The sequence below is a fragment of the Bufo bufo genome, chromosome 1 (assembly GCF_905171765.1).
Source record: "Bufo bufo chromosome 1, aBufBuf1.1, whole genome shotgun sequence".
NCBI classification, from domain to species: domain Eukaryota; kingdom Metazoa; phylum Chordata; class Amphibia; order Anura; family Bufonidae; genus Bufo; species Bufo bufo.
In genome coordinates this window covers 745527240-745599328 of record NC_053389.1, presented here as the reverse complement: position 1 = coordinate 745599328, position 72089 = coordinate 745527240, and positions in this window count along the sequence as shown.

Genomic DNA, 72089 nt, shown 5'->3' with positions numbered 1-72089 from the left:
AATAGTAGTAATGCCCACTGTGCTAGTAATGACCTCTGTGCCCCCTCCATACTAGAAATCCCCATTGTGCTCCCTTCACAGTAATAATGCCCTCTGTGCCCCCTTCATTGTAGAAATGCCCTCTAGCTCTTTGCCCCCTCTATAGTATAAATGCCCATTGTGCCCCTTTCACATTAGTAAAGCCCTCTGTGTCCCCCTCCATAGTTGTAATGCTCTCTGTGCCCCATCCATAGTTATAAAGTCCTCTGTGCCACCTTCATAGTAATAAAGACCTCTGTGCCCCCTCCATAGTAATAAAGTCCTCTGTGCCCCCTCCATAGTAATAAAGTTCTCTTTGCCCCCTCCATAGAAATAAAGCCCTCTTTACCTCCTCTGTATTAAAAAAAACACAGCAACTACTCACCTTGTCCCGTCCCTAAAGCTCACATAGCTCTCTTCCCTGCAGTCACAGATCGCTCTGCAGCACAGTGTGGGTGGAGCTTATGCATATTTCCAGGCTGCAGGCTCCACCCACACAGGCCGGCAGCGCAATCTGTGCCTGCAGGCAGAATGGTGAAGCGGGGAGAAGTATTCCTGCTTCACCATTCAGAGTGCCGCCGGCCCGAAGGAGGGGAGGAGCGCGGGAGCTGAGCGGTGAGTGTCAGGACCGCAGCTCCTAGCGCTCCAGCAATGAGCACTTCCATCTGTATTGATGGAAGCGCTCATTGCTTCTGGCACCCCCCTGAGAGCCGACACACGGGGCGGACTGGCCCCCACGCCCCCCCCCCCCCCCTTAGTACGCCACTGGCTGTACTTGACTTGTTCTGACAGACAGGGGGCAGAGGCCAATGCCATTCATCAGCAGAGCCAAGGAGGAGGGGAGGAATCAGAAGGAGGACACAGAAATGGGGCCGGAATTTATCTCTCTAATGTTACTGGTATGCAGCATGTATTCAGGTTGGAAAGGGGGCGGAGCCATGCAGCCTGGCCAGGCCCCCTAACTTCGCGGGCCCCATAGCCAGTGCGTTGTCTGCCTATATTGACGGTACGCCACTGGCTGCAGTCCCTCCCTTTCCAAGTGGTGGACTCCGCACCTTTCAGAGAACTGATGGCTTGTTATCATGACTGGCGTGCCGATCACATACGTGACGCAAAGGGAGGGAAATGGGAAGGCCCTCTCCAAGGGAGAGGGAAAGGTGGTGACCCCTAACTCACCTTGAGGCTTGCCCCTGACGTCCCTAGACGGATTCCTCACCCGTACGCCGATCACGTGCCTAAACCCTGGCTTTCCCTAAGATGAGCCCTACGTAGTGAATAGGGCGGTGGGAACACTAGTCCGCACCACTAACACTAAGGAAAACACCAAGAAGAGGACAGACAACACAGACAAAACATATAATCCCAGGTGAGCGACAACAGCAGACAACAAAAGCCCAACAGGGATCTGGAGGGTAACGCTCTGGAACAACAACCAGGAATCACAGCTACACAGCTCCAGTGGGTCAGTATAAAAGTCCAGGCAGGAAGCTCTATATCTGGCAACCAGAGAAGTGGGAGAGGGGAATATAAGGAGGTTGGGAGTGCTGGACAAGAAACAGCTGAGGAGAAGAAGCTACGGATCCCTGAGTGAGCCAAAAAGGATTGCAAGGCAAACCCAGAAAGCTACCATTAAGAAACAGCACTATCTGTATACATAGAGCGCGCAGCCACCCGCTGCGACTTCCTGACCCCGGGTTTAACAGAGTCAGACGTGGCTCTTGACACCCTCGTGACAGTACCCCCCTCTCCACGAGGGGCCTCTGGACACTCAGGACTAGGTCTCTCAGGATGAGAGGCATGAAAAGCCCGAACTAACCTGTCTGCGTTTACCTCAGACGCTGGAACCCACATTATTTCCTTTGGACTGTAACCCCTCCAATGCACCAGATATTGAAGAGAGCGGCGGACCCGACGAGAATCAACAATTTTGGATATTTGAAACTGTAGATTACCATGCACAACAACAGGAGGGGGTGGCAGCGGTGACGGTTCTAGAGGTGGAACATACTTTTTGAGTAACGACTTATGGAAGACGTTATGGATTTTAAAAGTCTGAGGTAGCTCCAGGCGAAAAGCCACGGGGTTAATGATGGCTACTATTTTGTAAGGACCAATGAACCTAGGACCCAGTTTCCAAGAGGGAACCTTTAATTTAATATTCCTAGTAGATAACCACACATAGTCATTCACTCCTAGGTCCGGACCTGGCGACCGTTTCTTATCAGCCATGCATTTATATTTACCTCCCATATTTTTCAAGTTAGCTTGCACCTTCTGCCATACGGATGAAAGAGATGACGAAAACCGTTCCTCTTCGGGAACCCCAGAAGACCCCCCCTCTTTGAAAGTACAGAATTGGGGATGAAAACCATATGCACCAAGAAATGGTGATTTGCCAGTAGATTCCTGACGGCGATTATTTATAGCAAACTCGGCTAATGGTAAATATGATGACCACACCTCTTGGTTTTCAGACACAAAACACCTTAGATATGTCTCAAAGTTTTGGTTGGTACGCTCAGTCTGTCCATTCGACTGAGGATGGAAAGCTGAGGAAAAGGACAAGTGTACCCCCAAACGGGAACAAAAAGCTTTCCAAAACGTAGAAATAAACTGGGTTCCCCGATCCGAAACAACATCGGAAGGGACCCCGTGAAGCTTCACGATTTCACTGATGAATACCTGAGCAAGAGTCTTAGCATTAGGTAGTGCGGGTAACGCAATGAAGTGTACCATTTTGCTAAACCTGTCTACTACTACCAAGATAACTGTTTTACCCGCAGACAAAGGTAATTCAGTGATGAAATCCATTGACAGATGTGTCCATGGCCTATTGGGAATGACAAGTGGCAATGAAGACCCTGCAGGACGTGTATGAGAGACTTTCGCGCGTGCACAAGTAGAACAAGTAGACACAAAATCCATTACATCCTGACGCAACCTTGGCCACCAAAAACGACGAGACAATAGCTCCAAGGTTGCTTTACTACCCGGGTGCCCAGCAAGTGCCGAATTATGATGTTCCTTTAATAATTCGAGACGCAGGTTTAGGCTCCTTTCACACTACCGTTCAGAGCGGGTCCATCTGATGTCTGCTCAGACGGATCCGCTCCTATAATGCAGACGTTTGTATCCGTTCAGAACGGATCCGTCTGCATTATAGTTTGAAAAAAATTCTAAGTGTGAAAGTAGCCTGAACGGAGCCATATTGTGTCATCTTCAAACGGATCCGTCCCCATTGACTTACATTGTAAGTCTGGACGGATCCGCTTGCCCCTGCACGGCCAGGCGGACACCCGAACGCTGCAAGCAGCGTTCAGGTGTCCGCTTGCTGAGCGGAGCGGAGGCTGAACGCTGCCAGACTGATGCATTCTGAGCAGATCCGCGTCCACTCAGAATGCATTAGGGCTGGACGGATGCGTTCGGGGCCGCTTGTGAGCCCCTTCAAACGGAGCTCACAAGCGGACACCCGAACGCTAGTGTGAAAGTAGCCTTAACGGTACAAACAATTTCTCTGAGGGGCAAGAGACCGGGGTGTCCCCCTGGGCCTCTAACACCTTCCCCTCCAGAACAGAGTGTACAGCGGAGACAACCACTCCTCTTTGTAGAGAGGGTACCGGATCACCCACATTACCCCCTCCAGGGAAACTACGAGATAATGCATCTGCCTTGGTATTTTTTGCCCCAGGACGATAGGTAATAAAAAAGTTAAACCTGGTAAAAAATAGCGACCACCTAGCTTGTCTAGGGGTGAGACGCTTAGCTGATTCGAGGTACAGAAGGTTTTTGTGGTCTGTAATCACCGTGACGGGGTGGATTGCCCCCTCTAAAAAGTGACGCCATTCTTCAAACGCTAGTTTAATAGCTAATAGTTCCCTATTGCCAATATCATAGTTCTTCTCCGCTGCAGATAGTTTTTTAGAAAAGAAAGCGCAAGGACGCCATTTGCCAGGAGACGGACCCTGAGACAGTACAGCCCCCACTCCCACCTCTGACGCATCTACTTCAACAATAAAAGGCTGGGAGACATCAGGTTGGATTAGTACAGGTGCCGAGGTAAACCTCTCTTTTAGAGAGGAAAATGCAATTTTAGCGGCGTCAGGCCATTTAGAAAAATCAGTCCCCTTCCTAGTCATGTCAGTAAGGGGTTTGACAATCACCGAATAATTTTTAATGAACTTTCTATAGAAATTTGCGAAGCCCAAGAACCGTTGCAGTGCTTTAAGGTTCTGAGGAAGATCCCAATCTAAAATTGCCTGGACCTTCCTAGGATCCATACGGAAACCTGAAGCAGATAACAGATATCCCAGGAACTGTATTTCCTGAACTGCGAAGACACACTTTTCAATTTTGCATATAATTTATTCGTCCATAGGACCTGCAGTACCTGTCTGACATGTACCTCATGTGTTTTCAGATCAGACGAATAAATTAAAATATCATCTAGGTATATCACCACAAACCTGCCGATAAGATGACTAAAAATGTCATTAACGAAATGTTGGAAGACAGTAGGAGCATTGGTCAGACCGAAAGGCATGACTAGATTTTCATAATGCCCCTCAGGGGTGTTAAAAGCTGTCTTCCACTCATCCCCTTCCTTGATACGAATCAGATTGTAGGCCCCCCTAAGATCAAGTTTGGAGAACCACCTAGCACCCGCAATCTGATTAAACAGGTCAGGAATGAGAGGAAGAGGGTATGGGTCTCGGATGGTTATCCGGTTTAGTTCGCGAAAATCTAGGCAAGGATGCAGGCCCCCATCTTTCTTTTTAACAAAGAAAAACCCTGCAGCCACGGGTGATGAAGAGGGTCTGATGTGTCCCTTAGCCAAGCTCTCGGAGATATAATCTTTCATGGCTTGTCTCTCGGGACCCAAAAGATTATATAACCTGGTCTTGGGTAATTTTGCACCGGGAATCAAGTTAACCGGGCAATCATAAGGACGGTGAGGTGGTAACTTCTGACAACCCTTTTCAGAAAAAACGTCCTCAAAGTCCGAAACAAATGTAGGTAGAGTAGCTATGGAGGCGACTAAGCAATTGCTATTTAAGCAATTTTCTCTGCAATGCTCACTCCACTCCAATATCTCCCTGGCCTGCCAATCCACCACTGGATTGTGCGCTACCAACCAGGGAAGACCCAATACCACAGGAGTGGGAAGCCCCTCCAGAACATAACATGATAGACACTCGTTATGGTGGTCCCCTACCCGAAGGTGTAAGTTATGGACAATGTGAGTGAGGTTTCTCTGAGACAGAGGAGCAGAATCAATAGCGAATATGGGAATAGGTCTCTGTAGCGGACAGAGAAACAAACCCATAGTGCGGGCAAAATGGGCATCTATCAAATTTACCCCTGCTCCACTGTCTAGAAAGAATGAAATAGACTCCTTCTTAACACCAAAAACAACAACTGCTGGCAACACAAATTAAGATGTTCGAATGGAGGAAACGTATACCCCCCCGGCTGACATCCTCCACACAGCCTGGGGTTAGTAGTTCCGACGGTCTTTTGTTTTTGAGAAAGGAAGGACAGACATTAATGAAATGACCCCTCCCCCCACAGAAAAAACAAACCCCACGCCTACGGCGAGCCTCAGGAGGACGGACCTGACGAGTAGTTCCTCCTAGCTGCATAGGCTCTTCTAGGTCCGTACAGACTAACTGCTGCTTCGGAGGGGTTACCAATTGCTCAGGATTTTTCAATCTGTCCCTAAGACGTCTATCTATTCTGATAGAAAGAGACATAACTGCATCAAGGGAAAAGGGGGTCTCCTTAACCCTTTCGGATAACCCAGAGCAGAACTGACTCCTGAGAGCCGGGTCGTTCCATTGGGTATCCGTAGCCCACCTACGAAACTCAGAGCAATACTCCTCTGCTGGCCGCTCTCCCTGTAGTAATCTCCGTAATTTCGACTCAGCCAGGGCGACTCGGTCAGGGTCATCATATATGAGACCCAAGGCCCCAAAAAATTCATCCACTGACCGGAGAGCCTGGGAATCAGTGGGTAAAGAGAACGCCCAGGATTGCGGGTCCCCCTCAAGCAGGGAAGTAACAATCCCCACCCGCTGTTCTTCATTACCAGAGGAGTAAGGGCGCAGCTTAAAATATAACTTACAGGCCTCACGGAACGTCACAAATTTGTCCCTTCCCCCAGAAAATCTGTCAGGAAGAACAACCTTGGGTTCCGCAGCAACCTGGTTACCCATAGCAACCGCTGGGCTTGCGGTCTGCTGCAATTGCTGCTGTTGCTGGAGGACCGACGCCCTCAATCCTGCCACCTTTAAAGACAGGCCTTGAAGTTGCTTTTTCAAAGCAGCAATAGGATCCATGCTGGATTCTAAATAGGCAGAAAGAAAAAGTAATTATTATTATTTTTTTCTACCTACACAAAATAAGGAAGATAAAAGAGAGATAGGAGGCAGCGCCTCATGTGTGGTGTAGTCTAATAATAGGTAAAAAAGGTAAAGTGGAAACTCTTACCAGAAGATGTTGTGAGGAGTCACAACATCTATATGAAGCTTGTGCTGATTTTCCCGATCAGCGTGCGGGGTGCCTGCGCTGCTGCCTAGGTTCCAGCCCCGTGCCTTGGAAGCATTCGTCGGGGAGAAGTAAGTTGCAGAGGAAGAAAGAAGATGAACCTTTGGATGGCGCTGTCAGCAGGAGTCAGAAGCCGGTAGGTATTGATAACACAATACTTTTTTATTATTATTTTTATTATTTTTTTATTATTATTTATAATAATAATAAAAAAATATATAAATAAATAAATAAAAAAATAAAAAAGTATTGTGTTATCAATACCTACCGGCTTCTGACTCCTGCTGACAGCGCCATCCAAAGGTTCATCTTCTTTCTTCTTCTGCAACTTACACAAAATAAGGGCCAGATATAATATCATGACCGGCGTGCCGATCACATACGTGACGCAAAGGGAGGGAAATGGGAAGGCCCTGTCCAAGGGAGAGGGAAAGGTGGTGACCCCTAACTCACCTTGAGGCTGGCCCCCTGACTGCCCTGATGTCCCTAGACGGGTTCCTCACCCGTACGCCAATCACGTGCCTAAACCCTGGCTTTCCCTAAGATGAGCCCTACGTAGTGAATAGGGCGGTGGGAACACTAGTCCGCACCACTAACACTAAAGGAAAACACCAAGGAGAGGACAGACAATACAGACAAAACATATAATCCCAGGTGGGCGACAACAGCAGACAACAAAAGCCCAACAGGGATCCGGAGGGTAACGCTCTGGAACAACAACCAGGAATCACAGCTACACAGCTCCAGTGGGTCAGTATAGAAGTCAAGGCAGGAAGCTCTATATCTGGCAACCAGAGAAGTGGGAGAGGGGAATATAAGGAGGTTGGGAGTGCTGGACAAGAAACAGCTGAGGAGAAGAAGCTACGGATCCCTGAGTGAGCCAAAAAGGATTGCAAGGCAAACCCAGAGAGCTACCATTAAGAAACAGCACTATCTTTATACATAGAGCGCGCAGCCACCCACTGCGACTTCCTGACCCCGGGTATAACAGAGTCAGACGTGGCTCTTGACACCCTCGTGACACTTGTGGCGAGCCGAGGTGGAGAGACCCAAGCTGTCATTTCTTTGCCAAAAAGGCAGTACCAGCCCTGCACACACATGTAGAACAGAAGGTTGGTCAGTCCTTGAGCCTGTCAGTGTCTGCCAAAGTGCACAGCAGCACCGACGTGTGGAGCTGTAACTACATTCAGAGACAATACTTGTCCTTTATGGCCCACTGGGTGAATGTGGTTTTTGCACAGTCACACCAGCAACTTGGCCAGGTGACACCGCTCCTGCCTCCACGTTGCCACGCCATTGGTCCTGCAACAATGTCCGCCTCTACCTCCTCATCCTCCACCATGTCCTCAGCCTCCACTGCAGGGACAATTCACAGTGCCCCTCCAGCATACCACATGTGCAGAGCACGGCAGTGTAACGCTTTTCTACACCTCGTTTCCCTGGGTGAACGGAGTCACACAGAGGAGGAACTGCTCCGTGTCCTTCAACAAGAAATCAAATCCTGGCTTTCTCTGCAACAACTCAAATTCGGAACCATGGTGACCGACAACAAAAAGAACATGGTTTCAGCGCTGCATTGAGGCTGAGCCATGCGCACACGTGTTCAATCTGGTTATCAAGCAGTTCCTGAAGTCTTCCACCCATATGCAAGACACCTGCCGTTTGCTCAGGCCCTTTGAGGAGGCCATGTTATTTGTCAGTCGCCAGGACTACGGAATGAACAATGTCATTCCACTGCTTCATATCCTGTAACAGATGCTGGTAAATCTGGCTGGTCAGGGGACTGGAGATGTGGTGCCTAGATCTCATTTCCACATAAGCCCTGTGGGGGCTGAACTGGAGGAGGAGGAGGAGGAGGAGGAGGACAACATTGGAGCACAAGCAATGTGTAGCAAAATAGGTGGTTTTTACACACACAGGTGACAGGAGAGGAGGAGCAGTACCAGCCAGAGGAGCAACAGGGCGATAAGGAAGACGAGGCAGAGGACCCAGAAACACTGTGGCAGTATGGAGCGGAGATGGAGGCAGGGAGTCCCTCCGAGTCACTTGCACAAATGGCCCGATGCATGCTCACTTGCTTGCGTAGTGACAGATGAATTGTCACCATTCGCCAGAGGGATGACTTCTGGCTCTCCACCTTGTTGGACCCTCGCTACTGGTCCAAAATGGGGGCCTTTTTTACACCCGCTGAGAGGGAGGACAAAGTGAACTACTATATAGACATCCAATGTAGTCAGTTGGCCGCTGCCTATCTGCTCCATCATCCATCCTCTCGCAGGTCTGACAGGGGGGCCCTCTGCGCTCACGTTCCTCTGCCATGGCTGCTGTTGCAGGGTGGGGGGGGGGAGCAATTCCAGCTCCATCAGCAGAAACTTGAGTCTAGAGTCGCTGATGAGCAGCTTTCTTCACCCGCCTAGTGAAGAAACTACTCACCAGCAGCAGCAGGTAGACCTGGAGCAGAACCTGAACCAGCAGGTGGTGGCATACTTGGACAGCACCCTGCCATGCCAGATTGAATATCCGCTAGACTACTGGGCAGATAAACTGGATTTGTGGCCCACAACTGACAGAGTTTGCCCTGGAAAAGCTGTCCTGCCTGTCCAGTAATGCGGAATCAGAGCGGATGTTTAGTGTGGCGGGGGCCATAGTTACGCCAAGAAGAACTCGCCTGTCCATCCAAAATGTGGAGAGACTGACCTTTGTCAAGATGAGTCAGGCGTGGATCAGCCAGGATTTCCACCCACCAATGCCTGATGCATCAGACTAGATCATCCATGGTGCCAAACCAACACTTTGACAAAAGAGACAGGTTTCTTCTGGCTACCTGCCTCAGCTACTACTCTGATGCTGCCACCCGCCTGATGCCACACATCTGATGTCTAGTGCTCCTTCTTACACCCACCATCGTTAGCGGGGACTGTTAGTGCCGGCCACCCCCCCAGTCTGTCACTCTGTGGTCTCATTATGCTGCTGCCACCTCCAGACTATGTCACCTTGCCACTCTGTGGCCTCCTCATGCTACTGCCACCTCCACACTGTCATTGTTCCAATCTGTGGCCTCCTCCTGATGCTGCTGCTGCTGACGTCACCTCCACACTATGTCATTGTGCCACTCTGTGGCCTCCTGATGCTGCTACTGCCACCTCCATACTGTCATTGTGCCACTTTGTGGCCTCCTGATGCTGCCGCCCCCTCCACACTTTGTCACCTTGCCACTTTGTGGTCTCCTCATGCTGCTGCCACCTCCACACTATGTCACCTTGCCAATCTGATGTCTCCTGATGCTTCCACCACCTCCACACTGTCATTGTGCCACTCTGTGGCCTCCTCCTGATGATGCCGGCACCTCCACACTCTGTCCTTGTTCCACTCTGTGGCATCCTGATGCAACTGCTGCCATCTCCACACTGTCATTGTGCCACTCTGTGGCCTCATAATGCTGCTTCCACCTCACCACTATCTCATAGGGCCACGCTGTGGTCTCCTCATTCTGCTGCCACCTCCACACTATGTCATAGGGCCACTCTGTGGTCTCCTCATGCTGCTGCCACCCTCCCCACTTCATGACTGGGCCACTATTTTGCTTTTCGGCGTGGCTGACATAATCAATTATTTGACCCTTCTTCTGATCTGTCAGAAGGAAGGAAAAATGAGATGCACAACGGATCATGTCTGTTTAGCAGCTGTAAGGCCTGTATGGTCCCATCAAAATTGGCTTGTGATTTGGTAGCCAAAAGCAGGAGTGGGTACAACACACAGAAGACATGCAAATTTTCCATTCGAGTGTCATCTCTGTTTTGGATCCACTCATGTTTTTTTGGGCATTAGCAACACTGATGGATTACTGACCAAATGCTGACCGAGTGAAGGCGGATGCTCAACAGACAGGATCCGTTTTTCGTGGGTTATTGTTCTGACGGATCAGAGGAAGAGCAAAATAATAAGTGACATCAACACAAACTTACTGCTGACACAATCTTCACTCTTGTCGGGGGGCTCTACTTGTATAAGTGTTTAATAGAACATGTTCTGTAGACATCTACAGTATGTGGAATCAGCTGACAACGGTGTAAAAGGAGTTCATACTTGAGTTATTTGGTCAGTTTTGGCCTAAGAGCAACGCCTGTCATCTGCCTGTCATACGGACTCAAAGTATTATTTTACTACCAAAGCAGACTCCCTATGCGTGTTACTGCAAGGCACCGTGTTCTACACCACTATAAAGGCTCTCTGCAGCCAGGAAATAGCCATTTTTTTACAAAATTCGCTGAGAATATATTCGGATCGAACCTAATTTTTTTTTTCAAAATCATCGAACCGGCGAATCAAATTTTAGAAAAATTTGCTCATCTCTAACCAGAATGATATACTCACAGATCCAAGGGGATGACATAAAGTGACAGTTGTACAGATTATCGGCCCCAAGGTCTGTTGCATTTAGGGTTTGATCATTTATTAGAAGACCTTCAATATCTGGATGTGCTATCACTCCTCTCTGCCTGCTCAAGCAAGTAACACACATTTATAATTAGATTCATCTCTATTTGCCGAGAAAACAGACATGTCCAGCCGAGAATCCCCCACAGTAAAATCAGGAGTGTTGCTTCAAATGAATGAGTGAAATAATAACTTTAATATCTTTTAATAGCACCAGCGGGCCTCCATCATACACCTGATTTGTATGCTTCAGTGTCAACAAGCTCTGATTGGTATTCTAAGACTACATAACTGCTGCAAGCCATCATCACCGAACTTAGAATAACCATTTCCCCAGAGTTATCTCTTATAATATGCTATTCCTTCTTTTAGAATTCAATGAACAGGCATTTACACAAGCATATTATGCTCACAACGACCTTTGCAGACCCCCAAAGACAATGAACTGCTGTCAGTGTATGGGAAATAGATTCATGATGATGGCTATATAGAATCATTAAACTCACCTTCCTTTACCCACATCTCTTCTACTATGTGCTTAAAGGGGTTTTCTGAAACTTTTCTACCAATGACCTATCCTCTGGATAGGTCATAATTATCTGATCAGGGGTGTACGAGACCCGAGACCCAGCTGATCAGCTGTTGTGTTGTTTTTTTTTAAACCCGAAAATTTTTAATGTTTCATATAATCATACAAGAGTGACCTGATTAGCTCTAAAATGAACAAAACAGTAAATTAAATAAACAATAACAACTGATGATACATTTCCGACATTTCCATCATGATCAGCTGTTTGAGAAGGCACCGGTGCTTGCTGTAGAACCGTGGCCTTCACGCAGCTTAGCCTGGGCCATATGATGTCACGTCTATTGGTCATATGGCCTGGGTGCAGCTCAGTCCCATTGAAGTGAATAGGGTCTGAGCACAATACCAAACACAGCTATACAATGTACGGCACTGTGCTGGTGAGCTGAGAGAAGGCCATGGAGCTACTGCGTGTGTTGGTGCCTTCTCAAACAGCTAATCACAGGGGTCCTAGGTGTTGGACTTCACCCTGATCAGATATTGATGAACCATCCAGAGTAAAGGTCATCAGTATAAAAGTCTTAGAAAACATCTTTAATATTGCATATTGGACATTCTTGGCATATAGGTATCGATCCCAGCTCTGTGACTTGCACTATCCTGAGAAAAGGTTCTAGCAGCCGCAGTAAATGTAGTGGTTGTCGCGCATGCACAGTCCTCTCCATTTACTTCTATGCCTCGAGAGAATACATCATTATGCCAGCAGGCGTGGTGACGTCATACGTCACCAAGCACAGAATTTCAGCCGAGATCTTCAATCAAGATGGAGGCTGGCGGCCTGTCACAAGCAAATGGAGGATGTAAGTTTGAATTTCTTTGCTTTTTTTACACTATTTCAGGTTAAATCGATTCGCTGATACGAAGCACGAGAAAATTTGGCTTCGAGGCGAATCAAATTTATCCTGAAATCCGGATCGAATTCCACTTCATGGGATTAGATTCACTCATCTCTAGTTGCTACCATCAACTAAACATGTTATAATTTGCACCACTTTATTATGTCTCAATCTTTTTTTTACTCTTAGACACGGAGGACTGGGGTGCTGTCTGGGTTGTCATAATGTCCTAAAAAGGTCACATTTTTCACCCAATGGAGACAACAACCTTTCGTGCTTATCATAGAGAGGACTGATCCCTTTAGCCCACGTTTTGTTACCCTTTTAACTCTTCTTTACTTTAACATTATAGCTGATTTACACATGGTATCTTACATAGAAACATAGAATGTGTCGGCAGATAAGAACCATTTGGCCCATCTAGTCTGCCCAATATACTGAATACTATGGATAGCCCCCGGCCCTTATCTTATATGAAGGATGGCCTTATGCCTATCCCATGCATGCTTAAACTCCTCCACTGTATTTGCAGCTACCACTTCTGCAGGAAGGCTATTCCATGTATCCACTACTCTCTCAGTAAAGTAATACTTCCTGATATTACTTTTAAACCTTTGCCCCTCTAATTTAAAACTATGTCCTCTTGTAGCAGTTTTTCTTCTTTTAAATATTCTCTCCTCTTTTACCTTGTTGATTCCCTTTAATCACAAAATCCTAAGGCAAAATCCTAAGGTCGCCTTACAAAAGATGCCAAATTTTCTCCCGAATGAAGGAGCAATGCACAGTAATTTCCCTTCAGGAAATACACTTTAAAGAATAACTCCCGCAAAAAAAAATATATATATATTCTCTTGCCTGCTAGAAAGGTATATGATGTAATCTGTGGTGAATATAATCTCCTTACCAGTGTCTGTATTTGTGAGCTATCTCCTTTCTGCTTCTTGGCTGTGTCATGTGACCAGCAAAAAGACTTTCTAAATAACACAACATCTTACATGTGGACAGGAAGTTAGTTTCTCTGTGTATCCCTATGGGAGCCTTATGTTAGTCTCATAGGAATGAGAAGAGAAGTAACTGACTTCATGTCCTGTGTCAGATGGAGATCAGAGAGTTGGGCACATGACACAGCTGAGGATCAGAAGAGAGAGGATAGCTCACAGATACAATCACTGATGAGAAGATTACATTCACTACAGATTACATCATGTACCTTTCTAGAATGTCAGAGATTCTTTAACCCCTTAAGGACGCAGGGCGTACCGGTACGCCCTATTTCCAGAGTCCTTAAGGACTCAGGGCGTACCAGTACGTCCTAACATTAAATCGTTATTCCGGCACCGCGGGGGTTAATCGTAACGGGATGCCGGCTGAAATCATTCAGCCGGCATCCTGTCACAATGACAGGGGGGGTCATGTGACCCCCCCCCCGTATAGGCGATCGCCGCAAACCGCAGGTCAATTCAGACCTGTGGTTTGCTGCGCTTTCTGCAGTTTCTGATCCCTGCGGTCCCTGACCGCGGGGATCAGAAACTTTAGTGTCCCTAAAATAAAGATTTTGCACCCCCCCTGCACCCCTGCATGATTTTTTGCCGGGGGGAGTTGTGGGCGGTGGGGGCGGTGCGGGAGGCGATCCCCCGCCCGCCTCCTCTTGAAAATTCGTTGGTGTACAGTGGTTATACCAGAGTGTCAGCACATTACTGACACTCTGGTATAAACGGCTGACATCTGTGCAGATGTCAGCCGTTTAACCCTTTCCATACGGACCGCGGTATGGAAAAAGTTAACAGTAAGAGGGAGCTCCCTCCCTCTCCCATCGGGGGGCTGCTGTGCCTTTGCAGCCCCCCGATGGAGAGGGAGAGAGCTCCCAGACAGCCCCCAGAGAGCCCCGCCCTTACCCTTCACCGTCTGCGAAGTTCTGACCACTACTGAGCAGACGGAGAAGGTTCCCATGGCAACAGGACGCCGTCTCAGGCATCCTGCTGTCCATGGTGCTGAACAGATCTGTGCTAAAGGCTTAGATCTGTTCAGACAAAGTGTAAGTAAAATACAGTACAAAACACTATATGGTGTACTGTACTGTATTATACAGACATCAGACCCATTAAATCTTCAAGAACCAAGTGGGCCTGGGTCAAAAAAAAAGTGAAAAAAAGTGAAAAAAAAGTAAAAATCAAAAAACACATTTATCACTGATTAAAAATGAAAAAAATAAAATTCCCTACACATGTTTGGTATCGCTGCATCCGTAACGACCTGATCTATAAAACGGTCATGTTACTTTCCCCGCATGGTGAACGCCATAAAAATAAAAAAATTAAAACTATTAGGAAATTGAAATTTTGCCTACCTTACTTCCCAAAAAAGGTAATAAAAGTGATCAAAAAAGTCGCATGTACGCCAAAATATAGTACCAATCAAACCGTCATCTCATCCCGCAAAGATCATACCCTACCCAAGATAATTGCCCAAAAACTGAAAAAACTATGGCTCTTAGACTATTGAAACATTAAAACATGTAATCATTAAAAAATGAAATCATTGTGTAAAACTTAAATAAATAACAAAAAGTATACATATTAGGTATCGCGTCCGTATCGACAGGCTCTATAAAAACATCACATGACCTAACCCCTCAGGTGAACACCGTAAAAAAATAAAAATAGAGTAAAAAAAGCTATTTTTTGTCATCTTACGTCACAAAAAGTGTAATAGCAAGCGATCAAAAAGTCATATGCACCCCAAAATAGTGCCAATCAAACCGTCATCTCATCCCGCAAAAAATGAGACCCTACTTAAGATAATCGCCCAAAAACTGAAATAACTATGGCTTTTAGACTATGGAGACACTAAAACATTTTTTTTGTTTTAAAAATTAAATCATTGTGTAAAACTTACATAAATAAAAAAAATTGTATACATATTAGGTATTGCCACGTCCGTGACAACCTGATCTATAAAATTACCACATGATCTAACCTGTCAGAAAAAAAAAAACGTGCCAAAAAATCTATTTCTTGTTACCTTGCCTCACAAAAAAGTCTAATATAGAGCAACCAAAAATCATATGTTCCCTAAACTAGTACCAACAAAACTGCCACCTTATCCCGTAGTTTCTAAAATGGGGTCACTTTTTTGGAATTTCTACTCTAGGGGTGCATCAGGGGGGCTTCAAATGGGACATGGTGTCAAAAAAAACAGTCCAGCAAAATCTGCCTTCCAAAAACCGTATGGCATTCTTTTCCTTCTGCGCCCTGCCGTGTGCCCGTACAGCGGTTTATGACCACATATGGAGTGTTTCTGTAAACTACAGAATCAGGGCCATAAATAATGAGTTTTGTTTGGCTGTTAACCCTTGCTTTGTAACTGGAAAAAAATATTAAAATGGAAAATCTGCCAAAAAAGTTAAATTTTGAAATTGTATCTCTATTTTCCATTAAATCTTGTGCAACACCTAAAGGGTTAACAAAGTTTGTAAAATCAGTTTTGAATACCTTGAGGGTTGTAGTTTCTTAGATGGGGTCACTTTTATGGAGTTTCTACTCTAGGGGTGCATCAGGGGGGCTTCAAATGGGACATGGTGTCAAAAAACCAGTCCAGCAAAATCTGGCTTCCAAAAACCATACGGCGCACTTTTCCCTCTACGCCCTACTGTGTGCCTGTACAGTAGTTTACGGCCACATATGGGGTGTTTCTGTAAACGACAGAATCAGGGCAATAAAGATACAGATAGACAAGGCGGCAAATCATAATGAGGTGGTTATTATGGGGGACTTCAACTACCCAGATATAGACTGGGAAACTGAAACTTGTATATCTCATAAAGGAAACAGATTCTTGGCAATAACCAAAGACCATTATCTCTCCCAACTGGTTCAGGACCCGACTAGAGGGACGGCCATACTGGACTTAATATTAACCAATAGACCTGACAGAACAACAGACGTGCAGGTTGGGGGACACCTGGGAAATAGTGACCATAAAGTAATAACCTTCCAATTATCATTCAAAAGAGCGTTTCTACAGGGAGAAACAAAAATACCAAACTTCAAAAAAGCTAAATTTAGCCAACTAAGAGAGGCCATAGGCCTAACTAACTGGGACAAAGTCCTCAAAAATAAAAATACAGCCAAAAAATGGGATATCTTTAAAAACATCCTAAAATCTCATTGTGAGAGGTACATACCGTATGGGAATAAAAGGTTAAGGAACAAAAAGAAACCAATGTGGATAAACAGAACTGTAAAGAAAGCAATAAATGACAAAAAGAAAGCATATAAAACCCTAAAACAGGAGGGTAGCACGGAAGCACTGAAAAACTATAAGGAAAAAAACAGAACATGTAAAAAACAAATAAAAGCGGCCAAACTAGAGACCGAGAGATTAATTGCCAAACAGAGTAAAACTAACCCTAAAATGTTCTTCAATTATATAAATGTTAAAAAGTATAAATCTGAAGGTGTCGGCCCTTTAAAGAGTAATGAGGGGGGAGTCGCAGAGAGCGACGAGGAGAAAGCAAAGCTGTTAAATATTTTTTTCTCCAATGTATTCACTGAGGAAAATAAACTGTCAGATGAAATGCTGAATGCTGAAATAAATTCGCCATTAAAAGTGTCCTGTCTGACCCAGGAAGAAGTACAACAGCGACTTAAAAAAATCAAAATAGACAAATCGCCAGGACCGGATGGCATACACCCCCGTATCCTAAGGGAATTAAGTAATGTCATAGCCAGACCCTTATTTCTGATATTTGCGGACTCTGTACTGACAGGGAATGTCCCACAGGATTGGCGCATGGCAAATGTGGTGCCAATATTCAAAAAGGGTCCAAAAACAGAGCCTGGAAACTATAGGCCGGTAAGTTTAACATCTGTTGTGGGTAAACTGTTTGAAGGTTTTCTGAGAGATGCTATGTTAGAGCATCTTATGGGAAATAAGCAAATAACGCCATATCAGCATGGCTTCGTGAGGGATCGGTCATGTCAAACTAATTTAATCAGTTTCTATGAGGAGGTAAGTACTAGACTTGACAGCGGCGAATCAATGGATGTCGTGTATCTGGACTTCTCCAAAGCATTTGACACTGTACCTCATAAAAGGTTAGTATATAAAATGAGAATGCTCGGACTCGGAGAAAACGTCTGTAAGTGGGTAAGTAACTGGCTCAATGATAGAAAACAGAGGGTGGTTATTAACGGTACATACTCAGATTGGGTCACTGTCACTAGTGGAGTACCTCAGGGGTCAGTATTGGGCCCTATTCTCTTCAATATATTTATTAATGATCTTGTAGAAGGCTTGCATAGTAAAATATCAATTTTCGCAGATGACACTAAACTGTGTAAAGTAATTAACACTGAAGAGGACAGTATACTACTACAGAGGGATCTGGATAGATTGGAGGCTTGGGCAGATAAGTGGCAGATGAGGTTTAACACTGAGAAATGTAAAGTTATGCACATGGGAAGGAATAATGCAAGTCACCCGTACATACTAAATGGTAAAACACTCGGTAACACTGACATGGAAAAGGATCTAGGAATTTTAATAAACAGCAAACTAAGCTGCAAAAAACAGTGTCAGGCAGCGGCTGCCAAGGCCAATAAGATAATGGGTTGCATCAAAAGGGGCATAGATGCCCGTGATGAGAACATATTCCTACTACTTTACAAATCACTGGTCAGACCACACATGGAGTACTGTGTACAGTTCTGGGCTCCTGTAAACAAGGCAGACATAGCAGAGCTGGAGAGGGTCCAGAGGAGGGCAACTAAAGTAATAACTGGAATGGGGCAACTACAGTATCCTGAAAGATTATCAAAATTAGGGTTATTCACGTTAGAAAAAAGACGACTGAGGGGAGATCTAATTACTATGTATAAATATATCAGGGGGCAGTACAGAGATCTATCCCATCATCTATTTATCCCCAGGACTGTGACTGTGACGAGGGGACATCCTCTGCGTTTGGAGGAAAGAAGGTTTGTACACAAACATAGAAAAGGGTTCTTTACGGTAAGAGCAGTGAGACTATGGAACTCTCTGCCTGAGGAGGTGGTGATGGTGAGTACAATAAAGGAATTCAAGAGGGGCCTGGATGTATTTCTGGAGTGTAATAATATTACAGGCTATAGCTACTAGAGAGGGGTCGTTGATCCAGGGAGTTATTCTGATTGCCTGATTGGAGTCGGGAAGGAATTTTTTATTCCCCTAAAGTGAGGAAAATTGGCTTCTACCTCACAGGGTTTTTTTGCCTTCCTCTGGATCAACTTGTAGGATGACAGGCCGAACTGGATGGACAAATGTCTTTTTTCGGCCTTATGTACTATGTTACTATGTTGTTTGGCTGTTAACCCTTGCTTTGTTAGTGTAAAAAATGGGTTAAAATGGAAAATTAGGCAAAAAAATGAAATTCTCAAATTTCATCTCCATTTGCCAATATCTCTTGTGCAACACCTAAAGGCTTAACGAAGTTTGTAAAATCAGTTTTAAATACCTTGAGGGGTGTAGTTTATAGAATGGGGTAATTTTTGGGCGGCTTCTATTATGTAAGCCTCGCAAAGTGACTTCAGACCTGTAGTGGTCCCTAAGGTTTTTGTAAATTTCTGAAAAATTTCCATATTTGCTTCTAAACTTCTAAGCCTTGTAACATCCCCAAAAAATAAAATATCATTCCCAAAATGCTACAAACATGAAGTAGACATATGGGGAATGTAAAGTCATCACAATTTTTGGGGGTATTACTATGTATTACAGAAGTAGAGAACTGAAACTTTGAAATTTGCAAATTTTTCTAAATTTTTGGTAAATATGGTATTTTTTAATGCAAAAAAATTAACTTTTTTGACCCAATTTTAGCAGTGTCATGAAGTACAATATATGACGAAAAGACAATCTCAGAATGGCCTGGATAAGTCAAAGCGTTAAGAGCATAGCATAGGAAGGGACAGAGAGTGTAGGGAGTGTAATTGATTTTTTTTTGTACAAAAACGTTTCAGAGACCCAAAAGTCCTTGTAAGGACTACTGTGTGTGACAGCAACAATATATGTTTGTAGCGCAACCTGCACTAAATTGCTCAGTGTTAGGCAGAGCTGTGCATCGGAAGGGACAGACAGTGTAAGGAGTGTAATAGGAAGATTTTTATACAAAAAACTTTTCAGAGACCCAAAAGTCCTTTTAAGGACTATTATGTGTGACTAGTGGCATCGCTAGAGGGGGGCGAGGGGGGGCAATTGCCCCCCCTATGTTGTTCTTTGCCCCCCCGGGTGCCGCCCCCCCCCCCCCCCCCCCCGCTGATTCCACAAAGCAGCTGCGCTGTCTCTTGAGCCCCAGATGAATACTAATGAGCGCTTCCATTATGGACCAGGAAGTGGTGAACGCTATGTACTTACCGTTTCCTGGTCCTCGGCTGTCAGCTGTGCAGGGCTGCGCACAGCATGAGGGCGCTCTGTGACCTCACGCTGTGTGTGCCAGTTCAAAGCACAGTCGACTGAGGAGAAAGAAAATTGCAGGCGGCGTCCAAGAGCAGGAGAGGTAAGTGGTTTTTAATTTTATAAAAAATGAGGATGCTGGGGGAATAATAGGGGCTAACGAGAGGCATCATGGGGGCTAATTAGAGACACAATGGGGGCTAATTAGACTATTAGAGGCATAATGGGGGCTAATGAGGCATATGGGGGCTAATGAGATGCATAATGGGGGCTAATGAGAGGCATCATGGGGCTAATTAGAGACATACTGGGGGCTAATTAGACTATTAGAGGCATAATGGGGGCTAATGAGGCATATGGGAGCTAATGAGGCATATGGGGGCTAATGAGGCATATGGGCGCTAATAAGAGGCATAATAGGGGCTAATGAGAGGCATAATGGGGGCTAATTAGAGACATAATGGGGCTAATTAGAGACATAATGGGGCTAATTAGACTATTAGAGGCATAAGGGGGCTAATGAGGCATATGGGGGCTAATAAGATGCATAATAGGGGCTAATGAGAGGCATCATGGGGCTAATTAGAGACACAATGGATAAAAGCGGTAAACCAGGCATAAAGGACCTTTAGGATATTCAGGTGAAGGATACCATAGCCTCTGGCAACCTCACCAAAATTCCACTGACATGTGAGTTGCATCTTACCACTGTCTACCTCATTATTCCTACCTATCGTTGTACCACCATTAACGGTACTGGCGTCACGACAAAAAACATCAAGTGACTCAGCCGCACCAAGCACCCTAAGCACCCCTAACATCAAGGGCACCTCAACCACCATCTTGGCTGGTGCTTCCCTACCACACATCGTGCCCCGGAGGATTTCGTGCTGTCCACCTCAACACTGTGCTGCCAGCCCAGGGAGGCTTTCTGCTAACCGTGAGTAAACTGATGAACTGTGGTTATATCATTTGGCCCCTCATCGGTCCACCGTGCACCTCACGTGTTGCCCCTGCGACTGGCTGGCTGCATAACTTTTATTGGCGTCACGAACAGGATATTAACCCTTGCGCCATATTTGAAAGACTGTCACATGTGAATAAGCCCCTTTATATGCTTGAGAGACTTTTGCTTATTGTGCGCTGTTTTGGGGTTAAGAACTGTTCAAACTGATTGCAAAGTATATGGAGGTGCTATACTAGTCCCCAGCATCAAAACCGCAGTGTCAAAAGTGAGAAAATCCAACATTTGTGTGTCACTATAACTGCTTGCTGTCAGTGAATAGACTGTTACTGTGCAATTAATATGGCCGCCGGAGCTCCGATTTGAAAAATAATACTGCGCCATCACTGTGTACAAGTTGGCAACACCCCCTGAAGAGCGGGAAACCAGTGTGCCGCCCCTTTATGCAAAACTGTCCGGTTAAAGCCCATCCTACCTGTACTGTGTAGGTTCTGGGAGGCCGGCCCTGTATGACAGCGCAGCGCCGCCTCCTCTGCTTGTGGCAACATCAAAGGGAGACGCCGCGCACGGGAGGACGGTGTGACGTGCATGCATCCCCAAAGGTATTGCGAGATTTACACCGGCAAGCTGCCGGGTCGCATCGCATTGCCTGTCTGCCCCCAAGTAACTACCGCAGACTGTAACTTACTCTCGGCACTTCAGAGTGAAGCACTGCTAGCCAGGAGCGCTGTATTTAGCCGGCATCGAACATTTAAAGGGCCATACACCGTAAGATAGCGGTCGCCCATAGCAACATTAAATAAAAAGTATAGGAAACCACAATTAACCTATCTAACTGTATTCAACCTATTGTCAGCATGTCTGTGCAAGAGGATAACGTGCAGGCTGACCTCCGCAGACCCCCTGTGGCAGCCGCAGCCGGTCCTAGCGCAATGCCAACTGCTGCCGCACCAAGTTTAATGCCTTTGACTATGCCTTATTATTTTGGGGCCCCCTGGTTCCCACATTATTCTGGTGAAATTCACACTTTAAGGGACTTTAAAGAAAAAATGCTTGCTGTGTTCAGATTGTACCCTGTATCCCCAGGGCAGCAGATGGAGATTCTCCTTGCGCAATTGGAAGGAGCTGCTCTCAGAGAAGTGAAATCCTGGCCAAGCTCAGAAAGAAGGACACTGGAGCAGATATGTGAATGTCTCTACACCACCTTTGAACCCAGGACCGTGTCAGAGGTCAAGATGAGGTTCTTCAGTAAGAAACAGCAAACGGGTGAGTCACTTAGAGACTTTGCATTATCTTTACAAGAAGCCCTTAGAGCTGTTGTACAAGTAGACCCTCGTGAGGCAGAGAATCAGGACAAAACCCTGAAAGAGCAGTTTATTGAAGGTGTTAATACAGACAATTTAAAGAGCCAACTAAGAATGTTAGCCGCCCAGCATCCAAGTGCTGCCTTCTTAGATTTTAAAGAACTAGCTGTCAGTATACTGGGGGAAAATTCACCAACAGAACCCGTTGGATCCGCTGTAGTGCCAGCAACACAGCTGGTCACCCCTGTCAAACCTTTACCTGTTGTCAGTCAGGCAACTCAAGCCCCAATTCCTGACGCAGTTGCTGCCCTTACTGAGCAAGTCCAATTCCTAACTAAAAGTCTGGAGAAAGTTCACAAAAAATTGGAACAATGGGAAAAGCCACTATTGCTGGAGGATGAGAAATCTGTATCCAGAAGGCTCTTTTCTCCTGATTATAAAGAGACTCATTCCAGAAATTCAGGCGGAGGCCCACCTGACCACACTAGTACCCCCAGGCGGCCTATCTGTACATACTGTCACAAGCCAGGTCATACTAAAGCCACCTGCTGGCAGTTAAACGGGCGACCCCCGAGGTCAGGGACCACCCCTCGGGAGGTAGATCAATAGGTCCAGAAGATCCTTATTGGATGACAAGATATGTAGGATCCCGTCCAGAGGTGACACTTCAAATAAATGGAGTTCCTTTTATTGCCCTAGTTCACACAGGATCCCAAGTCACTACCATACAACAAACAGCATTTGAAAAATATTGGGACCAAAATCAACTTACCCAGCCACCAGAATCCTGGCTGAGTCTCATAGCCAGTAACGGCAAACCAGTACCAATACTGGGTTACTGGGAACCTACCATCCAAATAGGAAGAACCATCCTATCCCAACAAGGCATTATTGTAGTGCAAGTGAAGGAAAATAACAACAACCCTCCTATAGTCCTAGGCATGAATGTCCTTAGGAATTGTTATGTCGAAATGTTCGAAGCTTTACACCAGTCAATGCCTACTGCTTCTTTTGCTTCTAAGAAGGTAATCCAACAAACCATCCATGTACTGAGTGAGCAACAGAAATTTGCCAATGAAAAAGAAGAAATTTGCTGTGTCCGCATCCGAGACAATCAACCAGTGATTCTCAAGCCCAACACCGAAACTCTCCTGTGGTGCAGAGCTGTATTCGGAATTCAAGGTCAAGACTACCAAGCCTTGGTAGAGCCCGTCGTCTTGGAAGACTATCCTTTAATCAGAGCTGCAAGAAGCCTGGTGATCGTCACTGAAGGTAAAGTGCCTATTCGTCTCCTCAACTTGAGTGATCACAGTGTAACGTTAACCAAGTACCGTCCCATTGCACAGCTGATCCAAATTACCTTTCAAGATGTCATCAGCATGACTACAGATCTCCAGAAACACCACCCACAGGGCCAAAACTTAAACACCCCCTGGTGGAAAGAACTTCATGTGGGAGATGCCTCCACACCAGAACACCAAGTAGCAGGCGTGTTGCAGGTCATGAAAGAACATCACTGTGCCTCCAGTAAACATTCTACAGACTATGGGGAAGTGGATATCATAAAACACTCCATCCCTACAGGTTCACACCCACCGATCAAGGAAAGGTATCGGCCTATACCACCTACTATGTACCATTTCATCAAACAAATGATTCAAGAGATGAAAGATTCAAACATCATCAAAGATAGCCATAGTCCATGGGCTGCACCACTAGTCCTAGTCCGGAAAAAAGACGGCAACATCAGATTCTGTGTGGACTACAGAAAAATCAACCAAATTACCCACAAAGATGCTTATTCTTTACCACGCATAGAGGAATTTTTGACAGCTTTAGGATCTTCAGCCTACTTCTCTACACTTGATTTAACCAGTGGATACTGGCAAGTACCAATGGCACCAGAAGATCGTGAAGACTGCATTCACCACCCCTATGGGCCTATTTGAGTTCAACTGCATGCCCTTTGGACTTTGCAATGTGCCTGGAACTTTTCAGAGACTCAGGGAGCGTTGTCTGGGCCACAAAAATTTTGAAACCGTCCTGCTGTACTTAGATGACGTCATCATCTACTCCAGATCTTATGAAGACCATTTGAAACATCTGGCAGCAGTTTTTCAAGTTCTTATTAAGCATGGACTAAAAGTTAAACCGTCCAAGTGTCATCTATTGAAGCCAGAGGTTAAATACTTAGGGCATATCGTCAGCTCTGAAGGTGTTAAACCGGATCCAGAGAAGATAGCCACAGTCCGTAATTGGCCTACTCCCACTACGGTGAAGGAGGTAAGAAGTTTCCTTAGTTTCGCAGGATATTACAGACGTTTCATTCCTCATTTTGCCCAAAGTGCAGAGCCAATATTGGAACTTTTGAGAGGGCATCCTAAGAGATACCAGAAAACCCCCATACCAGTGGAATGGAACACTAAAAGAGAAATTGCCTTCCAGCTCCTGAAGAAGAAATTAACAGAACCACCTATCTTAAGTTACCCGGATTATTAACAGCCATTTCATCTTTACAAAAACGCAAAAAAGAAAGGCCTGGGAGCTGTTTTGTCACCAGTACAAGAAGGTAAAGAAAGAGTCATTTCCTACGCAAGTAGATCTCTAAGAGGTAGTGAAAAGAACGACCAAAACTACAGTTCCTTCAAGTTGGAATTCCTCGCACTCATGTGGGCTGTTACAGAAAAATTTAAAGACTACCTTCCCGCAACACCCTTCGTGGCCTTCACTGATAACAACCCACTAGCACATCTTAACACTGCCAAGTTAGGAGCGTTGGAGCAAAGATGGGCCTCACGCCTTGCTAACTACAACTTTACTGTAAAGTACAGAACAGGAAAAGCAAACGAAAATGCGGATGCATTATCTCGTCTTCCGACTAAAGAAGACCCTACGTCACAAGAAGACATTTGGGAAGAAGAAGAAATGCTATCCTTCTACAACAACTTTGCCCATCAAGACATCATCACTGTTAAAGGGAAAAAGGTTTTCAACTTTCAACAACAGGTGGATCCAAAATCTCATGTAGACAATGAAAGATGGATCAAATTACAGAATGAAAGTAGAGTGTTAGGAGAACTACAAGATTTCTTCACCAGTGGAAGAACCCCAGAAAGAATTTGCAGAAAGAATGCTGATCTAGAGTTGTCCAAATTATGGAGACATAGAAAACACCTCTTTCTACAAAAGGGCCTATTATTAAGAAGAACTTTACATGGGATTGTCTATACCAAATCCTAATACCATGCCGTGATGCAAGACTAATTCTTGAGATGTATCATGATCAATCAGGACACTTTGGCGTGCAGAAAACGGAAGCCACCATTCGTAGAAGATTCTATTGGATCGGGATGAGAGGAGATATTGAGAAATGGTGTCGAGAATGTTCCACCTGTGCTGTTGGAAAAGGTGAGAAACATGACCAAAGAGCTCCTTTACATTCCATAGTTAGTAGAACACCGCTAGAAATAGTAGCAATTGATCATGTGAAATTGGAACCAAGTAGCTCAGGTTATACCTATGCTATGACCATCATTGACCACTACACAAAATTTGTTGTAGCTGTGCCTGTAAAAGACTTGACCGCAAAAACAACTGCAGATGCTTTCTGGAAACATTTCCTGTTGCCATATGGATGTCCAGAGAGAATCCTCACAGATCAAGGATCTGCCTTTGAATCACAACTCTTTAAAGAGTTATGTACTTTTCACAACTGCCAGAAAATTAGGACCACCACATACCATCCGAAAGGGAATGGACTTTGTGAGAAGATGAACCAAACCCTAATTTAAATGTTAAGAGCAGTCCCACCTGCTACAAGAAATGATTGGCCTACTTTATTGCCTCAGCTGATGTATACCTACAACAACACTATCCATTGTTCTACTGGGTATACACCCTACTACCTTATGTTTGGCCGACAAGGTACCTTACCTGCTGACCACACTTTGGACGTACAAGTGCCTGATGCAATCAACCCCTTACCAAAGACTGATTGGGTGGCGGAACACCAAAGGCGTTTGATTGATGCGCAGTAGATTGTTCAACAACGCATGGGACATGCCCAAGAAAAACAACAGAAGGACTACAACCAATCTGCCAAGGCAGAACCATTCAAAATTGGTGATCGTGTTTGGTTAATAAATAACCATAGAACCAGCAAACTTGATAGCAAATGGGAGAGAGAACTTTACACCATTTCTGCTATTCTGAATCCAGACACTGACACATATGAGATTACCCAAGAGGATAAATCCCGTGTAGTAAACATAAATCGCCTAAAGTTGTGCCTTAAAGAGGACACCTCAGAAGAAACTTCTCAAGAAGAAGCTGTTCCAGAGGAAATTCAACCCATTGAGCCAGAACTGGAAAAACCAACTGAGCCAGAGGGAACAATACAGTCCTTGGGAAAAACATTGTTAGTGTAACAGTACAGCCTGGATCGCAGCGGCTCCCTGTGACTCCGCCCACTTACCTCCGGGCCTTAAATAGAAGACAGGTGCTAAGCAGGGTGTTCCACTAATGGAGTGCGCACCCTGCTAGCTCCATTGCATCTGAGGACTCTGTCCACATATCCAGACCTGGATCCCTAACAACATTGTGAAGGACTGCCTACCTTCTTGCCACTGGCTTCCCCACTGCTGGCTTCCTAGCCAGGACCAACTAACCGCAAGTATATGCCTGTTACCTGCTCTGATTAAGGTCCTGGAACTCAGAGTGGGGTGGTTCCTGCTGGTGTGAGGCGATATTCCCAAACCAACTCTGAACTCAGGACATGCTATACAAACTCTGAACCTACTGCATATTATATACTAAACTGAGGACATGCTATACTAACTCTGAACCTGCTGCATATTATATACTAAACTGAGGACATGCTATACTAACTCTGAACCTGCTGCATATTATATACTAAACTGAGGACATGCTATACTAACTCTAAACCTGCTGCATATTATATACTAAACTGAGGACATGCTATACTCACTCTGAACCTACTGCATATTATATACTAAAACTGAGGACATGCTATACTAACTCTGAACCTACTGCATACTACATACTAAACTGAGGACATGCTATATACTAACCCTGAACCTATGGCATACTATATACTAAACTGAGGGCATACTATATACTAACTCTGAACTGTGCACAAGCTTATACTAACTTGTGACTCCTGTAATACTGGGGGACCTTCCTTTCCAGCAGTAACTAATTAGATGGATAGCGGTAAATGATTTTGTTACCCCAAACTCTCCGCCCAAGACTGAGAGAGACGCCTGGGGTACATACTGAGTAACCGCGAATCCCACAGCCAAAAACAAGGGCGGTGGGATAATAGTGGATGTCCATTGCTTCCGCAGTTGAGATCCTAACTGATCAACTAGGTGCGTTACAGTTAGCTTCTGACCCGTTGCAATGGTTCTTAACCCCATGGCTTAACATTCTAGTGCCTGCTAAGACCAACACCCCAATACTTCAACCAGAAGCTGAAGTTATTGCTACTTAGGAAACCTCAAGTTGCCCGGAAGCAAGGTCTGAAGAGTCTCAGCCACTTCGGAGATCTGAAAGGAGTACCAGAGGACAACCACCAGTCCGTTATGGAGATTTTCTGCTCCAGCAGCCAAGAAGTTAATATCCAGTCATGTTAATTCAACAAAAAGGACTAATTCTCTGTTGTCGTGTTCCATTTGCCTTAAAGGACTTTTTAAGGGACTGTTTGTCTGTTTTGCAGCGTTCAAGTCCGCACCCGGAGATAGACTTTCACGTACCTGAGCCTCCGTGCTATTCCATTTTTATATGTATTGGTGCCCAGGGAACGGACTCATACCCTGTGAGCCTCCTAAGATATTTATTTTTGTTTTCCTCATCATTATGGACTATTTTGGTTGCCGGTATAACAGTAGTATTCAGAGAAATAATGTGTTACCCCATTTAATGCATTTCGTTGTTGCCTGAGATATGTTTGCCTAACCCGTTTTATTCATATGTACAAGAATGTGAGTTATGGCATTATTTCCCTATGCATGCATTCTTCTCCCTTTTTATATCTTTCAGGATGATACAACATCGAGTCAAGAATTTGTCGAGGTCGACTAACATTTTACCATGGGGGTATGCAGCGTCCCACTACGTGTGTGTGGGCACTGCTTAAAAGTACTTTTTGATCTTAACAATCGCATTGTACAGTATGGTATAACTTTGCATTTATGTATCTGCAAAATCCCTGTTAACAGGCCTATTAGGTGTAATTTATACATCCCACCACTAGATGGGGATAAAGTTCAGGTCCTATATATACCTAGGTCAGGCCTAGTTAGTCAGGTTAGTTGAAGCTGAATAGAGTGGGGACAGAGACAGGTCAGTGTGAAGATCAGTAAGTAGACTGATACCGAGAGAGTGGAAAGGTGCAGATCCAGCACTTAAGCTCTGAAGAGAAGTTTTAGTCCAGAAAGGGACAAGAGAAAGAGGACAAATTTAAATTCATCCAAAGGATAAAAGCCGTAAACCAGGCATAAAGGACCTTTGGGATATTCAGGTGAAGGATACCATAGCCTCCAGCAACCTCACCAAAATTCCACTGACATTGAAATAACCCACTGCTCCAAAACCACGGAACCTAAACAGCCTAGAAACAATGGATTTGTAGAATTAACTCTGCACCATCTAGAGACTGCATATTTGTACTGCTGCAACCAAAAGACATCCAAAGTAAAAGTTGTGAGTTGCATCTTACCACTGTCTACCTCATTATTACTACCTATGGTTGTACCACCATTAACGATACTGACGTCACGACAAAAACCATCAAGGGACTCAGCCGCAACAAGCACCCTAAGCACCCCAAACATCAAGGGCACCTCAACCACCATCTTGACTGATGCTTTCTACCACAGAGCGTGCCCCGGAGGATTTCGTGCTGTCCACCTCAACACTGTGCTGCCAGCCCAGGGAGGCTATCTGCTAACCGTGAGTAAACTGATGTGTTATATCATTTGGCCCCTCATCGGTCCACCATGCACCTCACGTGTTGCCCCTGCGACTGGCTGGCTGCATAAGGGCTTATAATGGGGGCTAATGAGGCATAAGGGCTGATATGGGGGCTAATGAGAGGCATGGGGGCTGATATGGGAGTGATGAGAGGCATAATGCGGGCTAATGAGAGGCATAATAACAGTGTCATCCACAGATGCCCCCATAACAGTGTGTCTTCCACAGATCCACCATAACAGTGTGCCTGCGCACTGATGAGAGACAGAAAGAAGGGGAAAGAATCCGCGGAAGCAAGCAGAGGACGGCACAGCAGACGACTGAATAGCTTCTTTTGTAAGTAAATTGTTTTATTATAAATGTACCCCTGCATACCACAATTCTGTCGTATTTTGTAATCTTATTTATATATACTTATTTTGTTTTTGCCCCCCCCATTTTTGACTGTGGTATCTTTGTGCCCCCCCTATATATTGTTCCTAGAGTCGCCACTGTGTGTGACAGCTGCAATATATATTTTTAGAGCATCCTGCGCTAAATACCGTGTATTAGGCCGCTGTGGACAGTCAAATTATCTGTGAAACATCTCCTGTGTAAAGTGTGCTCATCCCTAAAATATCAGTTACATCCAGCGTACTTTTTCTGTAGACAGTGTCCGCTACGGACAGTTAAATTATCCGCGCCACATCTCCTGTGTAAAGTGTGCGCATCCCTAAAATATTTCTGATATCCAGTGTACTTTTTCTGTAGACGGTGTCCGCTGTGGACAGTTAAATTATTCGAGCCACATCTCCTGTGCAAAGTGAAAGTACCTGTGGTACCTGTCCCGTATAACGTTTCCTCATCACAAATACTTGTAAAATTTTTTGCGCATACACTTCCAAATCCTACGCTACTGTACATGTGACATACTTTCAAGCATATATCACATTTAAAATGAAGAAGGCGAGCAGTAAGGGATGGGGAAGTGGCCATGATGCTAATGGTGCATGCTGCCAGAGCACAATAAAAACAATCATCCACAATACCATCAACCAATCATAATTTTTCAAGGCTGTGTATGATGCCCTCTTTTATGTGTAACAAAGGGTGTATTGGAGATCTTTGCATGGGCAGAGCAGTCAGGGAGAGCTCTAGGGGTTTTATAGGGCTCACCCATATGTTCCTTAGTTTGGGATCAAGTCAGTCGGATGTTTATTTATAACTTCCAGTTTTCTGCAACACCATCCGTGACACACATTGCACCCACACGGAAAACTCGCCCGTGAGAAAGGGGCCTAATGGTACTTTCTTCCACATCTAATAATCATGCAGTAAAATAGGGGACTGATGGAGAGCTATTTATGATAAAAAGCAATACGATTTGTCGCACCTCTTTCCCATGTTCTCCTTAAATTACTCTTCTTGCTTTAGGTATCAAGGGTGTGCGGGGGACATACGGGGGACTCTATTTTCCTATTTGATCACTGTAACTCACCTTACGGTCCCTCTATACTGGCTTTCTGAAGAAATTGTTTGGGGAACTCTCCCATTGAGAACTACATAATAGAGGCATTTTCCTTTCAATATGGCAACCGTGTCAGGGTTATAGATACATTTAGTGAGCATACCATTAAAGAGGTATTCCAATCACAGACAATGGGGGCATATAGCTAGGATATGTCCCCATTGTCTGATAGGTGTGGGTCCCACCTATGGTCGAGAGTGGCGGCTGGAGGACCACTAAGCGCTCTCCCCATACAAGTGAATGGGAGCGCCCCATGCTTGTGGGGCCACAGCTCCCATTCACTTGTATGGGACAGACTGAAATAACTGAGCCAGCAATCGGCTATTTTCGGCAGCCACATAGAAATGAAGGGAGGGCGGCTGCGCATGCCCAAATTTTACAAAAAGAGAGGGGTGGGGAAAGGGAGCCATAGAGCGAGAGAGAATCAGAGACATTGTTACATGGTTGCTGATGTACCAAGGCCAAATTTTACAATCATACAGTGATTCAATATTTTTCATATGCATAACTTTTGCCCATGGGCGCCTCATCGTGGTGGTCGATGCTGGAGAGGAATGGTGGTAGTGGCAATGACTGCAGGTGCAGTGTGTCAAGGGTGAATCCCTTTATCCCTTGCATCCTGGACTTTTCAGGGCTCCTGCTGGTTGCTTGGCTTGTTGTTAGGTGAAAGAGTAGCAGGATGCAAGGCAGAAGGGCAGGTGTAGGGAACCCACGGATGGATGGTGAAGTCAATGACCACGTTTGGACAATACATTGGTCGCAGGGCAGGCCAGCACCTCCAAGGCGTAAAGGGCAAGCTCAAGCCATGTGTCCAATTTGGAGACCCAGAAGTTGAATGGGGCAGAGCCATCAGTCAGTACGTGTAGAAGTCCACCATGTTGCTGAAATGCTGCCTCCTGCTAAGATGTTCCGCATCAGCTGGTGGTGCTGGTTATTGTGTCATGCTGACAAAGCTTTTCCACATTTCGGCCATGCTAACCCTCCCTTCAGAGGTGCTGGCGATTTCCCAGCTGCGTTGGCGACTTTTTTCCTCCTCTGCTGCCTTCGCCTTGTGCTTCCACTGAGCCCCCGCTTTCAGATGGGAATGCCATCAGCAGCACTTCTACGTGCACTTGTACTCGTGCATCTTCCGATCATGCTCCAGTGATGGAATTAAGGATGGCACATTGTCCTCATAGCGGATATCCAGCAAGGTGGCCACCCAGTAATCAGCAGTGGTTAGAATGTGGGCAACTCAGCAATTGTTGCGCAGACACTGCAGCATGTAGTCGCTAATGTGTGCCAGGCTGCCCAGAGGCAACAACAAGCTGCCCCCTGTGGCAGGTGTATCGTTTGTGTCCTCTGTATCCCCACGCTCCAGTGATGCCCATGAGCTGCTTTGGGTACCACCCTGCTGTGAACACGGTTCCTCCTCATCATCATCCTCCTCCTCCTCATGCTGCAGAACTGTGCCCTGGATGGACAGTTGTGTACCTGGCCTCTGTTGGTGCAGGAACCCACTTGTGATTGACTGACCTGATAACCGTGGAAATGATCCCTCTTCCTCCTCCTCTAACTCCTGTGCCACATCCTCTTCCATCATCGCCCAAAGTGTTTTTTCAAGGAGACATAGAAGTAGAATAGTAATGCTGAGGATGGCGTCATCGGCACTGGCCATGTTGGTGGAGTACTTGAAACAGCACAATATGGCACACATCCGGCATGGAGGTTCAGTTGTTGGTGGTGAAGTGGTGCTGTTCCGCAGAGCGACTCACCCGTGCATGCTGCAGCTGAAACTCCATTATCGCCTGCTGCTGCTTGCACAGTCTCTCCAGCAGGTGCAAGCTGGAGTTCCACCTTGTGGGTATGTCGCATATGAGGTGGTGAGCGGGAAGGCCAAAGTTATGCTGCAGCGCAGACAGGCGAGCAGCAGCGTGAGAACGCCGAAAGCGCGCACAGACGGTCCGCACTTTCTGCAGCAGCTCTGACATATTGGGGTGATTTTTCAGGAACCTCTGCACCACCAAATTTAGCACATGCGCCAGGCAAGTGATGTGCGTCAAACCAGCCAGGCCCAGAGCTGCTACGAGATTTTGCCCGTTATTGCACACCACAAGGCCGAGGTTGAGGCTCAGTGGCACCAACCACTCATCGGTCTGTTGTTCCATTCCCGACCACAGCTCCTGCGCAGTGTGGGGTCTTTCCCCCAAACAGATGAGTTTCAAAACAGCCTGCTGTCATTTCCCCCTAGCTGTGCTGAAGTTGGTGGTGAAGGTGTTATGCTGACTGGATGAGGAGGTGGTAGAGGAGGAAGCGGAGTAGGAGGAGGAAGCAATAGGAGGCAAAGAGAAACGTCCTGCAATCCTCAATGGCTGAAGGACATACGCCAAACTGCTATTCGCCTCAGGCCCAGCCGCCACTGCATTTACCCAGTGTGCAATTAGGGAGATATAACATCCCTGCCTGTGCTTACTGGTCCACGTATCGGTGGTTATGTGGACCTTGCCACAGATGGCGTTGCGCAGTGCACACCAAATTTTGTCCACCACTTGGTTGTGCAGGGATGACTCGCCTGGAAAAGTAGGGGCGGCTGGGAACCACGTACTGTGGGACAGCCACCGCCATAAGGTTTTAAAAGTCTCCATCTCCACTAGATGAAATGACAGCATTTCAAAGGCCAGGAATTTTGAAATGCTGGCATTCAGGGCCAGGGATCGCAGGTGGGTAGAGGGGTACTTTCTTTCTCTCCAGTGTTTGGGAGATGGACAGCTGAACGCTTCCATGGGACAGTGTGGAGATGCTTGGTGACGGAGGTGGTGGCGTTGCTGCCACATCCTCTGTTCGCGGGGTGGCAGGCGCCACTGTCACTCCAGAGGGGGAGGAAGAGGCAGAGACAGCAGCAAAAGAGGGAGCAGGAGGAGCCTGAGATCTTTTGTGGTTTTTGAGGTGTTTACTCCACTGCAGCTCGTGCTTTGCACTTAGATGCCTGGTCATGCAGGTTGTGCTCAGGTTTAGAACATTTATGCCTCGCTTCAGGCTCTGATTGCACAGCGTGCAAACCACTCACGTCTTGTCATCAGCACATTGTCTGAAGAACTGCCAGTCCAGGGAACTCCTTGGAGCTGGCTTTGGTGTGCTCTGTCCCTGGGTGCTGTGGGCAGTAGCAGGCGTACTGGCTAGGGGATGGCACCTTGGCACCTGTGTTTTGTCATCATCAGAGATGTGCTGCGGTGGTCCTCCCATGTCTACATCCTGAAACATAAGTGGTTGGGCATCGGTGCACTCACTCTTTTCCACTTCTGGGGCAGGGCTATGTGGACAACCCACGCAAACTCTGCCAGCAGAGTCATCAAAAAGCCTAAGAGACTGCTGCATGACTTGCTGCTCTCTCTACTTGGCTGATTTGCAAGGGGGTGAGGTGAAAAGCAGATGCCCATGGGCTGCACGTTTCAGAATGGGACCAAATGGAAGACAATGTGAATGAACTGGAGGCACTGTCAGACACCCAATCTACTACCGCCTCTACTTGTTCTGGCCTCACTATTCGTACACCGGTATTCGGGCCTACAAAATAACGTAGAAAGTTCTTTCTCCTACGTGCACCTGAGGAAGGTGTTTCATTTGGGCATGTAGCTGGCACAGATCGACCACGTCCTCTCTCTGCAACAGGAGCTCCACCAACACCAGCAGCACCATGACCAGGGCCATGTCCCTTATTTAAAGCTCTTCTCATTCTTTTACTGTCACATATGCAATGTAGGTGTACTTCACACAAAAATTGGGTATATTTCACCCACCGAACTAACAGACAGATTAACTATTATATTTTTGTGTCAGGGGTACAAAGATGGTGCATTGCACCCACACAAAAATTGCTATAGGTCACCCACAGACATGGGCGTCACTAGGTCAAAACATTTGGGGCCTGGGCCCCAGATGTTTTGTCCCAGGCCCCGAATGTACTGCCTGCTAATGCAAAAAAAGTGTGACTACTAATCAGGGAAGCACTGCAGGAGCTGAAGGACCTGTGATGACATCATAGTCAGGTGATCTGTGCTAGAAACAGAGCTCCGTGGTGGAGAAGGACCTTTGATGATGTCACTGTCATGTAATAAGTGCCGCAGGGGGCGGAGCTAAACTGTGAAGAGGAGAACTAGTGGAGAAGACCCTGACTGTGATGGCTTCTGTGACTGCGAAGAGGTAAGTGAAGATATATATACAGTGTGAGAGCCAGAGGAATGCTGGGAGTTGTAGTTCTGCTCTCTCACACCACCTCCCTGCTTGGTTGAGAGAGTGATGTTATTTACAAGGGACTGTATGTTAGGGCTGAAGGGAGGGGTGTTATTTACTTGTGGATTGTATATTGAAGCAGCTGAAGGGAGGGGAGTGATGTTATTTACATGGTACTGTATATTGAAGGGGCTGAAGGGCGGGTAGTCATGTTATTTACATGGGACTGTATCTTGGAGGAGAGTGATGTTATTTAGGTCATGTGACAGCAATTTAAGTAGCGTCCATATATAATCAATTATAACCAGTCTATGTGGCTGTTCACACGGCTTTTTTTTTTTATTGGTTTGTTTTTTAAAGGTCTAGTAAATAGTGGCCAAAAAAAAATAGGACATGGCCGTGAAATCAATGGGGCCATTTTTAACAGCCGTCTAGACAAGAGCGTGCACGTTTAACAGCTGATAAAAACAGGTACAGTGGGGATAAATTATATTTCAGGAGTTAAAATAATTTTAATAATACTCACCTCATTCAAAGCACAGGGACACAGACTCCTCATTGGATGCAGAAGGACCTGCGCTCCCAGCGTGATGACATCACACGATCACATCAGGTCCTGCTGTATCCAGTGAGGAGCGAGTGTCCCCACGCGTGAAAATGGATGAGGTACCGTATGTTTTTTGATTTTTGTTTTTTTTGCAGTAAAAAAGGGGAAAGTTATTCCAGTCCTATAGGATTGTGAAATCCCAAAAGGGGATGAAATCTAATGGGAGCCGACAGCGGTGGGGTAGTCAATAATGGGGGAGAAAAGAGGAAGGAAAAGGAAGGCAACTCACAAGGAGTGTTTGATAATATCAAAACACCTAGAGATCAGTGGTTATAGAGGTGCGAAAAAATGATGATGTCTGCTGAGAGGGTATCACCAACTAACTATATCTTCTCGCGGCAAGAAAGGGGTGGTGAGTGCCAAACCTTTAGTAATATGTAGAATGAGTCTTGAATATCTATATTAAAGGCAGTTATAGCGAGGACTACTCCAGGAACCAGTAAATGGAAGGGGGTTCCGGTGTCAAATACGTATAGGAGTAGTGACAGTGAAGAGATCAATAGGGGGGTAGTCATCAGGATAAGCACATAATACCTGTGACATAGAATCCCCCTGGCCAGGATCGCATGTAGATTACAATTACAATTATTTTACATTCCAAGATAAAATTTAATGCCAAGAAAAAGGGACTGCGATCGTACGCGAACATATTCACGGGGTCCTTTGAAGACAAAATGGGCCTCTTAGTGCATCCTAGAATCAAACTCTACAAAAGATATATTGATGATATAATACTAGTATGGAATGGGAATCATGAGGACCTTTCAGTATTTGTGAAAGGACTCAATGAAAACGGATGGAAATTGACCTATGCCCTTGAACACAACCCGAAAGAGGCAGTCTTTCTAGATCTTCATTTGAATATAGTGGACAATCAAATTGCAACTAGAACACATTTTAAACGAGTGGATACTACCAGTTATTTAGATTTCAAAAGCTGCCACCACAACAGGTGGAAAAACAATATCCCTTATAGCCAAATGAGGAGGCTTAGAAGACACGTTTCTGATGATAGGATATTAAAAGAACAGTTGGATAGGGTTGGTAAGAGATTTCAAGAAAAGGGACCCTAAGAGCCTGATTAGTGAATCCAAAAAGAGAATTTTACTTGTTGACTAAAAAGAGAGTTTATTAAATAAGAAAGAGAAACCACCCAACCTGAAACATTTCCCCCTCAGCTTGATTACACGCTATAATGTCAAACATTCAGCGATTAGAAAATTTTTAACAAAACATTGGTCGTTGCTGACAAAGGACCCCATCATAGGGAAGAATATTTTTAGGGTCCCAAATTTGATCTTTCGGAGAGCTAAAACATTGAAAGAGATCCTGGCACCATCTTGCCCCAAAATGAGAGATCATAGGACAAACAACTAAAGAATACTATGATTAACCGTGAAATAGGATCCCATAGGTGTAAAAAAACAAGATGTAAATGTTGCGCTATGATCTCGGACAACATGAAGGAATTAACCCTTACCACTCTTAAAGATCCCATCCCTTTACGACATATGAAGTGCAGTAACTCTAATGTGATATATTTGTTACAGTGTTCTTGTAATATATACTACGTGGGTCGTACTACCCAAACGTTATGTGAAAGTATGAATGAACACAGGTCTAATATAAATCGAAAGGTCACTACCCACAGTGTTTCTCGTCATTTCTCCATTTATCATGAGGGGGACCCGGCCTCTCTTATCAAATGCTCTGTCGCAAAGAGATGTTTCGGGTCTATAGACTTAACACTTTGGTTCCATTTGGATTGAACGAGTCGTTGGAATATGTGAACTACTAAATATAGGTATAAATAAGTATTACACACACCATATGATAATAGGCAGTACCGATACATGTTTGATGTTGTATACATTTCACCTCACACGTCCCTTATGATCCTGTATTAGCATACGTTGATTTTTTAAGTTGTTCTTTTATATATGATCACTAGTAGCAAATATACATACTATGACCAGCTTCCTTGATACACTCACCTAAAGAATTATTAGGAACACCATACTAATACGGTGTTGGACCCCCTTTTGCCCTCAGAACTGCCTTAATTCTACGTGACATTGATTCAACAAGGTGCTGATAGCATTCTTTAGAAATGTTGGCCCATATTGATAGGATAGCATCTTGCAGTTGATGGAGATTTGAGGGATGCACATCCAGGGCACGAAGCTCCCGTTCCACCACATCCCTAAGATGCTCTATTGGGTTGAGATATGGTGACTGTGGGGGCCATTTTAGTACAGTGAACTCATTGTCATGTTCAAGAAACCAATTTGAAATGATTCGAGCTTTGTGACATGGTGCATTATCCTGCTGGAAGTAGCCATCAGAGGATGGGTACATGGTGGTCATGAAGGGATGGACATGGTCAGAAACAATGCTCAGGTAGCCCGTGGCATTGAAACGATGCCCAATTGGCACTAAGGGGCCTAAAGTGTGCCCAGAAAACACCCCCCACACCATTACACCACCACCACTAGGCTGCACAGTGGTAACAAGGCATGATGGATACATGTTCTCATTCTGATTACGCCAAATTCGGACTCTACCATTTGAATGTCTCAACAGAAATCGAGACTCATCAGACCAGGCAACATTTTTCCAGTCTTCAGCAGTCCAATTTTGGTGAGCTCGTGCAAATTGTAGCCTCTTTTTCCTATTTGTAGTGGAGATGAGTGGTACCCGATGGGGTCTTCTGCTGTTGTAGCCCATCCGCCTCAAGGTTGTGCGTGTTGTGGCTTCACAAATGCTTTCCTGCATACCTCGGTTGTAACGAGTGGTTATTTCAGTCAACGTTGCTCTTCTATCAGCTTGAATCAGTAAGCCCATTCTCCTCTGACCTCTAGCATCCACAAGGCATTTTTGCCCACAGGACTGCCGCATACTGGATGTTTTTCCCTTTTCACACCATTCTTTGTAAACCCTAGAAATGGTTGTGCGTGAAAATCCCAGTAACTGAGCAGATTGTGAAATACTCAGACCGGCCCGTCTGGCACCAACAACCATGCCACGCTCAAAATTGCTTAAATCACCTTTCTTTCCCATTCTGACATTCAGTTTGGAGTTCAGGAGATTGTCTTGACCAGGACCACACCCCTAAATGCATTGAAGCAACTGCCATGTGATTGGTTGACTAGATAATTGCATTAATGAGAAATAGAACAGGTGTTCCTAATACACTCACCTAAAGAATTATTAGGAACACCTGTTCTATTTCTCATTAATAGAAATAATTGCATTAATGAGAAATAGAACAGGTGTTCCTAATACACTCACCTAAAGAATTATTAGGAAAACCTGTTCTATTTCTCATTAATGCAATTATCTAGTCAACCAATCACATGGCAGTTGCTTCAATGCATTTAGGGGTGTGGTCCTGGTCAAGACAATCTCCTGAACTCCAAACTGAATGTCAGAATGGGAAAGAAAGGTGATTTAAGCAATTTTGAGCGTGGCATGGTTGTTGGTGCTAGACGGGCCGGTCTGAGTATTTCACAATCTGCTCAGTTACTGGGATTTTCACGCACAAACATTTCTAGGGTTTACAAAGAATGGTGTGAAAAGGGAAAAACATCCAGTATGCGGCAGCCCTGTGGGCAAAAATGCCTTGTGGATGCTAGAGGTCAGAGGAGAATGGGCCGACTGATTCAAGCTGATAGAAGAGCAACATTGACTGAAATAACCACTCGTTACAACCGAGGTATGCAGGAAAGCATTTGTGAAGCCACAACACGCACAACCTTGAGGCGGATGGGCTACAACAGCTGAAGACCCCACCGGGTACCACTCATCTCCACTACAAATAGGAAAAAGAGGCTACAATTTGCACGAGCTCACCAAAATTGGACTGTTAAAGACTGCAAAAATGTTGCCTGGTCTGATGAGTCTCGATTTCTGTTGAGACATTCAAATGGTAGAGTCCGAATTTGGCGTAATCAGAATGAGAACATGTATCCATCATGCCTTGTTACCACTGTGCAGCCTAGTGGTGGTGGTGTAATGGTGTGGGGGGTGTTTTCTGGGCACACTTTAGGCCCCTTAGTGCCAATTGGGCATCGTTTAAATGCCACGGGCTACCTGAGCATTGTTTCTGACCATGTCCATCCCTTCATGACCACCATGTACCCATCCTCTGATGGCTACTTCCAGCAGGATAATGCACCATGTCACAAAGCTCGAATCATTTCAAATTGGTTTCTTGAACATGACAATGAGTTCACTGTACTAAAATGGCCCCCACAGTCACCATATCTCAACCCAATAGAGCATCTTTGGGATATGGTGGAACGGGAGCTTCGTGCCCTGGATGTGCATCCCTCAAATCTCCATCAACTGCAACATGCTATCCTATCAATATGGGCCAACATTTCTAAAGAATGCTATCAGCACCTTGTTGAATCAATGCCACGTAGAATTAAGGCAGTTCTGAGGGCAAAAGGGGGTCCAACACCGTATTAGTATGGTGTTCCTAATAATTCTTTAGGTGAGTGTACATAACTGTGCAAAGCTGGTGTGTCCTCTGTTGTAGTAGTCACATAGCAATTCAACATGGGTGGTATTACTATCACAACAGGGTCAGTGATAGCCAATAACAACAGTATAATCGAAAGGATACAGGGATTTTCTTCTAGAGGGGCTGTTTTCTTCCCCCTTACATTGTAAAAGAGGGGTCATGGGGGACAGAGTGAGATATGGGGAGCATGGAGAGCAGAGGGGTCGGGTGTGAAGCATTTATTTGGGCCGTGTATAGTAGTATTGCTGGTAATACTGGTTTTTCATGGTGTGTTTTGTTCAGGAACATTATGCCCTTATGTGCAGTGACCCATGGGTCACTGCTAAAGGGATATTATTGTAATTTACTGTTAAAGGGCTAATACTAAGGTGCAGCACTTTAAAATATTTACTGAGGTGATATTTGTACACTGTGAATCCCAAAAGTTGATATATAGGGAGAAGATAGTACTGGAAGTCTTGCTTAGGTTGGCTGACTTCACCTCCTAGGTTAGAAGTGTCTTTGCTGAGCAGACCTACAGAAAGGATATGCTGTACATGTGTGAGCTGCTCATAAGTAGGCATAGTCCAAGGAATCATCCCTGAGACTAAAAACTGCCAGATAAGCAACTGGATTGAGAGACTACACTTGAAAGAAAGAGATTAGGCATTTGCAGATGGTTTTGAATCACTATAAAGGCTTTGCGAACAGAGACTGTAAGGTAAATGCACATTTATGGCTATAGACTATATTGCATATGGAAAGGTTTAATTGCCTTCTGCATCAGTCACACGTCTGAGACGGACTCGCCATCTGGACTGCACCCTGCAGACTGGGCATTACAGAAAGCATATTGAGAGTGATTGCATGCCTGTGGTTAATTTGGAAAGATTGCCTAGTGTACATACAGTATACCATCATTGCCACTGCCTAGATACAACCTTCAGGAGAATCCTGCTATGCCTATTGCATATGTATGCACTACAACTACTATCATCTACTCAGTAAAAAAGAGAGTCTATTTATTATAAATAGTGTTGAGTGAACCCGAACTCTAAAGTACCGTACCGAACTTTACGATTTTGGGTACCCAGACCCGAACCCGAACTTTGCCGGAAAAGTTTGGGTTCGAGTTCGGTGTTTGGGCATTAAATAAAGCCTTTGAAAGGCTGCAGGGCAGCCAATCAACACATTTTGTGGGCACTTAGAAGCCATCACAGCCATGCCTAGTAATGGCATGGCTGTGATTGGCCAGTGCATCATGTGACCCAGCCTCTATACAAGCTGGATCACGAGTAGCACCGCCCATCAGCACTGAGTAGTGCAGGGACAGTAATCAGGCAGCTGAAGCGAGGGAGAGTGTTAGGAATCTGGCTATTTGTTTTGTGGGTGACCTATAATGATTTTTTGTGGATGCAATACACCATCTTTGTACCCCTGACACAGAAATATAATAATTAATCTGGCTGTTAATTCTGTGGGCAGGGGCGTTGCTAGGGTCTCATAAGATCCGGGGACCAAGCCCCAATGCATATGGCCCCAGTCAACGACCCCCTGCCCGCACTAGCACTAAAGACATTTTACTTTCTTTACTTGCTGCATAGACACTATCAAACATACAGGAGTATACAGCAGCACATACCTCTCCCAAGTGGCGCCTCTACTTATCTTCTCTGTCATCATCTTCTACATTAGGTCAGGACAACTTCTCTCAGCCAGCCCTCGTCTCTGCAGAGTGTGACACAGACATCTTAGCTTCCTCACATTTCTATCATCACCCCCAACAACCTGGAGTCCCAACAGTGTTATCCTGCTGCTCGCTGTGCCCCCCCCCAATACTCCCAAATACTACCCTAAAGAATGATTACTGCCATACAAATAGTCCCCCCTAGTAATAGTGCTCCTCCAAGTTCCACCAATAGTAATTCCCTTCTAGAATGCCCTCATTAGTAATACTGGCCCCTACATTGCCCCCAATCATGATAATGCTCCCCAAGAGTGCCTCCATTAGTAGAAAAGCCCTCCAGTATTAATAATCCCCTCACAGAGCCCCAAGTAGAAATAAGGCCGCCCTATTGTTCCCCCCAGTGGTAATAAAGCTCTCTACAGCCCTGATGTATAAACACTCCTATAGAGCCCCCTGTAGCAGTCAGGACCCCAATAATGTCCTCTGTATTTATAATAATATAATATATTTATAAAAAGAAAAAGGGTTTAAAAGCAGACCCACTGTCATAACCATTTTCTAACCCTTTGTGCGTCCATTTTCTCGCCATTTGGCTCTTTAAAAATGGATGAATTTCATTGGCTTATCCCAACCCCCCATAATGGCCCTAATTATAAATAATGCCCAAATATTGGCCCCCAGCACTAATAATGTCCATTATAGTGGCCAGTGGTTATAGAGGTGTGAAAAAATGATGTCTACTGAGAGGGTATCACCAGCTAACTATATCTTCTTGCTGCAAGAAAGGGGTGGTGAGCGCCAAACCTTTAGTAATATGTAGAATATCTATATTAAAGGCAGTTATAGCGAGGACTACTCCAGGAACCAGTAGATGGAAGGGGGTCCGGTGTTAAATACGTATAGGAGTAGTGACAGTGAAGAGCTCAATAGGTAAAAGACAGCGAGAAGGTGTGGATTATTGGTTAAGAATGTGTATCATAGGGGAGTATAAACGAGGAATTGTATGTAGGCCAATAGGGTCAATAAGATCAAATAATAAAAGTTCAGTACTCATAAAATCAATAGTCATAAAATCAATAGTCATGAAGGTTAAAAAAGTGACAAATATATATGAACTCACTTCACTGGGGGGGTTGTCATCAGGATAAGCACATAACACCTGGCCAGGATCGCATGTAGATTAACAGTGATGGATGGCAGCACACTTCAGAGGCTTCAGATCAAACACTTTATTCAATCAATAATGGCTCAACGCCAGTATTCCCCTTCCTCAGGAGCAGGTGCAGAGTACAAATGTTGAATACCCACATATACACTGCGTGCAGAATTATTAGGCAAATGAGTATTTTGACCACATCATCCTCTTTATACATGTTGTCTTACTCCAAGCTGTATAGGCTCGAAAGCCTACTACCAATTAAGCATATTAGGTGATGTGCATCTCTGTAATGAGAAGGGGTGTGGTCTAATGACATCAACACCCTATATTAGGTGTGCATAATTATTAGGCAACTTCCTTTCCTTTGGCAAAATGGGTCAAAAGAAGGACTTGACAGGCTCAGAAAAGTCAAAAATAGTGAGATATCTTGCAGAGGGATGCAGCACTCTTAAAATTGCAAAGCTTCTGAAGCGTGATCATCGAACAATCAAGCGTTTCATTCAAAATGGTCAACAGGGTCGCAAGAAGCGTGTGGAAAAACCAAGGCGCAAAATAACTGCCCATGAACTGAGAAAAGTCAAGCGTGCAGCTGCCAAGATGCCACTTGCCACCAGTTTGGCCATATTTCAGAGCTGCAACATCACTAGAGTGCCCAAAAGCACAAGGTGTGCAATACTCAGAGACATGGCCAAGGTAAGAAAGGCTGAAAGACGACCACCACTGAACAAGACACACAAGCTGAAACGTCAAGACTGGGCCAAGAAATATCTCAAGACTGATTTTTCTAAGGTTTTATGGACTGATGAAATGAGAGTGAGTCTTGATGGGCCAGATGGATGGGCCCGTGGCTGGATTGGTAAAGGGCAGAGAGCTCCAGTCCGACTCAGACGCCAGCAAGGTGGAGGTGGAGTACTGGTTTGGGCTGGTATCATCAAAGATGAGCTTGTGGGGCCTTTTCGGGTTGAGGATGGAGTCAAGTTTAACTCCCAGTCCTACTGCCAATTTCTGGAAGACACCTTCTTCAAGCAGTGGTACAGGAAGAAGTCTGCATCCTTCAAGAAAAACATGATTTTCATGCAGGACAATGCTCCATCACACGCGTCCAAGTACTCCACAGCGTGGCTGGCAAGAAAGGGTATAAAAGAAGAAAATCTAATGACATGGCCTCCTTGTTCACCTGATCTGAACCCCATTGAGAACCTGTGGTCCATCATCAAATGTGAGATTTACAAGGAGGGAAAACAGTACACCTCTCTGAACAGTGTCTGGGAGGCTGTGGTTGCTGCTGCACGCAATGTTGATGGTGAACAGATCAAAACACTGACAGAATCCATGGATGGCAGGCTTTTGAGTGTCCTTGCAAAGAAAGGTGGCTATATTGGTCACTGATTTGTTTTTGTTTTGTTTTTGAATGTCAGAAATGTATATTTGTGAATGTTGAGATGTTATATTGGTTTCACTGGTAAAAATAAATAATTGAAATGGGTATATATTTGTTTTTTGTTAAGTTGCCTAATTATTATGCACAATAATAGTCACCTGCACACACAGATATCCCCCTAAAATAACTAAAACTAAAAACAAACTAAAAACTACTTCCAAAAATATTCAGCTTTGATATTAATGAGTTTTTTGGGTTCATTGAGAACATGGTTGTTGTTCAATAATAAAGTTAATCCTCAAAAATACAACTTGCCTAATAATTCTGCACTCCCTGTATACATTTGTGCAAATTATAATAAATGCATAGAGAACTGATAATGAACTGTATATAAGATACTAATGGTCATATGATTATCAGTGGTATAGAGTGATATGTACATATATCAAGGGAGCTGGTCATAATATATATATTTGATACTAGTGATCAAATACATAGAGAACTCATATAGTCTGTATATAAGAAACTAGTGATCATATAGTTATTAGTGGTAAAAAAAAATGATATGTTCATATATCACGGATATAAAATTATATGTACATAAACACTCACCTAACGAATTACACTCACCTAAAGAATTATTAGGAACACCATAGTAATACGGTGTTGGACCCCCTTTTGCCTTCAGAACTGCCTTAATTCTACGTGGCATTGATTCAACAAGGTGCTAATAACATTCTTTAGAAATGTTGGCCCATATTGATAGGATAGCATCTTGCAGTTGATGGAGATTTGAGGGATGCACATCCAGGGCACAAAGCTCCCGTTCCACCACATCCCAAAGATGCTCTATTGGGTTGAGATCTGGTGACTGTGGGGGCCATTTTAGTACAGTCAACTCATTGTCATGTTCAAGAAACCAATTTGAAATGATTCGAGCTTTGTGACATGGTGCATTATCCTGCTGGAAGTAGCCATCAGAGGATGGATACATGTTCTCATTCTGTTTACGCCAAATTCAGACTCATCAAAATCGAGACTCATCAGACCAGGCAACATTTTTCCAGTCTTCAACAGTCCAATTTTGGTGAGCTTGTGCAAATTGTAGCCTCTTTTTCCTATTTGTAGTGGGGATGAGTGGTACCCGGTGGGGTCTTCTGCTGTTGTAGCCCATCCGCCTCAAGGTTGTGCGTGTTGTGGCTTCACAAATGCTTTGCTGCATACCTCGGTTGTAACGAGTGGTTATTTCAGTCAACGTTGCTCTTCTATCAGCTTGAATCAGTCGGCCCATTCTCCTCTGACCTCTAGCATCCACAAGGCATTTTTGCCCACAGGACTGCCGTATACTGGATGTTTTTCCCTTTTCACACCATTCTTTGTAAACCCTAGAAATGGTTGTGCGTGAAAATCCCAGTAACTGAGCAGATTGTGAAATACTCAGACCGGCCCGTCTGGCACCAACAACCATGCCACGCTCAAAATTGCTTAAATCACCTTTCTTTCCCATTCTGACATTCAGTCTGGAGTTCAGGAGATTGTCTTGACCAGGACCACACCCCTAAATGCATTGAAGCAACTGCCATGTGATTGGTTGACTAGATAATTGCATTAATGAGAAATAGAACAGGTGTTCCTAATAATTCTTTAGGTGAGTGTATATTATATGCTATTTATTTTTCCCTTCATTTAGAGGGTTATTTCTATTTCACCCCTTCATGGGTAAGATGGAATTAACCAGAGATGGTGCCAGCTAGAGGTGGCCGGAGTTAGGGAAACATCTGAATCTGCTCTGCACTGCCGCTTCCCTAAATCAAATCACAGTAAATGGGAACTAAGCAAACAGTATAGCGCAGTATAACACAGTATAGTAAACAGTTTCACTGTTTCTGCGACTTAGGAGTCCACACATTGTGCTACGCTTTTTGCCTAGCCTCCATTCACTGCTATGGGAATTATGGAACCAGTGGAGCACAACCCACACGGCCATTTCTGTAAATCTGTAACACTGCTGGTGCTTACTCTGGTTATTCCCATCTCACCCATGAAAGTGTGCCATGTAAACAATGAATTATATGCCATTTGATGTGCCTTTTAAGCAACTGTTAGATGTTGGTGATGATATTTTAATATGTATGTGCACTTCTGCGGGGGAAACACCTGTATATTGTGGTGAATATTGTGGCCATGGTAGAGATGTGCATTCCTGTGTTCTGACATTGTTATCTGGGCTAGTTGATGCGCAGTACCCCAGAACCGGGGCTCTACAAAGTGATAATTTGGTATATTATTAAAATGATTAATGCTTTGTACTACTATGCTTTCTAATGTATGTATGCCCAAAATCTGTCCTTATGGTATTCCCAAAAGCTGTCTGTTTAGATAATTATGCACTGACTCAGCAGAGGGAATAGCTTTTCCCCTCTAAGGGAACAGCTGTCTAGTGAGTATTTCATCAGCCACTTCAGTTTGGGCTCTGCCTGTGAAACAGGCAGATGCTAGTTTAGTTTAGCTCCAGGTAAAAGATCATCCCTACTGAGAGAACAATATCTGAGGGAAAGCTGGAGAAGACATTCATAGACTGTCCAGACACAAGGCCATGCGTGCTAGCAAGGTTTTCAATGTTTAAGGCTGATGGAGACTTTGCTGCTAGTGGAAGAATTAACAGTTAACAGCAACTTTCACACTTATATAACGGTTTGAGCATTGACTGTTTGACAATCTGCATCCCTCAGTCCAGGGATTGCAGAGCTGATAGATTTTTTGCATGTATGCCCTAGCCTAGCCCTACCACACTTTCTTGCTCTGTGTGTGGATGGTTTGAAGTCTGGGACGCTTACCACATTTTTGTGAGTTTTGCACCTTTTAGATCATCTTGGAAAGGTTTCAAAGTATTAAGAAGGAGCGCAGGTACTACTACTCCCATTATTGTTTTTGCCATTTGCCTATATACAGCTATTGGGAAGAAACTGAGCTGTGACTTGCCTTGGAACCATTGGATGCACTACAACTCCCATTCTGCACTAAAATAAAGAGAGATGTTTAGGTTCTACAACTGGCCTGGTTCCTGACTCCAGCACCGGCCACTGCACCTACATCTCCTTCTTTTTACCCACAACACCAAGGGCACCCCAACTACCATCACCATGAGTGGCGTGATCTCCATTCACTACTATGGGAGTTCCAAAACCAGCCAAGAGCTCAGCCATTTTCAGAACTCTCATAATGGTGAATGGAGGGTGGCTGTGCTTGCATAGTATGCTCTCCTTCACTTTGAAAGGCCCGTTCTGGGAACAGAATCTATGTCCTAGAGGTGGCACCTGCACGTGTTTGACATTGATTAAATATCCTAGCAATTCGCCACCAATGTGTGAGATTTGAGTACCCCTTTAAGGTTTGCCCCCCCTACATACACTGCTCCCACTCAACCCTACTTCACATATACTGCTTCCACACATAAGCTCCCTATCACACAGACTATTCCTTATGTCCCCTCCACACATCCTGTTCTCCATTCTCTCCACCTAACCTAAGTTCAGTGTTCCTTTAAAACTACAGTCTTATCCTCTATTTAACATATAGAAATGTTTTTATAGAGCGACATGATTGCCACTGTCCCGTGACTTCTCTTAATTGTAATGCACAACATTGCTATCTGTGCGCCAGTGCAGTGACTATGCTATGTTTTTATAGGAACCAATTTCTGCTCCCGTTGCTGCATTGGAGATTCAATTTATTCGGCTACATGTTTCTTCTGGCTGAAGAAGGTTTGAATTAATTTCCAAGAAGATTCTTGGTTCCTATTAAAACTATCTTGGACTGAAATTTATCAGTGGTAATTATTAGGGTAGAGAATCCAATTAGAGTTGCTGAACGCACTGCTTCAATGTTTGATAGGACACATATATCCAGCAGAGCGAGCGCGTATGCTTGGAGTTTCGGACGGCAGACGATCCGTTTTTTTAACCTGTCCTCTTGCTACCCAAAGAGACAGTGTTGCTACTTTGCAATTTAAATAGTAGGTGGCTTATTAAAGTGTTATGTCATGTGGAAATTCATAAACTGTTCTCAGTGTGTAAATCAGAGAGAAGACAGCACAAGCAGCCTCCTATCTCTGTAACTCTTTGTTATATGCAGCAAGATTTTATGTTAAAAAAAAGCAAACATTGCCCATTTGTTATCATGGCATCAGGGAAATACTATACGCTAAGACTTTGTTCACCATTGCATTATGGCCTCCATTTTTATCATTTATAATGGGGTCCATCAAGGTTTTCTAAAATGTAGACATCTAGAAATGTGCTGCATCTTGTACTTTTTCCATTTCTAAAACTTTTAAAGAACAATAACTTAAAAAAGCGGGGGAAAAAACATGAACAAGATACACAGATAATAAACTGAAAAAACAAACAGGTACATGATGGTTAATATGGATATTGACCAATATGTGATTGCTCTGGTAAAGGGGAAACAGAAAAGTTTCTAAATCTCCTAAAGATTTTCCTTGCCTGCCAAGAAACCAAGCATTTTTTATTTGAGATCTACAGTACTTGAATCTGTACAGTTAGTCAACTCAGTATCTTGCATTTTTCATACCATCAGATATGATTGAAAACTTGACGGAGCCCCCCGATAGAAGGTTGTTGCACAGATGTAAACAGACCAGGAAATGAGCACTGCTGTGATATCTATGTAGGAAGCACACAGACGTTTTTTTAATGTTGATCCTACATAAGTCCAGAATTTCTTTTCTACAAATGCCATATAATAAATGGTCTTCTCTTCATCACGTTGTTACATGTTTTTATGACATTTATTACCGTAGTTGCTATAGTTGTAGGAAGCCACAAGATGTTAAAGGGGTTGATCACCTTTTGGGGGGTTTAGGTAGACCCCCCTCCTGGCCAAATCCGTAAAGGGAAGCATACTTATCTGCTCCACGTCGTTGGGTCCTGGCTCTTTTGCTGGCTGGCCACCACTGTCTTGGTCAGGTCCCTCACTGTCTACATCCGCTTTGACACTACTGCAGCCAATGACTGTCAGCAGTGGTAACTTGGCCCCATTGCGTCATGGGTCTAATTGGTGTGCCACAAAGGTGGTAGGTCGCCTTATAGATTTTCACAGTCATCTGATCGACGCAGACTCTGCTACCAGAACAATCAGCTGTTTTTGCTGGGGGTAGCTGTGGTCAGCCAGACATTCCCTCAGTAGAAGCCGGGATGATGACTGATCATGCAGTTGAGTTCACCAGATGGCCAGCCATAGTGACACAGAACCCAATTTACTTTCTGTCCCATGCAGCAGATAGACTAGGACTATCCATGTAAATGTTATGAGGTCTAGATAGTATGGTAGAATGAACATGGACGTATCTAGAGATGAATGAAGTTCTCAAAAATTGGATTTGGTTACTTAGCTGAATTGTAAACTTTGATTCGCTTTTCGCGCTTCTTGGTAACGAATCCATTTTTCCTGGAATAGTGGTAAAAAAGCAAAAATTACATACCTCATTAATTTTCTCACAGAGAGAGGCTGTCGCAGTAATTTTTATTGAAAAAAATGTGCCAAATCTTGCGCGTGCGACTGGTCAGCGCATGCTAGATTTGGCACATTTTCTTTGATCATGATGGCTAGAGACGAGTGAATTTTTCTAAAATTTGATTCGCCGGTTCGCCCAATTTTTTTTTTTTACTAAATTATTTTCGATCTGAATATATTTGCGGCAATTTTTGTTAAAAAACTGCTATTTCCTGACTGCTGAGAGCCTTTATAGTGGTATAGAACTCTGTGCCTTGCAGTAACACGCATAGGGAGTCTGCTGTAGTAGTGAAACAATACTGTGAGTCCGTATGACATGCAGATGACAGGAGTCGCACTTCACTTATTTGGGCAGTCACGGGGCCAAAACTGACCAAATAACTAAAGTATGAACTCAGCCTTACAGGTCGATGTTAGCGCCAAGAAGAAGCGCACTCCTTTTACACCGTCGTCAGCTGATTCCACATAGATGTCTACAGAACCTGTTAGACGCTTATACAACTAGAGCCCCCCCCCCGACAGAGTGGAGATGGTGTCAGCAGTAACTTTGTGCTGACGTCACTGATGAATTTGCCCATCCTCTGATCCGTCAGAACAATAACAAACAAAAAACAGATCCTGTCTGTGGAGTATCCGCCTTCACTCGGTCAGCATTTGGTCAATAATCCATCAGTATTGCTAATGGCAAAAAAGCAGGAGTGGATCTAAAACAGCGATGACACGTGAATGGAATATTTGCATATCTGCTGTGTTTTGTACCCACTCCTGCTTTTGGCTACCAAATCATAAGTCAATTCAGATGGGACCATACAGGCCTTACAGCTGATACACAGACAGGATTCATTGTGCATCTCATTTTTCCTTCCGTCTGACAGATCAGAAGAAGAGTCAAATAAATGATGATGTCAGCCAGGCCGAAAGGCAAAATAGTATATAATGGAGTGGAGAACCGCACTCGTTCAATTGATTCTGTGCCAATCAAGGGCTGAAACCAGCCAGTGTACATATAGTGAAATTGAGGCACACAGATTTTCAGTGTTGCAATTAAACTTTTTATTTAGTTTTTCAGTAGTTTCATCCAATTGCCCAATATTTATCTTCAAGGTACAAACAGAATATCTAGACCGGATGTTTTGGTCACATCAGACCTTCATCCGCAGTTACATTTTTACCTGTTCTGGAGGGAAGAGGAAGTCATCAGGGCTCGGATGTGCGGCCACACATCCGAGCCCTGATGACTTACTCCTTCCTTCAGAACAGATAAAATGTGACCGCTGATGAAGGTCTGATGTGACCGAAAACGTCCAGTCTAGATATTCTGTTTGTACCTTGAAGATAAATATTGGGCAATTGGATGAAACTACTGCGAAACTAAATAAAGAGTTTAATTGCAACACTAAAAATCTGTGTGCCTCAATTTCACTATATGAAAGGCAAAATAGTGGCCCAGTCATGAAGTTGGGAGGGTGGTAACAGCATGAGAAGTCCACATAGTGGCCCTATGACATAGTGGTGAGGTGGAAGCAGCATGAGGAGGCCACAGAGTGGCACAATGACAGTGTGGAGGTGGCGGCAGCATCAGGAGGCCACAGAGTGGCAAGGTGACATAGTGTGGAGGTGGCAGCAGCATGAGGAGACCACAGAGTGGCAAGGTGACATAGTGCGGACGGGGCAGCAGCATCAGGAGGCCACAGAGTGGCAAGATGACATAGTGTGGAGGTGGCAAAAGCATCAGGAGGCCACAGAGTGGCAAGGTGACATAGTGTGGAGGTGACAGCAGCATGAGGAGGCCACAGAGTGGCATGGTGACAAAGTGAAAGGAGCACTTGGCATAAGATGTGTGGCATCAGGCGGGTGACAACATCAGAATAGTAGTGGAGGCAGGTAGCCAGAAGAAACCGGTCTCTTTTGTCAAAGTGTTTGTGTGGCTCCATGGATGATCTAGTCTGATGCATCAGGCATTGGTGTGTGGAAATCCTGGCTGATCCATGCCTGATTCGTCTTGACAAACGTCAGTCTTTCCACATTTTGGGTGGACAGGCAAGTTATTCTTGAGGTAACTATGGCCCCCGGTGCACTAAACACCCGCACTGATGCCACACTACTGGCCGGACAGGAAAGCTTTTCCAGGGCAAACATGGCAAGTTGCGGCTACAAATCCAGTTTGGCTGCCCAGTAGTCCAGCGGATCTTCAATTACAGCTGGCAGGGTGAACTGCAAGTATGCCACCACCTGCTGGTTCAGGTTCTGCTCCTGGTCTAGATGCTGCTGCTGGTGAGTAGTTTCTTCACTAGATAGGTGAAGAAAGCTGCTCATCAGCGACTCTAGACTCAGGCTGCTGATGATGGAGCTGGTACTGCTCTTGCCACCTTACCACTCCCCAGCAGCCATGGCAGTAAACCGTGAGTGCCGAGGGCCCCCTGATCAGACCTGCAAGAGGATGGACGACTTCAGGAGCCGCTTAAGAACCAGATTGAACACATGTGCCATGCAGGGCACATGTCTCAGCCCTCCTTGATGCACTGCCTACACCATGTTCTTCCCGTTGTCGGTCAACATGGTTCCAAATTTGAGTTGCCGCAGAGAAAGCCAGGATTCGATTTCTTGATGAAGGACATGGAGCAGTTCCTCCCCTGTGTGACTCCGTTCGCACCAGCAAACGAGGTGCAGAACAGTTTAACACTGCCGTGCCCTGCACATGTGGTATGCTGGAGGGGCACAGTGAATTGTCCCTGCAGTGGAGGCTGAGGACACGGTGGAGGGTGAGGAGGCAGAGGCGGACATTGTCGCAGGACCAACAGCGTGAGAACGTGGAGGCGGAAGCGGCGTCACCTGGCCAAGTTGCTGGTGTGGCTGTGCAGAAACTAGATTCACCCAGTGGGCCATAAAGGACATGTATTGTCCCTGACCATAGTTACAGCTCCACACGTTGGCGCTGCCGAGCACTTTGGCATACACTGACAGGCTCAAGGACTGGCCCACCTTCTGTTCTACATGTGTGTGCAGGGCTGGTACTGCCTTTTTGGCAAAGAAATGAAGGCTTGGGACTCTCCACCTTGGCTCGGCACAAGCCATCAGTTCTCTGAAAGGTGCAGAGTCCACCACTTGGAAAGGGAGGGACTGCAGCACGCTCAGCTTCTGCACAGTTGGATGATTGCACGCATACTGTTGTCTCTTGGCAATCGCTTTGGTGATCGATTGCTGATGGAATGACTGACGAGGAGTAGGAGGAGCAGGAGCATCAGGACCAGCAGATGATGGGAAGGACAGACAGCTCCCTTCGGCTGAGGTGTTGGAGCCTTGACTGCCTGAAACAGGGTGAGTGCCACAGGAGAAGTAGCGTTTGCTGCGGCAGGCTGGACCACACATCAGAGCCACAATGCTCCCAGGCCACTTTATGGCGACGCTGCATATGTTGACGTAGGGCCGTGTTGCCAACATTGGCACCATGGCCACGCTACACCTTTTCCCACAGATTCTACATATGGCCTTGTTCACCTCCTCCGGCAGCTTAACAAAAAACTGCCACACTGCCGAGTAGGTGATTTTTATCCTTAACACCACACACTGACTGACTGCTACCACTGCTGCCTCCGTGAACCCGTGCACTGCTACTTCCCGGGCAGGTAGGCTCCCGTGATGCGGGTGGTCTACCCCAGGCACGTTTGGCTCCTGCCCTCCCACTGCCGCCACCCTGCTGACTCCCGGCAACGCTAGCGACTTGCTGGCTCCACTGCTGCCTCACGGGCAAGCTGCCACCCTCTTCTCCTGATGATGATAAAGCCCTTTCGTCACCCGGCTCCCAAGATCAGCTACATCATCATCGAGTACTTTCTGCACGTCACCGATGTCCTCCTCAACAGTCTCAGGGTCAGGAGCCTGACCGCTCGCAACACCAGTTCCCATGCCTGTCACGACCATGCTTATGGTCGTGACTCTTGTGGTCGCATGCGGTTGTCAGCGGTTTGGTCTGGTTGTCAATCACAGGTGAGGGCTGTAGTATTTGCCTCACCTGTGGTTGCCGCTGGCAACATTATTTATGAGGCAGCATAGCAGCCTGAGCTGTATCGTGGCAGCTAGCTATGTTGTGCATGCGGTTGCACCTGGCAACCTCTTTTTATAGGTGTGCCTATTATCGGTGTGCACTTTAAGTTGAAGTCTTCCCTTCCCTGGTGTTGGAAGGGTTAACTTCCTTCCTAGTGTGTGTGTGCACTGGGTGTGTCTGTGTGGGTGTGGCTACATGGGCTATTTAGCCTCAGTGGAGACCTGAAGCTGAGAGGTACTCCAGCCTTGTTTGTAAGCTGGAGGCACTCTCCTGGTTTATAACATCTGCCACTGAGAGCCACCCTTGTGGTCATAAATCTTGTTAAGTTTATGTATGGTGTTTAGTAGATGTTTGTTTGGTCTTTGTTTTTTGCAGTATATGGTTTTCTGGGTTCCCGTGTGATGTCTGTGTGTGCGTGTCCTTTGTGTTGTTTGTGGACAGCAGCACTTCCAGGTGGTGTCTGTGGCAGGTAAGTGTGGTACTAGTCTCACTTACCTGTCACTGCCATATGTCTGTTCATGTTCCCCTTTCTATGTAGCTTGGCCACTTTAGACTCCTGTTCCTCCGTGTCCAGGAGGAACGGGCTGTCTACCCAGCTCCTAGTCCAGGGCCACCCTGAGGGCGAGCAGGAATATCAGGTTCCAGTGTATGAGCCCTCCCACCATCAGGGTCGGCTCATATGGCTAGGAGACAGGGTCAGAATTAGGGATGTGTAGGAGGTGACCTTCTCCCTTATTCCTGTCCTGGCCATGCTCTGACCATCCATCTTCTGATACCGCACGGCTGAGGGTTTTCCCCATCCTCAGCCGTGACAATGCCACTCTCCTCATCACTATTTGCCCGCCTACCGGAGAAAGTGGCGGATGTCTCCTCCAGATATTGGCTGGGCAGTAGATGCTGACTGTCCTCTAGTAGCTCGTCCTTGCTTAAAAGTGGAGCCGAGCCTACGGCATATAAAACATCTCACTGTGAGGGAACTGAAATTGACAGAGAAAGGTTTAGGACAGGTGGGGGCACAGGGGCTGCTCCCAAGCCATGCCAACTAAGCGTCGTGTCAGAGGAACCCACTGACTCTTGGCTGGGGGTGTCTGGTGTCCCTTGGGATAAAGTGGATGACCGAGTCAACCATTCAACAACCGCTGGGTTGATGGTCAAGGCAGGACCAATAGATGACACCGGGAGCCTCTCGCTGCAACCTTTGCTGCCACGCCCCCTTACTCTGCTGTGACCTCAGCATGCGCCAGAAACATTTAGGCCTCTGCCACTCCCCTGTGCAGGGCCTGGCACTTCTCTGTCTTATATACTGTTAGATCAAATAAATAAATAAAAAGGAAATTTTAAAACACCCCAAAAAACTGCTGAACGGCAAATATATTTTTTGTTTTTCCACTAATACACGCCACAAAAGGCTTTAAAACAGATAACTGCATCGCTGAGCGGCAAATATATTTTACTTTTGCCACTAATACATGCCAAAAAGGGCTGTAACTTTAGCACTTCACCACACAACAGCTAATAAGCCCTTTTTTCCCCACTAATACAATCCAAAAAAAGCTTTAGAACATATAACTGCACCGCACAAGGGCAAATAAGACGTAAATATTTCCTTGTAATAAATCCTGTTAATGCCTGTATCAAATAGAACTTGCACCCTAATAAGAACGGTTTGCTGGAATTACAGAGCTGTATAATGGCAATTTTGATCCCCAGTCAGTGCAGCAAGGTGTAATAGGATTGTTCCTATTACCCAGGCTGTAACCTCCCCTACTGAACCCTGTTCAACATAAATGTTGCGGAATGATTCCTCCCCATCCTATCCCTACACCTTGAATAATCTTTCCCTGCACTTGTAAATTGTTTTTTTAGCACAATGATGTTTTTTTCTAACACTGTCCTTAGCGCCTGCAGACATCTTTTCCTGCACTAAGTACGCTGGTAAATGGCAGTATCTAAGATGGCTGACGCTATTTATTGGGCTGTGACATCACAGGGCTGGCTGGCTGCTAATTGGTTGCATGCATGGCATTATGGGTGACCCCGCCTTCCCAGAGTTACTTTCTCTATGTCCTCACACATGAAGCAGCCATTTTAGCAAAAAATGTGATTCGTTACCATGAAGCGCGAGGAAATTTGGCTTCGGTGCGAATCAAATTTTTCCTGATATTCGGATTGAATTCCACTCCGTCAGCTTTGATTCGCTCATCTCTAATGATGGCCATGATGGCCTTTTCGCAAGCAAATAGCTGAGGTATGTATTTTTTTGTTTTTAACCCCTGATTAACCCCTGAAAGGCTTGAATGTGACTGTCAGATGCCGCGTTCAACGTTGTACACAGAATCAGAGGGGTTCAATGACGGATGGTGGTGCGACTGCTGTTCCCCATCATTGTGCCCGTTACATATAATGGAATGTGATTTGTGACAAAGTAATTCATAACAAATCAAATTTCTTTGTTAACTTTAGTGAAGCAGCCGAATCAAATTTTTTATAACTTCGCTCATCTCTAGTTTCCTAAGTTGAAATTTACCTACACCACTTATCATTATATGAGGAAGCCCCACAATTAATTAGAATTACTATCTTTTACTGGAACCACTAGCTTATAGGCAACTGGTAATAGTAGTTGACTTTACCTTATTACGAGATTTATTATGCTGTGAAAACATTAGTGAAGTTGAGCGAACACCTGGATGTTCGGGTTCGAGAAGTTCGGCCGAACTTCCCGGAAATGTTCGGGTTCGGGATCCGAACCCGAACCGAACTTCGTCCCGAACCCGAACCCCATTAAAGTCAATGGGGACCCGAACTTTTGGGCACTAAAAAAGCTGTAAAACAGCCCAGGAAAGAGCTAGAGGGCTGCAAAAGGCAGCAACATGTAGGTAAATCCCCTGCGAACAAATGTGGATAGGGAAATGAATTAAAATAAAAAAATTAAAATAAAAAATGACCCAATATCAATTGGACAGAGGTCCTATAGCAGAGAATCTGGCTTCACGTCAGCAGAGAATCAGTCTCTTCATGCCATAGCAAAGAATCTGGCTTCATGTCAGCAGAGAATCTGTCTCTTCATGCCATAGCAGAGAATCTGGCTTCATGTCACCCACCACTGGAAGAGGCCACTGTCACATATTTAGGCCCAGGCACCCAGACAGAGGAGAGCGGTCCCGTAACAGAGAATCTGGCCTTATGTCAGCGCAGAATCAGTCTTCATGTCATAGCAGAGAATCAGGCTTCACGTCACCCACCACTGGAACAGGCCACTGTCACAGATTTAGGCCCAGGCACCCAGGCAGAGGAGAGAGGTCCCGTAACAGAGAATCTGGCCTTATGTCAGCGCAGAATCTGTCTTCATGTCATAGCAGAGAATCAGGCTTCACATCACCCACCACTGGAACAGGCCACTGTCAAATATTTAGGCCCAGGCACCCAGGCAGAGGAGAGAGGTCCCGTAACAGAGAATCTGGCCTTATGTCAGCGCAGAATCTGTCTTCATGTCATAGCAGAGAATCAGGCTTCACGTCACCCACCACTGGAACAGGCCACTGTCACACATTTAGGCCCAGGCACCCAGGCAGAGGAGAGAGGTCCCGTAACAGAGAATCTGGCCTTATGTCAGCGCAGAATCTGTCTTCATGTCATAGCAGAGAATCAGGCTTCACGTCACCCACCACTGGAACAGGCCACTGTCACACATTTAGGCCCAGGCACCCAGGCAGAGGAGAGAGGTCCCGTAACAGAGAATCTGGCCTTATGTCAGCGCAGAATCTGTCTTCATGTCATAGCAGAGAATCAGAATCAGGCTTCACGTCACCCACCACTGGAACAGGCCACTGTCACACATTTAGGCCCAGGCACCCAGGCAGAGGAGAGAGGTCCCGTAACAGAGAATCTGGCCTTATGTCAGCGCAGAATCTGTCTTCATGTCATAGCAGAGAATCAGGCTTCACGTCACCCACCACTGGAACAGGCCACTGTCACACATTTAGGCCCAGGCAGAGGAGAGAGGTCCCGTAACAGAGAATCTGGCCTTATGTCAGCGCAGAATCTGTCTTCATGTCATAGCAGAGAATCAGGCTTCTCGTCACCCACCACTGGAACAGGCCACTGTCACACATTTAGGCCCAGGCACCCAGGCAGAGGAGAGAGGTCCCGTAACAGAGAATCTGGCCTTATGTCAGCGCAGAATCTGTCTTCATGTCATAGCAGAGAATCAGGCTTCACGTCACCCACCACTGGAACAGGCCACTGTCACACATTTAGGCCCAGGCACCCAGGCAGAGGAGAGAGGTCCCGTAACGGAGAATCTGGCCTTATGTCAGCGCAGAATCTGTCTTCATGTCATAGCAGAGAATCAGGCTTCACGTCACCCACCACTGGAACAGGCCACTGTCACATATTTAGGCCCAGGCACCCAGGCAGAGGAGAGAGGTCCCGTAACAGAGAATCTGGCCTTATGTCAGCGCAGAATCTGTCTTCATGTCATAGCAGAGAATCAGGCTTCACGTCATCCACCACTGGAACAGGCCACTGTCACATATTTAGGCCCAGGCACCCAGGCAGAGGAGAGAGGTCGCGTAACAGAGAATCTGGCTTCATGTCAGCACAGAATAAGTCTTCATGTCATAGCAGAGAATCAGGCTTCACGTCACCCACCACTGGAACAGGCCACTGTCACACATTTAGGCCCCGGCACCCAGACAGAGAGAGAGGTTCATTCAACTTTGGGTTGCCCCGCAATATAATGGTAAAATGAAATTAAAAATAGGATTGAATGAGGAAGTGCCCTGGAGTACAATAATATATTGTTAAGGGGAGGTAGTTAATGTCTAATCTGCACAAGGGATGGACAGGTCCTGTGGGATCCATGCCTGGTTCATTTTTATGAACGTCAGCTTGTCCACATTGGCTGTAGACAGGCGGCTGCGTTTGTCTGTAATGACGCCCCCTGCCGTGCTGAATACACGTTCAGACAAAACGCTGGCCGCCGGGCAGGCCAGCACCTCCAAGGCATAAAAGGCTAGCTCTGGCCACGTGGACAATTTGGAGACCCAGAAGTTGAATGGGGCCGAACCATCAGTCAGTACGTGGAGGAGTGTGCACAGGTACTGTTCCACCATGTTAGTGAAATCTTGCCTCCTGCTAACACGTTCCGTATCAGGTGGTGGTGCAGTTAGTTATGGCGTGGTGACAAAACTTTTCCACATCTCTGCCATGCTAACCCTGCCCTCAGAGGAGCTGGCCGTGACACAGCTGCGTTGGCGACCTCTTGCTCCTCCTCTGCCTTCGCCTTGGGCTTCCACTGGTTCCCCTGTGACATTTGGGAATGCTCTCAGTAGCGCGTCTACCAACGTGCGCTTGTACTCGCGCATCTTCCTATCACGCTCCAGTGTAGGAAGTAAGGTGGGCACATTGTCTTTGTACCGGGGATCCAGCAGGGTGGCAACCCAGTAGTTCGCACACGTTAAATTGTGGGCAACTCTGCTGTCGTTGCGCAGGCACTGCAGCATGTAGTCGCTCATGTGTGCCAGGCTGCCCAGAGGTAAGGACAAGCTGTCCTCTGTGGGAGGCGTATCGTCATCGTCCTGTGTTTCCCCCCAGCCACGCACCAGTGATGGGCCCGAGCTGCTTTGGGTGCCACCCCGCTGTGAACATGCTTCATCCTCATCCTCCTCCACCTCCTCCTCATCCTCGTCCTCCTCGTCCTCCAGTAGTGGGCCCTGTCTGGCCACATTTGTACCTGGCCTCTGGTGTTGCAAAAAACCTCCCTCTGAGTCACTTCGAAGAGACTGGCCTGAAAGTGCTAAAAATGACCCCTCTTCCTCCTCTTCCTCCTGGGCCACCTCCTCTTCCATCATCGCCCTAAGTGTTTTCTCAAGGAGACATAGAAGTGGTATTGTAACGCTGATAACGGCGTCATCGCCACTGGCCATGTTGGTGGAGTACTCAAAACAACGCAACAGGGCACACAGGTCTCGCATGGAGGCCCAGTCATTGTTGGTGAAGTGTGTCTGATCCGCAGTGCGACTGACCCGTGCGTGCTGCAGCTGAAACTCCACTATGGCCTGCTGCTGCTCGCACAGTCTGTCCAGCATATGCAAGGTGGAGTTCCACCTGGTGGGTACGTCGCATATGAGGCGGTGAGCGGGAAGGCCGAAGTTACGCTGTAGCGCAGACAGGCGAGCAGCGGCATGGTGTGAACGCCGGAAGCGCGAACAGACGGCCCGCACTTTATGCAGCAGCTCTGACATGTCGGGGTAGTTGCGAATGAACTTCTGCACCACCAAATTCAGCACATGCGCCAGGCAAGGGATGTGCGTCAAACCGGCTAGTCCCAGAGCTGCAACGATATTTCGCCCATTATCGCACACCACCAGGCCGGGCTTGAGGCTCACCGGCAGCAACCACTCGTCGGTCTGTTGTTCTATACCCCGCCACAACTCCTGTGCGGTGTGGGGCCTGTCCCCCAAACATATGAGTTTCAGAATGGCCTGCTGACGTTTACCCCGGGCTGTGCTGAAGTTGGTGGTGAAGGTGTGTGGCTGACTGGATGAGCAGGTGGAAGAAGAGGAGGAGGAAGCTGTTTAGGAGGAGGAGGAGACAGGAGGCAAAGAATGTTGCCCTGCGATCCTTGGCGGCGGAAGGACGTGCGCCAAACAGCTCTCCGCCTGGGGCCCAGCCGCCACTACATTTACCCAGTGTGCAGTTAGGGAGATATAGCGTCCCTGGCCGTGCTTACTGGTCCACGTATCTGTGGTTAGGTGGACCTTGCCACAGATGGCGTTGCGCAGTGCACACTTGTTTGTGCAGGGAAGGCACGGCTCTCTTGGAGAAGTAGTGGCGGCTGGGAACAACATACTGTGGGACAGCAAGTGAAATGAGCTGTTTGAAGCTGTGTGTGTCCACCAGCCTAAATGACAGCATTTCATAGGCCAGAAGTTTAGAAATGCTGGCATTCAGGGCCAGGGATCGAGGGTGGCTAGGTGGGAATTTACGCTTTCTCTCAAATGTTTGTGAGATGGAGAGCTGAACGCTGCCGTGTGACATGGTTGAGATGCTTGGTGACGCAGGTGGTGGTGTTGGTGGTACATCCCATGTTTGCTGGGCGGCAGGTGCCAACGTTCCTCCAGAGGCAGAGGAAGAGGCCGAGGCAGCGGCAGCAGCAGCAGAAGAGGCAGAGGCGGCGGCAGCAGCAGAAGAGGCCAAGGCGGCAGCAGCAGAAGAGGTAGCAGGGGGAGCCTGAGTGACTTCCTTGTTTTTAAGGTGTTTACTCCACTGCAGTTCATGCTTTGCATGCAGGTGCCTGGTCATGCAGGTTGTGCTAAGGTTCAGAACGTTAATGCCTCGCTTCAGGCTCTGATGGCACAGCGTACAAACCACTCGGGTCTTGTCGTCAGCACATTGTTTGAAGAAGTGCCATGCCAGGGAACTCCTTGAAGCTGCCTTTGGGGTGCTCGGTCCCAGATGGCGGCGGTCAGTAGCAGGCGGAGTCTCTTGGCGGCGGGTGTTCTGATTTTGCCCACTGCTCCCTCTTTTGCTACGCTGTTGGCTCGGTCTCACCACTGCCTCTTCCTCCGAACTGTGAAAGTCAGTGGCACGACCTTCATTCCATGTGGGGTCTAGGACCTCATCGTCCCCTGCATCTTCTTCCACCCAATCTTGATCCCTGACCTCCTGTTCAGTCTGCACACTGCAGAAAGACGCAGCAGTTGGCACCTGTGTTTCGTCATCATCAGAGACGTGCTGAGGTGGTATTCCCATGTCCTCATCATCAGGAAAAATAAGTGGTTGTGCGTTAGTGCATTCTATCTCTTCCACCCCTGGGGAAGGGCTAGGTGAATGCCCTTGGGAAACCCTGGCAGCAGAGTCTTCAAACAGCATAAGAGACTGCTGCATAACTTGAGGCTCAGACAGTTTCCCTGATATGCATGGGGGTGATGTGACAGACCGATGGGCTTGGTTTGCATGCGCCATCTGTGCGCTTTCTGCAGAAGACTGGGTGGGAGATAATGTGAACGTGCTGGATCCACTGTCGGACACCTAATTGACTAATGCCTGTACCTGCTCAGGCCTTACCATCCTTAGAACGGCATTGGGCCCCACCAAATATCGCTGTAAATTCTGCTGGCTACTGGGACCTGAGGTAGTTGGTTTACTAGGACGTGTGGCTGTGGCAGAACGGCCACGTCCTCTCCCAGCACCAGAGGGTCCACTAACACCACCACGACCATGTCCACGTCCGCGTCCCTTATTAGATGTTTTCCTCATTGTTCCCGTTCACCACAATTTTGAGAATGGCAAATTTGGGAATGCTTTTTCAACCCATAACAAAAAGTCTGCTTTTACGGTCACTACAAATAACTTGACCAGCTAAAACAGTGCAGATTTGGTTGAATAGAGATGTGAGACCTGTTTTTTTTTGCGCTGTGTGACAGGTATAGGTTTAATCACAGAATCACACTTCTATCAGCACGCTAGCGTGTGTCTTAGGTTTTTCTGAATGACACTATCAATACCTTCAATGTAAGATTTTCTTTTTGGGATAGATTTCAAGTAGGCCTCAAATACCAGAAACTAGTTATTTTGAAAAAAAAGGAAATTTGGGAATGCTTTTTCAACCCAGAACAAAAAGTCTGCTTTTACGGTCAATACAAATAACTTGACCAGCTAAAACACTGCCGATTTGGTTGAATAGAGATGTGAGACCTGTTTTTTTTTGCGCTGTGTGACAGGTATAGGTTTAATCACAGAATCACACTTCTATCAGCACGCTAGCGTGTGTCTTAGGTTTTTCTGAATGACACTATCAATACCTTCAATGTAAGATTTTCTATTTGGGATAGATTTCAAGTAGGCCTCAAATACCAGAAACTAGTTATTTTGAGAATGGCAAATTTGGGAATGCTTTTTCAACCCAGAACAAAAAGTCTGCTTTTACGGTCACTACAAATAACTTGACCAGCTAAAACACTGCAGATTTGGTTGAATAGAGATGTGAGACCTATTTTTTTTTGCGCTGTGTGACAGGTATAGGTTTAATCACAGAATCACACTTCTATCAGCACTCTAGCGTGTGTCTTTGGTTTTTCTGAATGACTCTATCAATACCTTCAATGTAAGATTTTCTTTTTGGGATAGATTTCAAGTAGGCCTCAAATACCAGAAACTAGTTATTTTGAGAATGGCAAATTTGGGAATGCTTTTTCTACCCAGAAAAAAAAGTGTGCTTTTACGGTCAATACAAATAACTTGACCAGCTAAAACAGTACAGATTTGGTTGAATAGAAATGTCAGGTCTATTTTTTAGGCGCTGGGTGACAGGCTCAACTTGCCCCTGATGTAATATATGGCTAAAAAATAACCACACTGTTGATGGTTAAATGCACTTGGGTGACACAGGCTCAGCCTGCACCAGATGTAGTATATGGCCAAAAAATAATCAGACTGTTGATGGTTAAATGCACTTGGGTGACACAGGCTCAGCCTGCAGCTGATGTAGGATATAGCACAAAATAACCACACTATCGATGGTTAAATACACTTGGGTGACACAGGCTCAGCCTGCAGCTGATGTAGTATATGGCCAAAAAATAATCTGACTGTTGATGGTTAAATGCACTTGGGTGACACAGGCTCAGCCTGCACCTGATGTAGTATATGGCCAAAAAATAACCAGACTGTTGATGGTTAAATGCACTTCGGCGACACAGGCTCAGCCTGCAGCTGATGTAGGATATAGCACAAAATAACCACACTATCGATGGTTAAATACACTTGGTGATAGCTCGTGCTGGCGCACCACAAGTCACAAAATGGCCGCCGATCACCCCAGAAAAAAAGTGATCTAAAAACGCTCTGGGCAGCCTCAAAAAAGTGAGCAAGTCAATAATAGCACTTCAATGATCCACAGCTGCAGATCGATCACAGAATGAAGTCTTTTGGAGGAGTTAATCTGCCTAATCTCGCCCTAACGTCGCAACTGCAACCTCTCCCTATACTGATCATAGCAGAGTGACGTGCGGCGCTACGTGACTCCAGCTTAAATAGAGGCTGGGTCACATGGTGCACTGGCCAATCACAGCCATGCCAATAGTAGGCATGGCTGTGATGGCCCTTTGGGCAAAGTAGTATGACGCTTGTTGATTGGCTGCTTTGCAGCCTTTCAAAAAGCGCCAAGAAAGCGCCGAACACCGAACCCGAACCCGGACTTTTACGAAAATGTTCGGGTTCGGGTCCGTGTCACGGACACCCCAAAATTCGGTACGAACCCGAACTATACAGTTCGGGTTCGCTCATTCCTAAACATTAGTCAATGTGTAAAATTCATACTGCCAAAAAATGTAAACTATTAATGGCAACCCGCTCAATGTGTGAAGTGTAGCAGGGAAGGCAACCTTAGTACAAGGTTCAAGGGCATAGACATTTCAGAACTCTATTACTGGGTCCTCATTACAGAGGAGGTTGGTCCATGTTGACATGACCTTGGTCTCAATTTAATTAGCAAAATGATTATTGTGATGACCATTCACCTCTGAATTGATTTGCAACACTAGATACAAACATTTCTAACCTTGGATGAATTGAATTAAAGGATTTGGTGTGAAGGTCAAGACTTCAGGAGAATAAGCTTGCTCTACAGAATAAGACCATCGACGTTCTGTTGTTGTGCTTGTTGCTGTAGTTAGGTTAATAAAATGGTTTGATTCTGTCATAATACTACTGCAGTGTCCCACTATGTGTTGTATTTGGTTACTTTAATTTGTCTTATTTAATGTTTTTCCATTTAAGTTGTAATTCCTAATACCAGGCTGGAAGAGTTATTGCACCTATTCGCCCCTAGGTGGTGCTGGCATCACTTACATATATATAGTCTGGGGTTAGCTAATAAAGTTGGGTTTTTAAAAAAGGAAGTAGAGTTGAAAGAGAGAAGAAGTAAGCAAGTGTATGGAGGAGCAGAACAGGCCTAGTCCACAATGTAGCTGCCTGGAGAGGATCAACACTGTATTTACAGCAGCACAGCACAGACAAGTAAGTCTATGTCTGAGTATAGAGAAAGACTAGTGAAGATTAGAGCTGAGTTTAGCCAATGGACTTCACAAGCACCAGTGATCGGGAGAGACTTAAAATTGCCGGATGATTAAAGGCGCCTAATTGTCCTTTTTCACTACATGCCTTCTGGGACATAGTGAACCTGAATACTTCAGGAGAGCATCCTACATAAATAATGTAGCAGAGAATTTGCCTGCCACGAGGGAGAACGCCCTTATTGGGTTGCTCAATATAAAGTAAAGAAAGTATTATATTCAGTACCTGAGTGCTAGAAAGTGGACTTAGTGTAATTCTATATCAGAAAAAACAATTTATTGCCTGTAAAGTAACAGCATTAGAAAAACTCCTGAACTGACAACTGCCCAGCTTGATAGAAGGATTACAGACTATTGGATATTTGAACTATTACCTTCTTCTGTACCAATGAACTGTACTGACTACCTGAAGACAAGTGATTTAGTAAAAGTTCTGTTGTTTATTACAATTGACTCCTTATCCTTTTTACCAACTTTATTTGCACCTAACGGTGCTGGCATCACGAACACAGGGGCCCAGCCGAAAAAGCACCCTAAGTATACCTATTATCATCAAGGGCACCTCAACCAACATCTGGCTGGTGTTCCCTGCAATAGAGAGTGCCCCAGAGTATTTAGTGCTGTCTTCCCTATCACTGCATGCTGACCGAGGGAGGGTCTGCTAACCGTGAGTACCAAAAACTACTACTACCTCCATCGGCCCACCGTAGCCTCACGTGTTGCCCCTACGGTCCGGTCTGCTGCATTACAACTCTCATTATGCTCTAGGATGTTGTGGTAGTGGTAGCTTTTTATAGTTTGGGAACAAAGATTGGAGCCCAGTTGATTAACTGGTGATGTGCAAATTATGTCATATAGCTACTTTAAAATGTCAAATATACGTGTCACTCCAAGGAAAAACTTTATCTCATGCTCGTACATAGAGAAGTAAGGGCCCCATAGCAAGGATCAAACCAGCCCCACACACACACACATACACACACAGGACAGAAGGGTTTCTGCCTAAACCCTTTTCGATGACCCTGCCTCATTTGCCAACAAAGTTTTCAGCTCCAGTAGAAAAGGATATAATCCCAACTAAGACTGGGCCCCTTCTTGCCCTGGGCCCCATAGTAGTTGCATGGTTTGCCGCTATGGTACTTATGCCCCTGCTCATACTTTACCCTTGCCTTGGTGCCCTAAGTAGCCTAGTGAACATTCTGTTTTCTGAAGTCTCAGACCAGTGAATAGAAAGGACACCACTGATTTCTGTCCACCCCTTTATTCACCACTATGGGACTTCTGAAAACAGTCGACCCACTGTTGGGCTATTTCTGGAACTCCCATAGCAGTGAAAGGAGAAAGCTGTGCATGCATGGCTTGCTCTCCTTTCATGACAGCTCCCTGTTCTTGAGCAATAGAGGTGGAACTAACACCTATTAGACAGTTATGGCATATCCACATCCATATGCCATAAATGTCCAGATGGGAATACCCCTTTAACCCCTTTGGGACACAGCCTTATTTCATCTTAAGGACCAGGCCATTTTTTGCAAATCTGATCAGTGTCACTTTAAGTGGTGATAACTTTAAAACGCTTTGACTTATCCAAGCCATTCTGAGATTGTTTTTTCGTCACATATTGTACTTCATGACACTGGTAAAATGAAGTAAAAAAAAAAGTCATATTTATTTATAAAAAAAATACCAAATTTAGCAAAAATTTGTCAAAAGTTGCAAATTTCCAAGTTTCAATTTCTCTACTTCTATAATACATAGTAATACCTCCAAAAATAGTTATAACTTTACATTCCCCATATGTCTACTTCATGTTTGGATCATTTTGGGAATGATATTTTATTTTTGGGGGCTTAGAAGTTTAGAAGCAAATCTTGAAATTTTTCAGAAATTTTCAAAAACCCAATTTTTAGGGACCAGTTCAGGTCTGAAGTCACTTTGCGAGGCTTACATAATAGAAACCACCCAAAAATCCCATTCTAGAAACTACACCCCTCAAGGTATTCAAAACTGATTTTACAAATGTCGTTAACCCTTTAGGTGTTCCACAAGAGTTAATGGCAAATGGAGATAAACTTTCAGAATTTAGATTTTTTGGGCAAATTTTCCATTTTAACCCATTTTTCCCACTAACAAAGCAAGGGTTAACAGCCAAACAAGACTGTATCTTTATTGCCCTGACTCTGCCGTTTACAGAAACACCCCATATGTGGTCGTACACTACTGTACGGCCATACAGTAGGGCGTAGAGGGAAAGGTGCGCCATATGGTTTTTGGAAGGCAGATTTTGCTGGACTGGATTATTTACACCATGTCCCATTTGAAGCCCCTCTGATGCACCCCTAGAGTAGAAACTCAATTTTAACCCATTTTTTCCACTAACAAAACAAGGGTTAAAAGCCAAACAAGACGGGGGCGGAGCTAGCGCCTGAACAGCATGGACGCTTGAGGCTGCAGCTCCGTTACTGAGATCACCACCGAAGCCTTTTGCACATACGCTGGCGTACCGATCATGGTAAAAATCGGAGGCCCTAGGTCCGGAGACCAAGCCGCACAAGACAGGAGGATTCCTACCACCGGAGAGATGGACAAATTCATAAAGAAAGCAGCGACGCTTCATGTATCCAGAGAGCCCAAGATGGCGCCGACTCCATCTCGCGCCCCGCGCTCTAATCACACAGAACTACTGGATCAAGCTACAGGTGGCAAGGAGGACACTGACAACCTCCCTATCTCACGCACCTTTCTGAAGGAACTTTTATCCTCTTCCCTGGCATCAGCCCTAGAACCTCTGAGCTCCGATCTAGCTGCTATCAAGCAGGAAATATCGCAGGTGGGTGGCCGGGTGGAAACGCTTGAATGTACACAAGAAGCCATCATACGGCACCAGACAGAAGTGTCCCAGCGATTCCAGACCATTCAACAAAAGATGAACAGCCTCTGCAACTTCCTGGAAGACCAGGAAAATAGAGGTAGGCAAAACAACCTGCGTTTCTGCGGTGTTCCCGAATCTGTGGACACAGGAGACATTCCAAGCACTGTGGTGCAAATATGCATGTCGCTTCTTGGCCCAGAAATAGCCCATGAAGCTATTCTAGAGAGGGCCCATCGAGCCCTAAGGCCTAAGCCTGCTGCCACTGCCCCACCAAAGGACAGTATATGCAAATTTCTCAGCTTCCCAGTTAAAGAGGCTGCCATCCATAAAGCCCGACAATCTGGCAAAGTGACCTGGGACGGCCATGATATACAAATCTTCCAGGATCTAGCCCAATCCACCCTGGATAAAAGAAGGGCTCTAGGACCACTGACAAGATGGCTCAGGGATCATAAGATCCCCTACAGATGGATTTTTCCATTTGGTCTATCATTTATGTATGGAGGTCGCAGACTATCTGTTTCCAATTATGCAGATCTGAACTCAATTTTCAACCAGCTCCAGATAGAACCCCTTGAGATAGAAAACTGGGACCCTATTCAGGACTTATCCAACCTCCCTGACATTCCACACCCAGGAATATGGGAACGCCAGCGCACCCCCAAATGTCAAAAAAGCCCTAGGAATTCCAGAAGAACCATGTCCAGAAGACTGCCTATGGACAACTGATCATTTTCTCTCAAGACCTCCCATATCCGCCAGATCTTTAACAAATTGGTGATTTCTAACATGTTTCCCCCCAACTCCATCTTAGGCTATACCATGCCTATTACTCAGCTAGACATACTAGTTCTGTTATTTTCTAGTTATTTTGTTATCCCTTTTGTTTTAGGATGTAAAATGATCTGCAGTTCCTTTAATATTTTGCAGGAAGAAATAATGCTATGTGTTTATCCGTGCTTCCCTAGAGGTATAAGACGTGTGCCCCCTGGGGTGAAGGGCGGCGGGGCAGTCCCACTTTTTTTATAAAACAGTATGGCAGATATACAAATTACCTCTTATAATGTAAAAGGTTTAAACGCCCCTTCCAAACGCTGCCAAATCCTTTCTGAATTAAAGAAGATGGGCTGCTCCGTGGTCCTCCTCCAGGAGACACAGTTCAGAATTAACCATTTCCCGAACCTCTCACTTCCCAACTTGGTACCACTGTGGTACTAACTCTTCCGCCTCTAGAGGAGTCAGTGTGGGCTTTAGTAAAAACACTCCTTTCACCTACTTGGATCATATCCTGGACCCTGAGGGCAGATTTATTATCTTAAAAGGTAACATAGCAAATCAGACATACACATTTATTAATGTGTACGCTCCAAATGTCAACCAGGTTACATGGCTACATAAAATTCTACAAATGATTGACCATTTCAGAGAAGGAGTGACCATCATGGGAGGTGACCTCAATCTTACTTTGGTCCCCCCAGTGGACTCTTCGTCCCAAAAATCTGCTATCTCAAATAAAGCCTTAAGCAAACTGAGGAAATCTCTCCATGAACGGAACCTGGTTGACATCTGGAGAACCCTAAACCCTAGCGTTAGGGACTATACATTTTATTCCAATCCGCATAGTTCATACCAACGCTTGGACTATTTACTGGTCTCATCCGAGCACATTCAATTATGCTCCAAGGCCCAGATTGGTTCCATTAGCATATCCGACCATGCCCCTATATGGATTAACATTCTTACCCCCGACAGACCCATTAGTCCATTCAGATGGAAACTCAACGAGCTATTGATACAAGCCCCAGAAAACAAGGAAAAGGTCCTCAAATGGCTGAGAGATTTTTTCTCATCCAATAATACCCCAGGTATCCACCCCTATACCCTATGGGACACCCATAAAGCTTATATCCGGGGTCAACTCATAAGTTTAGGCTCCTACACAAAAAAGATGTCACGACCGATATCCCAGCAGCAGTCGTGTCGCACCAGACAGAGGGGAAGGGGGACCCTTATCTACGGATGGGAAATAGAATGGCCACCCCTGACTAACCCTCAGCTGGCACCTGTCTGCCCTGATACCCTAGACGGGGTGTGAACCCGTGTGGCGAGCAGGATGCCTAAAACCCTCAGTCGCCCTAACTAGACTGGACTTGGGAAAGGCCGATGGGAGCGCTAGTCACCATCACTCACGTCTAGGAAAACAACAGGGGAAGACAGCAACAAACAATCTATGGCAGTGATAGACTTATCCAGTCACGAGCAGAGAAGGCGATCCCAAACACGACAGTCCACGCCGGACAAGAGCTCCACAGCAACACCATCAAACGATCTCCTTCCAAAGTCAGAGTAGCACTGGTAGTAAGGACTATATCTGGCAATGACTGCAAGTGAAAGTGAAACTAATATAGTAGCTGGGAGTGGCAGACAGGACTCACCTGAGGAGGATGCCTACAAACTCCCAGTCAGGACAAAAAGGTTCACAAGGCAAAACCCAGATGACATACCCTGAACCACGGAGCAAACTCACAAGCTATCGCGAGTAGCAAGTCGCTGCGACCTTCTCCTCCCAGACCTGTCTGGATCAGTCACAGTCGTGACAGTACCCCCCTTTCTACGAGGGGCCCCTGGACCCTCAAGACCAGGCCTCTCCGGATGGGAGCTATGAAAAGCCCGAATGAGTCTGTCCACTTTTATCTCTGATGCTGGAACCCACATTCTCTCTTCGGAACCATAACCTTTCCAGTGCACCAGGTACTGAAGAGAGCGGCGAACATATCGTGAATCAACAATCTTTTCTACCTGAAACTCAAGACTGCCATCAACAACCACCGGTGGAGGCGGTAGTGGCAATGGTTCAGGACGTTCTACATATCTCTTAAGCAGAGATCTGTGGAAGACGTTATGGATCCTTAGAGTCTAAGGTAGCTCCAGACGAAAAGCCACCGGGTTAATGATCTTAATTACCCTATAAGGACCAATAAATCTCGGACCTAATTTCCACGAGGGAACCTTCAACTTGATATTTCTGGTAGACAACCACACCAAGTCATTCACCCCAAGGTCCGGACCTTCAGAGCGCTTCCTATCAGCCGCACGTTTGTATCTACCACCAATTCTCTTCAAACTTTCTTGCACACTCTGCCACACTGAAGAAAGTGAAGACGCAAATCGTTCCTCCTCGGGAATCCCAGACGGCCCCCCCCTCACTAAACGTACAAAACTGAGGATGGAAACCATACGCACCAAAAAATGGTGACTTATCGGTGGATTCTTGACGACGATTATTAATGGCAAACTCGGCTAACGGTAAATAAGATGACCATTCCTCCTGATTTTCGGAAACAAAGCATCTCAAATATGTCTCTAGGTTTTGATTGGTACGTTCAGTCTGACCGTTGGACTGTGGATGGAAAGATGAAGAAAACGACAGATGAACCCCTAAACGAGAACAAAAAGCTTTCCAAAATTTAGAAACAAATTGGGTACCACGATCCGAAACAATATCGGAAGGGACCCCGTGAAGCTTCACGATGTGGTCAATAAAAACCTGAGCCAGTGTGTTAGCATTAGGCAATGCGGCAAGAGCAATAAAGTGCACCATTTTGCTGAATCTGTCAACAACTACAAGAATAACAGTCTTCCCCGCTGATACTGGTAGATCCGTAATGAAATCCATTGACAGGTGCGTCCAAGGCCTGTTGGGGATGGCCAGAGGTAAAAGACGCCCTGCCGGACGAGTATGATCTACCTTAGAACGAGCACAGGTAGCGCATGCAGACACAAAATTCAACACCTCCTGGCGCCATTTAGGCCACCAGAACCGACGAGACACTAACTCAGAGGTTGCCCTACTACCTGGGTGTCCTGCCAGTGTGGAGTTATGGTGTTCTTTTAGTATCTCCAGTCGTAGATTTTCTGGCACAAACAGTTTACCCGAGGGGCAGGAGGCCGGGGCGTCCCCCTGAGCTTACATCACCCTCCCCTCCAAACCTGAGTGTAATTCAGAGACCACCACCCCCTTTTGCAAAATGGGCTCTGGTACCTCAACATCACCCCCTCCAGGAAAACTTCGAGACAATGCATCCGCCTTAGTATTTTTTGCCCCCGGGCGATAGGTTATTACAAAATTAAACCTAGTAAAAAATAACGACCACCGAGCCTGTCTAGGGGTGAGACGTTTAGCAGACTCCAGATACAATACGTTTTTGTGGTCAGTAATCACCGTGACGGGATGAACCGCCCCCTCCAAAAAATGACGCCACTCCTCAAAAGCCAACTTAATAGCCAAAAGTTCCCTGTTGCCAATATCATAGTTCCTTTCTGCAGTAGACAATTTCTTCGAAAAGAAAGCACACGGACGCCATTCACCAGGGGACGGGCCCTGAGATAG